Source organism: Jaculus jaculus, chromosome 10, assembly GCF_020740685.1.
Source record: "Jaculus jaculus isolate mJacJac1 chromosome 10, mJacJac1.mat.Y.cur, whole genome shotgun sequence".
NCBI classification, from domain to species: domain Eukaryota; kingdom Metazoa; phylum Chordata; class Mammalia; order Rodentia; family Dipodidae; genus Jaculus; species Jaculus jaculus.
Window position 1 is genome coordinate 22,113,413 of NC_059111.1, and position 60,948 is coordinate 22,174,360.

General features: G+C 46.6%; 1 protein-coding gene across 1 annotated transcript; it reads left to right on the forward strand.

The window, feature by feature from the left end:
• Positions 1-29,840: 29,840 nt before the first annotated feature.
• Scamp5 (secretory carrier membrane protein 5) lies at positions 29,841-59,925 on the forward strand. Its single transcript, XM_045160191.1, has 7 exons — positions 29,841-29,891; positions 46,124-46,178; positions 46,957-47,085; positions 53,925-54,081; positions 55,242-55,343; positions 55,743-55,860; positions 57,344-59,925. Exons 2-7 carry the CDS (start codon positions 46,172-46,174, stop codon positions 57,536-57,538), a joined length of 708 nt encoding a protein of 235 aa, XP_045016126.1. The 5' UTR covers positions 29,841-29,891; positions 46,124-46,171; the 3' UTR covers positions 57,539-59,925.
• Positions 59,926-60,948: the final 1,023 nt, after the last annotated feature.

Consider the following 60,948-nt stretch of genomic DNA (forward strand, 5'->3'; position numbering starts at 1 on the left):
AAGCCATTTTTATTTAAGTTTGTTTGTTACAAGCCTGACTAGGCTAAATCCAGATCTGGTACACTAAGGACCAGCTGTGCCTGCTGCCTGTGGTAGCCAGCTTTTCAAATCCGCCTGCAGGGAGTGTAATTAACTAACTGAAATTCATCCCTGCCTTTTGTGCCAAGGCCAAGTTTCCTGTGGACTGCTCCAGCTAATAACTGACTGGGATGGGATAATGGGCAGGCAGGCCCGTTCCTGGGAGGTGGATTACAGGTGAGTAATTAGTAGCTGACACCCAGTGGTCTTGCAGACTTTCCTTACCCAGTCTTGGAGGCTTCCCCCAGCTTTCTCCTTCTAGTCTTCTTCAGGGTGGGACTTGCCCCAGGTTCTGAGGTATCCCCCAGTCTCTCCCTGCTCCTCCCCATTACTCCTGGAGATGATTTTCCTACTAAACATTTTGTGTGTTTAATCTGATCTTGGAGTCCTACCATCTCTCCTCAGTGAAACTAAGCATTTCCAAACTGTTGTTCTATTTGTTACTGTGATTATATGATTTAATTAACCATAGCTAAGTCATAGAAATGAGCGAAAAGGAAATTGGATTGTTATTTCCATGATAATCAAGTTTAGAAAACTCTCAAAAAGGGACTGAAGATATGGCTCAGTTGGTAGAGAGTTTGTTACATCTTCAGCACCCCAGAAACCAAGCATGGTGATACAAGCCTGTAATCCCAGCACTCTGGGGCGGGGGGGGGGGGTTGGGGGGATGGAAGCAGGAAGAGAAGGAGCTCAAGGTCACCCTCAGCACATTTGACAGCCTGGGTGACATGAGACCCTGTCTCTAAAATAACGGAGGGCTGGAGAGATGGCTTAGCAGTTAAGCACTACCCTACAGAGCCAAAGGACCCAGGTTCAATTTCCCTAGGACCCATTTAAGCCAGATGTACAAAGTGGCGCATGCATCTCGATTTTGTTTGTGGCAGCTGCAGGCCCATTCTCTAACTGCCCCCCCCTTAAATAAACAGATAAAAAAATAAAATAAAAAATAAAAATATGGGCTGGAGAGATGGCTTAGCAGTTAAGGCACTATGCTACAAAGCCTAAGGACTTAGGTTCAATTCCCCAGTACCCACATAAACCAGATGCACAAGGTGGTCCATGTGTCTGGAATTCGATTGCGGTGGCTGGAGGCCCTGGTGTGCCCTATCTCTCTCTCTCTCTCTCTCTCTTAAATCAACAAATAAAAAATATAATAAAGAGCCGGGCGTGGTGGCGCACGCCTTTAATCCCAGCACTTGGGAGGCAGAGGTAGGAGGATCGCCGTGATTTCAAGGCCATCCTGAGAATAGGGCATACTGAGCACTCCCTAGATCATTTTTATGGGTCTTGTTAAGCAAGAAAAAAAAAATATTCAATTCCAATTAGCCAACCTATGCTAAAAGAAAAAGCTAGCCAGGCGTTGTGGTGCACACCTTTGATCCCAGCACTCGGGAGGCAGCGGTAGGAGGATCACTGTGAGTTCGAGGCCACCCTGAGACTCCATAGTGAATTCCAGGTCAGCCTGTGCTAGAGTGAGACCCTACCTCGAAAACCCAAATAAATAAATAAATAAAATAAAAGCCAGGCGTGGTGGCATACATATGACATGGTTATTTACGTGTGTGTGTGCCTGTGTGGAGGCCAGAAGTTGACATCAGATGTTGTCATCACTCTCTAATATTTTTGCTGAACCAGGGCCTCTCACTTGAACCCAGATCTCACAGGTTTGGCGAGTCTAGATTGCCAGCTCACCCTGGGGTCCCCTGTCTGTACTGTCTGATGACAGAGGGGCTCCTGCTCTTGCCTGACATCCGTATGAGTGCTGGGAATCCAAACTCAGGTCTTTTAAAAATACTTTTTAGGGCTGGAGAGATGGCTTAGCAGTTAAGCGTTTGCCTGTGAAGCCTAAGGATCCCAGTTTGAGGCTCGATTCCCCAGGACCCACGTTAGCCAGATGCACAAGGGGGCGCACGTGTCTGGAGTTTATTTGCAGTGGCTGGAGGCCCTGGCGCTCCTATTCTCTCTCTCTCTCTCTCTCTCTCTCTCTCTCTCTCTCTCTCTGTCTCTTTGTCTCTCTGTCACTCTCAAATAAATAAATAAAAATAAACAAAAATTTAAAAAAAAATACTTCTTTATTTATTTATTTGACAGAGAAAGAGGGAGAGAGAGAGAGAAATGGGTGTGCCAGGGCCTCCAGCCTCTGCAGATAAACTCCAGACACGAGTGCCCCTTTCTGCATCTGGCTAACGTGGGTCCTGGGGAATCGAACCTGGGTCCCTTGACTTTGCAGGCAAACGCCTTAACCACTAAGCCATCCCTCCAGCCTCTCAGGTATTTTTTTTTTTTAATATTTTTGCCGGGTGTGGTGGCACATGCCTTTAATTCCAGCACTTGGGAGGTAGAGATAGGAGGGTCACTGTGAGTTCAAGGCCAGCCTTGGACTACAGTGTGAGTGACAGGTTAACCTGGGTTAGAGTAAGACCCTACCTTGAGAATACCTACATATATATGTATTAAATATGTAGATATATAAATATGTATATATTTGAGACAGAGAGGGAGAGAGAGAGAGAGTGCACACCAGGGCCTCCAGCTGCTACAAACGAACTCCAGATGCATGTGCCATCTTGTGCATCTGGTTAACATGGGTCCTGGGGAATTGGACCTAGGTCCTTTGGCTTTGCACACAAATGCTTCAGCTTCTAAGTCATCTCTCCAGCTCCAGCTTTTTTAGTTTTTATTTTTATTTTTATTTTTTTTGAGATAGGATCTCACTCTAACTCAGCTGACTTGGAATTCACTATGTAGTGTCAGGGTTGCCTCAAACTCACAGCAATCCTCCTACCTCTGCCTCCTAAGTGCCAGGATTAAAGGTGTGTGCCATCATGCCTGGCTAATTTTTAATTTTTTAAAAAATATATTTTAATTTATTTATTTGGGGGGGGAATGAGAATGGGCAGGCCTCTAGCCACTGCAAGTGATCTTCAGATGCATGTGCCCCCTTGTGCATCTGGCTTATGTGGATTCTGGAGAATTGAACCGGGATCCTTTGGCTTTGCAGGCAAACACCTTAACCACTAAGCCATCTCTCTAGCCCCTAATTTTTATTTTTTTATTTTATTTTTTGTTCATTTTTATTTGATAGTGACAGAGAGAGAGAGAGAGAGAAAGAGGCAAATAGAGAGAGAGAATGGGTGCGCCAGGGCCTCCAGCCACTGCAAACGAACTCCAGATGTGTGCTCCCCCTTGTGTATCTGGCTTACGTGGAACCTGGGGATTCGAGCCTCGAACCAGGGTCCTTAGGCTTCACAGGCAAGCCTTAACCACTAAGCCATCTCTCCAGCCCGATTTCTGTTTTTTTTTTTGAAATAGGGTTTCACTGTAGCCCAGGCTGACCTGGAATCCACCCTATAGCCTCATACCTGCCTGTAATTTACTGCTATCCTACCTTTGTCTCCCTAGTGCTGGGATTGAAGGCATGCACCACTACACCCAGCTATTTTGTTTTTACTTTTTTTTTTCAAGGTAAACTCTCATTCTAGCCCAGGCTGACCTGGAACTTATTCTGCAGTCCAGGCTGACCTCAAAATTACAGCTGTGTTCCTACCTAAAATCTTACAAGTGCTGAAATTAAAGGAGTGCTTTTTTAAAATTCTTTTTAAAGAGGTGTTATTCTTTTTTTTTTTTTCCTTAAATTTATTTATTTATTTGAGAGAGAGAAAAAGGCACAGACAGAGACAGAGAGAATGGGCCCACCAGGGCCTCCAGCCACTGCAAACGAACTCCAGACGCATGTGCCCCCTTGTGCATCTAGCTAACATGAGTCCTGGAGAATCGAACCAAGGTCCTTTGGCTTTGTAGGCAAGTGCCTTAACTGCTAAGCCATCTCTCCAGCCCAAGAGGAGCTTTTTTTTTTTTTTTTTTAATTTGTTTAACTGACAGTCTTTTACTCTCAAGTGCTTTGGGTAAGAAGGCTTCTACTGAAATAACAGTAGTAAATGTAAGTGGCTGTACTGTGTAGTTTTGTCTGTGGCAAAAGGCTAGCAGCAGGACAAGCTGGGAGGAAGGATATTCAAGGGCACAGGCGGGTGACAAATGGGCAAGTGAGGGCTCAGGGGGCTGGTGTTCTTGGTGGAAGGACACGTGGGGGTTTGGAAAGAGCTGGAAGAAGAAGAAGCTGTAGACCAAAGCGAGAGTAGGGAATTTGATTCTTGGATGAAACAGCTTCTGGGAATGACAGGACGTACTGAGAGGCCAGGCAAGCAGGTAGGTGGTTGACAAGAGAGACAAAGATAAAACCCAGATACTGTGTGGTCATCCAGTGACCCAAAAGTCTCTTGGGCTGGCAGTGCCATTGGGAAGAACCTGGGATGCAGATTGCAAAGCTGTGGTGTGTTAGCAGCAGCTCTTACTGGCTCATGAGGGCCATTTGTTAAATGTTCGATTTTATGAGCTCATTGTTAAACATAGCCATTATTAAATTTTTAATTAGATCAATGTGTAATTGCATAAAATATATTAAAACAAATATCCGAGCAAACTCATCTCTCTTTCTCTCTTTTTTTTTTTAGTTTTTCAAGGTAGAGTCTTGCTCTAGCCCAGGCTGACCTGGAATTCTCTGTGTAGGCTAAGGATGGCCTTGAACTCATGGCAATCCTCCTACCTTTGCCTCCAGAGTGCTGGGATTAAAGGCATGCGCCACTACTCCTGGCAGTTTTTCCTTAAAAAAAAATTATTTATTTGAGAGAGAGAGAAAGAGAATGGGCACACCAGGGCCTTCAGCCACTGCAAATGAACTCCAGACACATGTGCCACCTTGTTCATCTGTCAGCTTACATGGGTCCTGGGGTATCAAACCTGGGTTCCTTGGCTTCGCAGACAAATGCCTTAATAGTTAAACCATCTCTTCTACCCCCCCCCCTTTTCTTTTTGAGGTAGGGTCTCACTCTAGCCAAGGCTGACCTGGAATTCACTAAGGAGTCTCAGGGTGGCCTTGAACTCATGGCGATCCTCCTACCTCTGCCTCCTGAGTGCTGGGGTTAAAGACATGCACCACCATGCCCGGCCAACTTCTAACTCTCTTAAAAACATCCAATTTGGGCTGGAGAGTTGGCTTAGTTGTTAAGACACTTGCTAGCAAAAAAGGACCCATATTTGATGTCCCAGGACCCATGTAAATGCAGATGCACAAGGTGGCACATACGTCTCGAGTTCGTTTGCAGTGGCTAGAGGCTCTGGTGTTCCCATTCTCTCTCTCCCCGCCCCACCTCTTTTTCTCTCTCTCAAATATATATAAATATCTAGTTTTACGTAGTGCTGGGGATCAAACCCAAGACCTTGCACATGCTGCAGCTCAGCCCTAAACATCCTTTGTACCAGCCAGACTAACAATAAATATACGGACACATATTTATTTATTTATTTATTTATTTTTCAAGGTAGGATCTCGCTGTAGCTCAGGCTGACCTGGCATTCACTCTGTCGTCTCAGGGTGGCATCGAACTCACAGCGATCCTCTTACCTCCCGAGTCCTGGGATTAAAGGTGTGTGCCACCATGCCTGGCTTGGACACATATTTATATATAGTCAGCATTTTCCCCTGAAGAACCAACTGTTAGGTGTTTATCAGTGCCTCAAGGACAAGATCTCCTTTGCCTGGGACTGGCATTGGAGTGTTGATGAATGATACTGTGGGCTGGCCCTCACTCTTGTGTACACTCAGTGGAGTTCTAGGTGACGGTGCAGTAAAGCTAGGAGAGAAGGAGCTAGGGTTAAGCAGAGGCCTCTCACTAGGAAGGCACGCAGAAGCAGCAAGACTGAGCTGGACACAGAGGGTGAGTGCGAATGAGCCAGCCTGAGCAGTAACAGGAGCCTAGCAAATGCAAGGTCGCACTGCCCACTAGGTGAAGCAAGCTTCTGGAGTTCGGTTTCAGTAGCTGAGACCCTGGCGGGCCAATTCTCTTATTTCCCTCCTCTCTCTCTCTCTCTCTCTCATTAAAAAGAAAAAAGAAAAAAAGACGTAAGGGCTGGAGAGATGGCTTAGCGGTTGAGAGCTTGCCTGTGAAGCCTAAGGACCCCGTTTCGAGGCTCGATTCCCCAGGACCCACGTTAGCCAGATGCACAAGGGACCTCGCATGTGGGGTTCGTTTGCAGTGGCTGGAGGCCCTGATGCACCCATTCTCTCTCTCTCTCTGCCTCTTTCTGTCTGTCGCTCTCAAATAAAATAAACAAAAAAAAAAAATTTAAAAAAAAAAAAAGCAAAAGGAAACACAGGGGCATTTGGAGAGATAGCATTAGGAAGCTTGCTCAGAGAGGGTGTAGCTGGGGAGCGCAACTATCCATTTACCCTTGACCAGGACGGATCTGCTCCATTTTGGAAAAGTCGTCCTCTTTGAGCAAGTGTGCAGCTTCAGAAGGGACACATATGGAGTGGTGAAGGAGAAAAGGGTCATTGACCTAGCCAGCTAGATCAGCAGAATCAACCTTGGCAATCAATGGGGTGACAGATGTCGCAGCCAGATCGTACTCACTTCTGAGATAACCACCTGGTAAAGTGCTTGCCTTGCAAGCATGAAGACTTGAATTTGATCCCAAGAACTCAAGTAAAAATGCCAGGCAGGCTGGAGAGATGGCTCAGCAGTTAAGGTGCTTGCCTACAAAGCCTAACAGACTGAGTTAAATTCCCCAGTACCCAAGTAAAGCCAGATGCACAAAGTGGCACATGCATTTAGAGTTTGTTTGCAGCAGCAGGAGGTTCTGGTGTGTTCTCTCTGTCTGTCTGTCTGTCTGTCTGTCTGTCTCTCTCTCTCTCCCTGGCATGGTGGTGCACACCTTTAATCCCAGTACTTGGGAGGCCAAGATAGGAGGATCACTGTTAAATTTGAGGCCAGGCTGAGACTATATAGTGTATTCCAGGTTAGCCTGGGCTAGAGTGAGGCCCTACTTTGAAGACACAAACAACAAACAAAACAACAAAAACACCAGGCATAATAGTGCATGCTTGTAATCCCAGCTTTAGGGAGGCAGTGACATTGAGGATTCATGGGGCTCACTATCCAGCCAGGCTAGCCTAACTTGGCAAGTTCCAAATCAGTGAGAGATCCTGTCTCAAAAAAAAAGTAGGAGGAGGATGGAGAGATGGCTTAGCAGTTAAGGTGCTTGCCTGTGAAGCCTATGGACCCATGTTGGACTCGCCAGATCCCATATAAGCCAGATGCACAAAGGTGAGACAGGCGCAAGGTTGTATATGTCCACTAGGTGGCACTAGCATCTGGAGTTCTATTGCAGTGGCTAAGGCCCTGGAGTGCTTTCTCTCTCTCTCTCTCTTTCTCTCTCTCGTTCCCTTAGAGAAAAAAAATAAAATTAAAAAGGTGGAAGGCACTTCAGAATGACCCCCCAAGGCTGTCATCTGGCCTCCTTGCACACCCTCACACAGTGCACTAGGGGGCAGTAAGGAAACATCACCTGCTGGTAAGCATTTTCTGCACCCCAGTCCTAAGAAAAGTTAGACTTTCTGGGCAAAGGAGCAACATTGACAGTCTACTGAGGACTGGGAGGTGAGTTCCCAAGGGTGGCTGAGGCACTAGGAGGAGCAACATTACAGGGGGTGGCAGACTGATCAGGAGGGAGATAGTAGAGATAACAGCAAGGTCATGTGATGGAGACATGGCCTAGTGGTTAAGACACTTGCCTACAAAGCCAAAGGACTCAGGTTTGATTCCCCAGGACCCACATAAAGTCAGATGCACGAAGTGGTGCATGCGCCTGGAGTTCACTTGCAGTGGCTAGAGACCCTGGTGTGCCCATTTGTTCTCTCCTTCTCTCTGCCTCTCCCCCACCCCCGCCTCTCTCTCAAAAACAATTTTTAATTTTTTTTCTCAATATTTATTAACCTTTTCCATGATTATAAAAAATATTCCATGGTAATACCCCCCCCCCCGCTTTCCCCTTTGAAATTCCATTCTCCATCGTATCCCCTCCCCATCTCAATTATTCTAATTACATATATACAATACCGACCTATTAAGTACCCTCCTCCCTTCCTATCTCTTCCCCTTATATCTCCTTTTTAACTTACTGGCCTCTGCCACTGAGTTTTTCCTTCTCACGCAGAAACCCAATCATCTGTAGCTAGGATCCACATATGAGGGAGAACATGTGGCGCTTGGCTTTCTGGGCCTGGGTTACCTCACTTAGTATAATCCTTTCCAGATCCATCCATTTTCTGCAAATTTCATAACTTCATTTGTCTTTACCGCTGAGTAGAACTTCATTGTATAAATGTGCCACATCTTCATTATCCACTCATCAGTTGAGGGACATCTAGGCTGGTTCCATTTCCCAGCTATTATAAATTGAGCAGCAATAAACATGGTTGAGCATGTACTTCTAAGGAAATGAGATGAGTCCTTAGGATATATGCCTAGGAGTGCTATAGCTGGGTCATATGGTAGATCAATCTTTAGCTATTTTAGGAACCTCCACACTGATTTCCACAATGGCTGGACCAGATTGCATTCCCACCAGCAGTGCAGAAGGGTTCCTCTTTTTCCACATCCCTGCCAACATTTATGATCATTTGTTTTCATGATGGTAGCTAATCTGACAGGAGTGAGATGGAATCTCAATGTAGTTTTAATCTGCATTTCCCTGATGACTAGTGACATAGAACATTTTTTTAGATGCTTATATGCCATTCGTATTTCTTCCTTTGAGAACTCTCTATTTAGCTCCATAGCCCATTTTTTGATTGGTTTGTTTGATTTCTTATTAGTTAACTTTTTAAGTTCTTTGTATATCCTAGATATTAATCCTCTGTCAGATATATAGCTGGCTAAGATTTTTTCCCATTGTGTAGATTGCCTCTTTGCTTTATGCACAGTGTCCTTTGCAGTGCAAAATCTTTGTAATTTCATGAGGTCCCAGTGATTAATCTGTGGTTTTATTGCCCGAGCAATTGAGGTTGTATTCAGAAAGTCTTTGCCAAGACCAATATATTGAAGGGTTTCCCCTACTTTTTCCTCTAGCAGTTTTAGAGTTTCCGGTTTGATGTTAAGGTCTTTAATCCATTTGGACTTAATTCTTGTGCATGGAGAGATAGAAGGATCTATTTTCATCCTACCACAGATACATATCCAGTTTTCCCAGCACCATTTGCTGAAGAGGCTGTCTTTTCTCCAATAAGTATTTTTTGGCATTTTTATTGGATATCAGGTGGCTATAGCTACCTGGACTAACATCTGGGTCCTCTATTCTGTTCCATTGATCTACATGTCTGTTTTTGTGCCAGTACCACACTGTTTTTGTTACTATGGCTCTGTAGTATAGGTTATAATCAGGTATGGTGATACCACCAGCTTTATTTTTGTTGATCAGTATTATTTTAGATATTTGAGGTTTTTTGTGATTCCAAATGAATTTTTGGATTGTTTTTTTTTTTTATTTCCATGAAGAATGCCTTTGGAACTTTGATGGGGATTGCATTAAATGTGTAGATTGCTTTTGGTAAGATTGCCATTTTCACAATATTGATTCTTCCAATCCAGGAACAAAGGATGCTTTTCCACTTCCTAGTGTCTTCTGCAATTTCTCGCTTGAGTGTTTTAAAGTTCTCATTGTAGAGATTCTTTATTTCCTTGGTTAGGTTTATTCCAAGGTACTTTATTTATTTTTTTTTCTTGATGCAATTGTGAATGGGAGTGATTCTCTGATTTCATCCTCTGTGTGTTTGTTGTTAGCATATATGAAGGCTACTGATTTCTGTGTATTTATTTTGTATCCTGCTATGTGTCTGTATGTTTTTATCAGCTCTAACAGTTTGCTAGTAAGTCTTTAGGGTCCTTTATGTATAGAATCATGTAATCTGCAAATAATGATAACTTGATCTCTTCCTTTCCAATTTGTATCCCTTTTATGTGTGTCTCTTGCCTTATTGCTATGGCTAAGACTTCCAAAACTATATTACATAAAAGTGGGGACAGTGGACACCCTTGTCTTGTTCCTGATTTTAGTTGAAAAGCTTCCAGTTGTTCCCCATTTAGTAATACGTTGGCTGTAGGCTTGTCATAAATAGCCTTTATTATATTGAAATATGTTCCTTCTATTCCCAGTCTCTGTAGGACTTTTATCATGAAGGGATGTTGGATTTTGTCAAATGCTTTCTCTGCGTCTAATGAGATGATCATGTGATTTTTGTCCTTCAACCCATTTATATGATGTATTACATTTATAGATTTGTGTATATTGAACCATCCCTGCATCTCTGGGACAAAGCCTACTTGGTCAGGGTGAATGATCTCTCTGATATATTCTTGTATTCTGTTTGCCAATATTTTGTTGAGAATTTTTGCATCTATGTTCATGAGGGAGAATAGTCTGTAATTTTCTTTTTCTGTGCTATCTTTGTCTGGTTTTGGTATCAGGGTGATGCTGGCTTCATAGAAGGAGTTTGGTAGAATTCCTTCTTTTTCTAGTTCATGGAAAAGCTTAAGAAGCAATGGTGTTAGCTCTTCCTTGAAGGTCTGGTAAAATTCAGCAATTAATCCATCTGGGCCTGGGCTTTTTTTAGTTGGGAGATTTTTGATAACTGTTTGGATCTCCATGCTTGTTATAGGTCCAGTTAAGTGATTAATCTCTTCTTGATTTAATTTAGGTAGATCATATAAAGCAAGGAACTCATCCATTTCTTTCAGATTTTCATACTTTGTGGAGTATATGCTTTTATAGTATGTCCCTATGATTTTTTTAATTTCTCTGGCATCTGTTGTGATGTTACCCTTTTCATCTCTAATTTTATTAATTCGTGTCTCTTCTCTCTTTTTTAAATTTTTTTTTGTTATTTTTGTTTATTTATTTGAGAGAGACAGAGAGGGACAGAAAGAGGCAGATAGAGAGAGGGAGAGAAAATGGGCATGCCAGCGCCTCCAGCCACTGTAAATGAACTTCAGACATGTGCGCCCCCTTGTGCATCTGGGTAACGTGGGTCCTGGGGAGTCGAGCCTTGAACCAGGGTCCTTAGGCTTCACAGGCAAGCGCTTAACCACTAAGCCATCTCTCCAGCCCTCTTCTCTCTTTCTTTTGGTCAGATTTGCTAAAGGTTTATCAATCTTATTTATCCTTTCAAATAACCAACTCTTTGTTTCATTACTTCTTTGGATTTTTTTTTTTGTTTCTCTTTCATTAATTTCTGCCCTAATCTTTATTATTTCTTCCCGTTTACTGATTTTTGGTTTGCCTTGTTCTTCTTTTTCCAAGGCTTTAAGGTGAAGCGTTAGGTTGTTTACTTGTGACCTTTCTAATTTCTTAATATAGGCACTTAAAGCTATAAATTTACCTCTTAGAACTGCCTTCATTGTGTCCCAGAGATTTTGGCATGTTGTGTTCTCATTATCGTTTGACTCTATAAATTTTTTGATTTCCTCCTTGATTTCCTCATTGACCCATTCATCATTTAATAGTGTATTATTTTGTTTCCATGATTTTGTGTATGCTCTATAGCCTTTCTTGCTATTGATGTGTAGTTTGATTCCATTGTGAGCAGATAGAATGCAAGGAATTATTTCAATTTTCCTATATTTGTCAGGATTTGCTTTATGTCCTAATATATGGTCTATTTTAGAGAATGTTCCATGTGCTGCTGAAAAGAATGTATATTTTGCAGCCTTTGGATGAAATGTCTTGCATATATCTGTTAGGTCCATTCCTTCTATGACCTCATTTAGTCCAGATGCCTCTCTGTTTATTTTTTCCCGGGATGACCTGCCAATTGATGAGAGTGGAGTGTTGAAGTCACCTACTACCAGTGTGTTTGGTGTTATCTGTGACCTTTGTTCTAATAGTGTTTGTTTGATAAATTTGGGTGCCCCCATGTTAGGCGCATATAAGTTTAGGATTGTAATGTCCTCCTGTTGGAGTGTGCCCTTAATCAATATAAAGTGACCTTCCTTATCTTTCTTGACTAACATTGGACTGAAGGCAACCTTGTCAGATATTAGGATAGCAACCCCCAGTCTCTCTTTTATTTTGATGTCATGATGATGGTCTTGTGTAGGTAGTGTCAGGCACTGTGAGGTCATGGATATCCAGGCCATTTTGTGTCTGGAGGGAGCACCTTGTAAGGAGTCCTACCCTTCCTTTGGCTCTTAGATTCTTTCCGCCACCTCTTCTGCATTAGACCCTGAGCCTTGGAAGGTGTGATCGAGATGTTACTCAGTACTCCAGTCACTTCTTTCCAGCACTGTGATACCTTCTGAGTCATCCCAAAGTCACTGCATCTGAAAAGAGAAGATTCTCTACCCAAAGTGAAAGTAGCATTAATATAAGGGTATAAATATTAAGAGAAGTGATTACTGGGCAATTTGATAAGCATAGTATATACATTTTTCCAGACATCATCAGATGTTACACTCCTAGGGCTCATGATCTAAGTTTTAGGTATCAGGGGTGTATTCCTTCCCATGCCTGCAGTGTCCACTGTTGAGTATCTTCACTGGTGGTACCTCTTTCTCCCATTGAACTACATGTAGAATGGCTTCTTCCAGCTTTCTGTCAGCTCATATACATTTTTATAATATATATTTTTTAAATTTATTTATTTATTTATTTATTTGAGAGCGACAGACACAGAGAGAAAGACAGATAGAGGGAGAGAGAGAGAATGGGCGTGCCAGGGCTTCCAGCCTCTGCAAACGAACTCCAGATGCGTGTGCCCCCTTGTGCATCTGGCCAACGTGGGACCTGGGGAGCCGAGCTTCGAACTGGGGTCCTTAGGCTTCACAGGCAAGCGCTTAACCGCTAAGCCATCTCTCCAGCCCTCATATACATTTTTAAAAAGCAAGGACAGAGCCTGGCATGGTGATACATGTCTTTAATCCCAGCATTTGGGGGTCAGAGGTAGGAAGATCACTGAATTTGAGGCCAGCTTGAGACCACAGAGTGAATTCCAGGTCAGACCGGGCTAGAGTGAGGCCCTACCTGGAAAAATAAAAAGAAAACAGCAAGACGAGCTTTGCAATGGGTGTACTGCGTTAGGGGGGGAAAAAACAACAGGAAATTAAAGGGAAGACAGCTCAACAGCGGATACAGGCTTTATTTAGGAAAGCCTGAGAGAGGTTCTAACCAGGCAGGTCAGAAGCTACTTATAGGGCAGTGGGATGGGGTATGGGGGTCATTGGAATTCTTTGGTAGCTGGGCAGGGCACAAGGTGGCATGTATGTCTGGAGTTTGTTTGCAGTGGCCAGGCCAGCCTGGAACTAAAGAGTTAGTTCCGGATCAGCCTAGGCTACAGCAAGACCCTACCGTAGGAAAAGGCAAATAAATAAATAAATAAATAAACAAGCCGTGATGGGCCTTTAATCCCAGCACTCGGGAGGCAGAGGTAGGAGGATCTCCGTGATTTGAGGCCACCCTGAGACCACATAGTGAATTCCAGGTCAGCCTGGGCTACAGTGAGACCCTACCTCGAAAAACCAAAAATATAAAAATAAAAATAAATGCGTGCTTCGGGGCTGGAGAGATGGCTTAGCGGTTAAGGTGCTTGCATGCAAAGCTTCAGAACTGTTCGAATCTTCCAGACCCCACGTATAGCCTGGCAAGAGTGAGGCAAGTGTGCAATGCCACGCATGCCCACAAAGAGGCGCACGCGTCTGGACTTGGGTCACGGCGGCTGAAAGCTCCCTCCCTCTGCGTCTTTCCGTCTTTCTGTCTCTGTCTCTCGCTTTCAAAAAAAAAAAAAAAAAGCTTGTTTCTCTAAAATGCTAGTATGTTTTATTGGGAAAGAATTCTAAAGAACTGTAAAATATTATTAAAAAAAAAAAATGTTGAGCAGCCTCGCTGGTGGAGGGTTGGTGATGCAAGTGTTGGTAACTGCAGACAAGCGTGCCCCCAAGTGGTCGGTCGTAGGCATTGCTAGTAGAGCGAAGCCTTGAGGGGCAGCCCTTCAAGTTAGAGGTGGAGGTGGAGGTTGTGGACTGGGATTGGTCTTGCCCCTAGATTCATGCCACCCCGATACCTCGTAACAGTGCTGTACCGAAGTTTAGTTTTCAGTTATAAGGCTGACCTTGAATTACCTATGTAGTCTCAGGGTGGCCTCGAACTCACAATCATCCTCCTACCTCTGCCTCCCTAGTGCTGGGACTAAAGGCGTGCGGCTAAAATGTACACGTTTTTGAGATAGGGTTTTACTTATGCAACTCAGGTTAGCCTCAAATTTGTTCAGCCTCAGCCTCCAAAGTGCTGGGATTACAGGTGCACCACCACACCAGGTTGAAATGAACACATCTTAGGTTTCCAGTCTGATGCTTTTTGGGGGGAGACAAGGTACAATGCAGCCCAGGCTTCCCTTAAACTGCCTCCAGCTCCCCAGCATGTTTAAACTTTTTCTTGTATTTTTTTCCTTAAAAAATTTTTTAGCTGATTATTTTCTATTTATTTATTTATGAAAGCGAGAGAGAAAGAGGCAGAAAGAAATTGAGTGAGAGAATAGGTGAGCCAGGGCCTCTCGCCACTGCAAATGACCGCCAGATATATGCATCACCCCATGCATCTGGCTTACCTATGTCTTGGGGAATTGAATAGAGGTCCTTTGGCTTTGCAGGCAAATGCTTCAATTGCTAAGCCATCTATCCAACCCGTTTCTTGTATTTATGTTTCATGAGAGAGAAAGAGAGAGAGAATTGGCGTACCAGGTCCTCCAGCCACTGCAGTTGAACTATAGACACGTGCATCATCTTGTGCAAATGTGCCTCATTTTGAGTGTCTGGCTTATGTGAGATCTGGAGAGTCAAACATGGGCCCTTAGGCTTCTCAGGCAAGCACCTTATCCACTAAGCCATCTCTCCAGTCCATTTCTAAATTTTCTAAGGAATCGGGTATGGTAGCTCAGCATATACTTAGCTTGCACCAGGCCCTAGGTTAGATTCCTTAGCATTGTAATCAATCAGTCAGTCAGTCAAATAAATAAAATTTGAGGAACAGTAAAACCATTTCCCTAGCTGGAGAGACAACTAAGCAGTTACAGCGCCTGTCTGCAAAATCTAACGGGATAGGTTTGATTCCCCAGAACCCACATAAAGCCAGACAGACAAAGTAGTGCATGTGTCTGGAGTTAGTTTGCAGTGACTAGAGGACCTGGCACACCCCTTCTGTGCGTGTGTGTGCGTGTGTGTGTCTATTTCTCTTCTCTCTGCTTGCAAATTAAATTAGATTAAAAGAAAAGAAATTGGGCTGGAGAGATGGCTTAGCGGTTAAGCGCTTGCCTGTGAAGCCTAAGGACCCCGGTTCGAGGCTCGGTTCCCCAGGTCCCACGTTAGCCAGATGCACAAGGGGGCGCACGCATCTGGAGTTCGTTTGCAGAGGCTGGAAGCCCTGGCGCGTCCATTCTCTCTCCCTCTATCTGTCTTTCTGTGTCTGTCGCTCTCAAATAAATAAATAAATAAATAAAATTTAAAAAAAAAAAATTAAGGGCTGGAGAGATGGCTTAGGGGTTAAAGCGTTTGCCTGCAAAGCCAAATGATCCTGGTTCGATTCCCCAGGACCCACATAAGCCAGATGTACAAGGGGGAGCATGTGTCTGGAGATCATTTACAGTGGCTGGAGGGCCTGGTGCGCCCATTCTCTCTCTCTCTCTCTGCCTCTTTCTCTCTCAAATAAATAAATAAAATATATTAAAAAAAAAAAAAGAAATTGCCAGGCATGGTGGCGCATGCCTTTAATCCCAGCACTCGGGAGGCAGAGGTAGGAGGATTGCCGTGAGTTCGAGGCCACCCTGAGACTCCATAGTGAATTCCAGGTCAGCCTGGGCTAGAGTGAGACCCTACCTCAAAAAAATAAAATATTTTTTTTAAAAAAACTTCTGGGTTGGAGAGATGGCTAAGCAATTAAGGGACTTGCCAGCAAAGCCAAAGGACCCAGGTTTGATACCCCAGTGCCCACATAATGCCAGATGTACAAGGTGGTACATGTGTCTGGAGTTTGTTGGCTAGAGGCCCTGGCCTGCCAATTCTTTCTCTCTCTCTCCCCTCACCTCCTTTTCTCTTAAATAAATAAACAAAACAGTTTTAAAAAAACATTACCCACCGTGGCAGGCTCATTTTACATGGCCACCAGCAGTCTGTGAGCTCTGATTGCTCCACTTCCCCACGGATACCTTATCTGTCTTGTAATTAGAGCCTCAGAGTGATGTGAAGTGGTTTACATTGTGGTTTGATTTACATTTCCCTGGTGACTAATCATGTTGAGCAACTATGCATGTGCTCATTGGCTATTTGTATTTTTAGCTGAAGATAATTTTGAATGGTTGATCCTCATACCTCCACCTCCTAAGTGCTGGGATTACAAGTGTGTGCTACCATATCACAGTGATTGTCCTATCACACCTGCTTTTTTTTTTTTTTTCCCCAAGGTAGGGTAATTCTAGCCCAGGATGACCTGGAATTCACTATGGAGTCTCAGGGTGGCCTCGAACTCAGAAATCTTCCTACCTCTGCCTCCCAAGTGCTGGGATTAAAGGTGTACGCCACCACACCTGGTTTTTATATACTGGTGGGGATTGTGCTCAGGGTTTTGTGTATGGTAGCCAAGTGTTTATCTTATTATTATTATTAAAATATTTTATTTATTTATTTATTTGAGAGAGAGAGAGAGAGAGACAGGTAGAGAGAGAAAGAATATGGGGAATTGTACCTGGGTCCTTAGGTTTCTCAGGCAAGTGCTTTAACCACTAAGCCTTCTCTCCAGCCCAGTATTTTTATTTTTATTTATTTATTTAATGCCCAGCTTTAACTACTTATCTTCTTTGGAAACTTTCTTTTTCTTTTTTTTTTTTTTTTTGAGGTAGAGTTTTACTGTAGCCCAGGCTGACCTAGAAGTCACTCTGTAGTCTCAGGCTGGCCTTGAACTCACCATCCACGTGCTGGGATGAAAGGCAGGTACTATCGTGCCCAGCTGCCAAAAATTTTTTTCTAAAATGTTTTAAAGTAAAAAGAGAGGGAGGCCGAGGTAGGAAGACTGCTCTGAATTCGAGGTCACCCTGAGACTACAGAGTGAATTCCAGGTCAGCCTGGGCAGAAAAAAGAAAAAGAAAAAGAAAAAAAGAAAGAGAAGAAGAAGTAGTAGAGAGAGAAGAAGAAAGGAGAGAGGAGAGGAGAGAGAGAGGAGAGGATGAGAACTCATACTTCCACAGGACTAACAGCATGGGTCATAACTTGTTTGGGAGCCAGCCAGTGTTAGGTGCTCATTGTTGTAGATGCTGCTACATAGTGGCCACCCCAAATGCTTAGCCATTCTCTGTGGCTTTTACTATGGTCTCCTGATACTTTCTGCCCGAGGGCATGTCTTGCTCAGAAGTGCCAGGAGCAGGCAGACCCTCCTACCATGGGTTGCCTGCATTGTCTTCTGCACTACCCCACAAGTCCCCAGTGGGCTCAAGCTCCAGGTGCCCACACTGGTGACATGTTTGTTATTGCAATCTACATGGGATCCCATCATTTCCTTGTTTCATTACTGTTTTCTGAGACCTTTTCTCAAATAGACAACTTGTATTTGCCCAGGCCAAAGAGGATGACTCTTAGCTAAGCATAGTAATTCATGCCTTTAATTCCAGCACTCAGGCGGCTGAGGTAGGATGGCCATGAGTTTGAGGCCTGCCTGGGCTATAGAGTAAGTTCCAGGTCAGCCTGGGCCAGAGTGAGGCTTTGCATCAAACAAGGAGATCAACAAAAAGACTCTAAGGTTTGGCTAAAAGGATATTTTCTGCCCACCAAATTACCCTCCAAATAGATATTTATGTTTATGCCAATATGTTGGTGCTGCTATTGCTTTTTTTTTTTTTTTTCAAGGTAGGGTCTCATTCTAGCTCAGGCTGACCTGGAATTCATTATGTAGTCTCAGGGTGGCCTTGAACTCACAGAAATCCTCCTACATCTGCCTCCTGAGTACTGGGATTAAAGGCGTGCGCCACCACGCCCGGCTTTGCCTTTACTTTTGGTTAGAGAAGCTTCTCTTTTCAGATGGTGAGATTCAAAACTCATCAGTGTGCTGAGACGTGACGGTTGAGTGGCCAGCAATGTTACAGTTACCTTCTTCTTGTTGGGACAAACAGCCGGCCAGAAGCAGTTTATGGGAGGGAAGGGTTTATTTCAGGCTTACGGAAGGAATCCAGGGGAAGCTTCGTTGTGGTGGAGGAAGTGGCTCACTTCATCCTACATCCAGAGCAGAGAGACAACAGCCAGGGCCAGCAAGCACAAGCTGACTCTGAACACGCACAGTAGGCTAAACTCAACCCCAAGGTCCAACCCTGGTGACACACTTCCTCCAGCAGAGCTCTACCTGCCACAGACTTCCACTGCGCAGAAAGTTCAATCACAAACACCTGAGGCTCTGGGGATATTTCATTCAAGCCACCACAAGCAGTAAATGAGACATCTCTGTCACACCCTCCAAAAGGTCATAGAAAGAACGTAAAAGGTGGGGCATGGCGGCACACACCTTTAATCCCAGCACTCGGGAGGCAGAGGTAAGAGGATTGCCATGGGTTCAAGGCCACCCTGAGACTTCATAGTGAATTCCAGGTCAGCCTGGACTAGAGTGAGACCTACCTTGAAAAAAAAATGTAGAAGCCAGGGCTGGAGAGATTGTTCAGTGGTTACAGAACTTGCCTGCAAAGCCTAAAGACCAGGGTTTGATTCCTCAGTACTCATATAAAGTCATATAAAGGTGATGGATGTATCTGGAGTTTGCTTGTGTGGCTAGAGGCCTTGGTGAATCCATTGTCTCTCTCTCTTTACCTGCCTCCCTCTCTTTCTGTCTCATAAATAAATAAACTATTATATATATACTGTATATATATATATACGACTGTGAGTTTGAGGCCACCCTGAGACTACATAATGAATTCCAGGTCAGCCTAGACTAGAGTCAAACCCTACCTTGAAAAACAAAACAAACAAACAAACAAAAAGAATGTAGCAGAGCCAGGTGGCACACACCTTTAATCCCAGCACTTGGGAGGCAGAGGCAGGAGGATAACAATTAGTTTGAGGCCATCCTGAGACTACATGGTGAGTTCCAGGTCAGTCTGGGTTAGAGTACAACCCTACCTCGAAAAACAAAAACCAAACCAAACCAAACCAAAACAAAACAAAACAAAAAAACAGGGGCTGGAGAGATGGCTTAGTGATTAAGGCACTTGCCTACAAAGCCTAAGGACCCATGTTGGACTCTCCAGACGTCACCAAAAGCCGGATGCACAAAGGTGAGGCAAGCCCACTAGGTGGCGCAAGCATGTGGAGTTTGAATACAGTGGCTGAAGCCCTGGCATGCCAATTCTTTCTCTAAAATAAAATATTTAAAAAAAAAAAGAATGTAAAATCTAAAGGATGGGGCGGAGTGCTTTAGAATGCCATCTTCCAGATACAGAGGCCAGTGCACGCAGGTCCTCACTGCAGCTGTCTCATCTACATAATATTAGACCCATCAGTATGTTATCATGGATGATGGAAGAGGGCAAAAAAGGATGACATCCAGATTGGCCACCATCATGAAAACAAATGATCATAAATGTTGGCGGGGATGTGGAAAAAGAGGCTCCCTTCCGCACTGCCGGTGGGAATGCAATCTGGTCCAGCCACTGTGGAAATCAGTGTGGAGGTTCCTAAAACAGCTAAAGATTGATCTACCATATGACCCAGCTATAGCACTCCTAGGCATATATCCAAAGGACTCATCTCATTCCCTTAGAAGTACGTGCTCAACCATGTTTATTGCTGCTCAATTTATAATAGCTGGGAAATGGAACCAGCCTAGATGTCCCTCAACTGATGAGTGGATAATGAAGATGTGGCACATTTATACAATGGAGTTCTACTCAGCAGTAAAGAAAAATGAAGTTATGAAATTTTCAGAAAAATGGATGGACCTGGAAAGGATTATACTAAGTGAGGTAACCCAGGCCCAGAAAGCCAAGCGCCACATGTTCTCTCTCATATGTGGATACTAGCTACAGATGATTGGGCTTCTGCATGAGAATGAAAATACTTAGTAGCAGAGGCCAATAAGTTAAAAAGGAGACATAAAGGGAAGAGAAAGGAAGGGATGAGGATACTTAATAGGTTGATATTGTATATATGTAAGTACAATGATTGTGATGGGGAGGTAATATGATGGAGAATGGAATTTCAAAGGAGAAAGTGAGGGGGAGGGAATTAACATGGGATTTTTTAATAATCATGGAAAATGCTAATAAAAAATTTTTAAAAAAAGGATGACATCAAGATAAAAGAGAGAACCAGGCATGGTGGCACACACCTTTAAACCCAACACTCTGGAAGCAGAGGTAGAAGGATCACTGTGAGTTTGAGGCCAGCCTGAGACTAAAGAAGAAGTGAATTCCAGGATTAGAGAAATGGCTTAGCTGTTAAGGCATTTGCCTGCGAAGCCAAAGGACCCAGGTTCGATTCCCTAGGACCCATGTAAGTCAGATGCACGAGGGGCACATGCATCTGGAGTTCGTTTGCAGTGGCTAGAGGCTCTGGCATGCCCATGCTCTCTCTCTGTCTCACTCTGTCTGTCTCTCTCACTCTGTCTCTCTCTCTCTCTCTCTGGTTGCAAATAATAATAATAATAAAAAGAGTGAATTCCAGGTCAGCCTGTGCTGGAGTGAGACCTTACCTTGAAAAACAGAGAGAGGGAGGGACTAGTTAGAAAGAAAAAGGGGATTCAGTGGAAGGGGATAGGGAGGAGGGGAAAAAAAAAGGTGACGGGAAGGGATTAGGATCCTGGTATATTTTGTGAATGCGTGGTAGATGTCAGTAACTTTATTTACAGAATGAGAGCTTGATCTGTTCCATTTCCTTGGCAGGTCCCTTTACCTCTGATGCTCGCTTGCCCTGTCTATAGAGATGACATGAAGTGGTTTCTTCCTAACATTAACGAGCTTGGCAGCTCCTCGGATTTATCAAAGGTTCAGTCAATGCTGCTCCTCCTGGTTGTCTACCAGCTAAAACACAGGTGTTCTCCTGGAGACCCTTGGGTGGACACAACTCATCCATCCATGTGTGGACAGAGAAAGACACACAGCCTGAAGCTGGCCCTGTGGATGGCTGACTGAATTTCTGCTCCTAGTTACTAGCCTCTGTCTGTCTGTAATGAGATTGAACATCCTTGCCATTCGTTATGTCACTTTTTCTTGCATCTTTGAGGGCAGTGCCTGCATTTCCCTTGGTGATTCTAACAGCTGTGTGTTTTCTTTCTTTTTCCTGGAGAACCTTTCCTTGGTGCTTTTATTTTTACTTGCTTGTTTATTTATTTATTTATTTATTTATTTATTTATTTTTGTTGTTTATTTGAGGTGGGAGAGAGAGAATGGGTACATCAGGGCCTTTAGCCACTGCAAACAAACTCCAGACACAATGTGCCCCATTGTAATCCCGCTTTGCATGGGTACTGAGGAATTGAACTTGGGTCCTTTGGCTTCTCTGGCAAGCGCCTTTAACCACTGAGCAATCTCTCCAGCCCTTATTTATTTGAGAAACAGAGAGAGGGAGGGAGAACAGGCACAGCAGGGATTCCTGCCACTGCAATGAACTCCAGATGCATGCACCACCTTGTACATGTGGCTATATATGGGTATTGGGGAATTGAATCCAGGCCGTCAGGCATTGCAAGAAAATGCCTTTAACCACTAAACCATCTCTCCAACCCTCCTTGTACTATTTTTTTTTTTTTTTTTTTTTTGAGGTAGGGTCTCACTCTAACCCAGGCTGACCTGGAATTCACTATGTTGTCTCAGAATGGTCGTGAACTCACGGCAATCCTCCTACCTTTCTTTGCCTCCCCAGGGCTGGGATTAAAGATGTGAGCCACCATGTCCGGCTTCCTTGTAAATTTAAAAATATTTTATTTATTTCTTTGAAAGAGGCAGATAGAGAGAGAGCAAATGGGCACACCAGGGACTCTAGCCACTGCAAATGAACTCCAGATGCGTGCGCCATGTTCTGCATCTGCATATGTGGGTACTGGGGAATCAGACCTCAAACCTGCATCCTTTGGTTTTGCTGGCAAGTGTCTTAACCACAAAGCAATCTCTTCAGTCTCCAGTCCCTGTCTTGTACTTTTTCTTTTCTTTTCTTTTTTTTTTTTTTTTGAGATAGAGTCTTATTCTGGCCCAGGCTGACCTGGAATTCACTATGTAGTCTCAGGGTGGCCTCGAACTCATGGTGATCCTCTGCTTCCCAAGTGCTGGTATTAAAGGCGTGTGCCACCGTGCCCAGCTTGTTATATACTTTTTTTAAAGTTTTTTTTTAAAATTTTTGTTTATTTATTTGAGAGCAACAGACACAGAGAGAAAGGCAGATAGATATATAGAGAGAATCGGCATGCCAGGGCCTCTTGCAAATGTACTCCAGACACATGCACCCCCTTGTGCATCTGGCTAACGTGGGACCTGGGGAACCGAGCCTCGAACCGGGGTCCTTAGGCTTCACAGGCAAGCGCTTAACGGCTAAGCCATCTCTCCAGCCCCTTGTCTTATACTTTTAGTAAAGTCTCCAACTTCTCCAAATGACTCTCCCTAGAATTGAGTGCCAAGAACCCTGAGGTTTTTCCTGGCTGGAGGTCTCTAAAAAGTGAACTTCTCAGGCTGCTGAGAGACTGGGAGTTCACAGACGGGGACCCCAACATGGCCCACAGGTTACCTCTTGTAATTCCATTTGGATTCCAGACATATCTCTTCTGTAGGGGCTGTGCTTTATAATCTCAGAAAGTCTCCTATTATCTCATTGGTTCTCCCCATAGCCTTTTAAAGCAGCTTAGACTTGTATTATTTCAGGGGCAGACAGCAGTGGCCAGATGGGTGAACTAGGGACGGAGAACCGGCTGTCTTATTATTTATTTGTCTTGTCCCAGGACTTGTCCTGGTTAGCCTGGTGGCCTGTGTGGTTTCCTGCTCAGATCCTCTCAGCCCTTCTTTCTGCCTCACTGGTTCTTGTCTGCTTTTCTTCACTCCCTCCCCTTTCCATCCCAGCTGTGGGAGTGAGGCCCCAGTCCTGGCAGGCTGAAGACAGACAATGTTCCCTTATTCTGGGCAAAGAATCCCAGCAGTGTCTCCCACCCACTGAGGCCCCTTTCCAGGCCCAGCCTGATGTGAGTGGGGGTGGGAAGTGGCAGGGCATTGTGAGGGGCAGGAGCAAATTCATGGCCTGGGCTATGGAGATCCCCTAGGAGGATTACCATGGAAACACCACCACAATAAAAGCCTCTCTTCCTACTGCCGTGTCCCCATGTGATCTCTCTCAAGCCCCTCAAGTTCTGAGCTTCCTTTTTGTTTTGTCGAGGCAGGGTCTCTCTCTAGCTCAGACTGACCTGGAATTCGCTATGGAGTCTCAGGGTGTCCTTGAACTCACGGTGATCCTCCTACCTCTGCCTCCCCAGTGCTGGGATTAAAGGTATGTGCCACCACGCCCGGCTTCTATCTTATTTTCTAAATTTATTAATTTATTTGAGACAGAGAGAGAGAAGGAGGGAGGGAGAGGATGGGTGCACCAGGGCCTCTAGCCACTGCAAACAAACTCCAGACTCATGCACCAACTTGTGCAGCTGGCTCATGTGGGTACTAGAGAATTGAACTTGGGTCCTTAGGTTTCGCAGGCAAGCACCTTAACCGCTAAGCCATCTCTCCAGCCCACATGTCTTATTTTCTAAGTCTCTAGCTCTTTTCCTATTCCTATTTATTTATGTATATGCATGTATCCCTAGCCAGCTTGGAACTTGCAGCAATCCTTCTGTCTATGCATGCATTGTGCTGGGATGAAAGGTGTGAACCCTCAGTTCACTTTCTTTCTATTCCTCTGTGTAACTTTCTATCTCTAGCTTTTTTTTTTTTTAATTGTTTTGGTTCATTTTTTATTTATTTATTTGAGAGTGACAGACATAGAGAGAAAGACACATAGAGGGAAAGAGAGAATGGGTGCGCCAGGGCTTCCAGCCACTGCAAACGTGCGCCCCCTTGTGCATCTGGCTAACGTGGGACCTGGGGAACCGAGCCTCGAACCGGGGTCCTTAGGCTTCACAGGCAAGCGCTTAACCACTAAGCCATCTCTCCAGCCCTACCTCTAGCTTTTTATCATTTCATCATACTTTTTCCCCCCCGCCCCCCCCCTCCCCCACAGGGTCACCATGCAGCCCAGGCTGGCCTCGAATGTTCGAGTTTCCTATTTCAGCCTTCCAAATTCTGTGATTGCAGACCCGTGCCACCACATCCATCTCCTTCCAAGTCCTAGTGACTCCATGCCCCAGTCTCTGTTTCTCCATGTTTCCACGCCTATGTGCATGGCTCTGGTCTCTTGTCAAGCTATTTCTTCTGATGGGATGGTCTGTGTGTCTGTGTCTATGTCTCATCTGTCCTCCCGTCCCCCTGAACCTTTGAAACTGAGAATTTTTCTTCATCACTACATTCTCCTCCTGTCAAAGCTGTTTCTTACTCCTTCCTGCTACTTTCCAGGGCCCCTTGGATCACCATAGGAGGCCATTCTCCCCAGCATACAAATCAAACTCTTTTAAAAATTGATTTATTTGGATGGCTTAGCTGTTAAGGCACTTGCTTGCAAGCCAAAGGACCCAGGTTCGATTCTCCAGGATCCATGTAAAGCCAGATGCACAAAGTGGCGCCTGTTTCTGGAGTTTGTTTTCAGTAGCTATAGACCCTGGTGTGACTGTTCACACACTCTCTCTCTCTGCCTCTTTCTCAAATAAATAAATAAATAAATAAATAAATAAATAAATAAATAAATAAATAAATAAATATAGGCCAGGTGGTGGCGCACACCTTTAATCCCAGCATTTGGGAGACAGAGGTAGGAGGATTACCTTGAGTTTGGGGCCAACTCAAGACTACATAGTCAATTCCAGGTTAGCTTGACTTAGAGTGAGACCCTACCTCGAAAAAAAAAAAAAAAAAGCTAACTGGGGACTGACTTTCTTCCAGATTCCAGCCAGGTCTCTCCATGTTTCATACCAATAGCATATGGTGTCTTCAGCATTAGGGTCTTACCATTAGCCTTTGGTGGGTAATCAAGTGCTCTGACAGAAGTCCGTATTCTTATGGGAAACTCTGTAGGTTTCTCTGATCAACAGCTCATTGTGGATGTTAACCGCATGCTGGTACTGGGAGTTACAGGGCAACGCCAAGGGAAAAGAAGGAAGAAAAAGGTAATATAAAACAGAAAGAGAAAAAAGAGAGATTGAGAAGTAGGAGAAGATTAAAGTTAGTCTTCATCATACCCTCTCCAGGGCCCTTTGATTCAGGTGTTCCCTTTAAGCACCTGATGAAGGTTCAACTCTTTAGTGTATCTTTCAGGATATAGGATTTTATGGTACCAGTACCATTTGGGTCCAGTTTTGTGATACCCTACCCTTCCCTCCTGCCCCACCCTCCCTATTGTCCGGTCATTGAGATGTTTATTAGGTAAGTCAGCATCTTGGGCAGATCCAGGTTAGGAGCCACAGATGAGTGAGACCATGCGATGATTGTCTTTCTGTGATTGGGTGAGTTCACTGAGAATGATCTGATCGGAACATGGAGAGACCTGGCTGGAATATGGAAGAGAATCAGTCCCCAGACAGTTAGCTTGTCTAGTGCCAGAAGGTGCTACATGAGCTACTGGGAGAAAATGACCAACATCTATCCAAGCAACTCGTGCTCTAAACTACTCAGCAGCAAACAACTGGACATGACGCTTACCCAAGTGCAATAGTGGCACATGGCCATGGTGGGTAACCAACTGCTCTTGAATTGCTAACAGATCCGCTCAGTGGAACAGAACCCATAGCTGGAACTGGGAAACAAGTCAGAATCATATCCAAAAAATAAGTTATCTCTTCAATATCAAGCTCCCATCAATATTGGGCTACAAGAGGGCCTACAGCTATTAAAGTCTCTCTAAACTAATAATGGTTATCCCATTTATCTGGAGCTGACTTCACTCTTCATTGGAGATTTTGCTTCTCTTTTATAGATGGATGCAGAACCTGAGGAGAGAATCAGCCCATGGCACCTCACCAGGACCCCAGCTGAAACCATAGAGGAATTGGGGAAATGAGCAAGAGTGCTGCTTTCATGGTGAACCTGGTATCAGCAAAGGGTGGAGGAGACACACATTGAGGACATTCAACTCCTGCCAAACCAGAGATCCAGAGACACAGAGGCTACCAAGACCTTATAACTGAAGTTGACCTAAACCAAACCCAACATGGCTCAGGGAAATTTGCAGAAGAGGGAGTGGAAAGATTGTTAGAGCCACAAGTTAGGACTACCCACAGAGACATTGCCTCTTCCCATAACTGATGGCTACCCCCACAATGCAAGACCCACAATCCTCAATGAGGAGGGTCCTTTGGAGTGGGGGGGAGACAGGAAGAGGCTAAGGATGGTACCAACATATACTGTTCACACACTGAGTATATACATAGCTAATAAAGAAAAAAGACAAAGAAAAGAACAACCAGGGCTGGAGAGATGGCTTATTGGTTAAGGTGTTTGCCTGCAAAGCCAAAGGATCCCAGTTCGACTCCCCAGGCCCTACATAAGCCAGATGCACAAGGTGGCCCACGCATCTGGACTTTGTTTGCAGTGGCTGGAGGCCCTGGTGTGCCCATTCTCTCTCTCTCTCAAGTAAATAAATATATTTTAAAAAATATTTTTTAAAAACATGTTAAAAATTATTCATATTTTAAACTTTTTTTTCTTTTCACAATTTTTATTAACATTTTCCATGATTATAAAAAATATCCCATGGTAATACCCTTCCTCACCCCCGTGCACTTTCAACCTTTGAAATTTCATTCTCCATCATATTACCTCCTCATCTCAATCATTGTAGTTACATATATACAATACCAACCTATTATGTACCCTCCTCCCTTACTTTCTCTTCCCTTTATATCTCCTTTTTAATGTACTGGCCTCTGCTACTAAGTATTTTCCTTCTCACACAGAAGCCCAGTCATCTGTAGCTAGGAGGGAGAACATGTGGTGCTTGATTTTTGGGCCTGGGTTACCTCACTTAGTATAATCCTGTCCAGGTCCATCCATTTATCTGAAAATTTCATAACTTCATTTTCCTTTACCGCTGAGTAGAACTCCATTGTATAAATGTGCCACATCTTCATTATCCACTCATCAGTTGAGGGACATCTAGGCTGGTTCCATTTCCCAGCTGTTTTAAATTGAGCAGTAATAAACATGGTTGAGCACGTACTTCTAAGGAAATGGGATGAGTCCTTAAGATATATATATGCCTAGGAGTGCTATAGCTGGGTCATATGGTAGATCAATCTTTAGCTGTTTTAGGAGCCTCCACACTGATTTCCACAATGGCTGGACCAGATTGCATTCCCACCAGCAGTGTGGAAGGGTTCCTGTTTTTCCACATCCCCGCCAACATTTATGATCATTTGTTTTCATGATGGTGGCCAATCTGACAGGAGTGAGATGGAATCTCAATGTAGTTTTAATCTGCATTTCCCTGATGACTAGTGACGTAGAACATTTTTTTAGATGCTTATATACCATTTGTATTTCTTCCTTTGAGAATGCTCTATTTAACTCCATAGCCCATTTTCTTGATTGGGTTGTTTGATTCCTTATTATTTAACTTTTTGAGTTCTTTGTATATCCTAGATATTAATCATCTGTCAGATATATAGCTGGCGAAGATTTTTTCCCCATTCTGTAGGTTGCCTCTTTGCTTTATGCACAGTGTCCTTTGCAGTGCAAAATCTTTGTAATTTCATGAGGTCCCAGTGATTAATCTGTGGTTTTATTGCCTGAGCAATTGGGGTTGTATTCAGAAAGTCTTTGCCAAGACCAATATGTTGAAGGGTTTCCCCTACTTTTTCCTCTAGCAGTTTCAGAGATTCAGGTCTAATGTTAAGGTCTTTAATCCATTTGGACTTAATTCTTGTGCATGGAGAGAGAGAAGAATCTATTTTCATCCTTCTACAGGTATATATCCAGTTTTCCCAACACCATTTGCTGAAGAGGCTGTCTTTTCTCCAATGAGCATTTTTGGCATTTTTATCAAATATCAGGTGGCTATAGCTACTTGGGCTTACATCTGGGTCCTCTATTCTGTTCCACTGATCTACATGTCTGTTTTTGTGCCAGTACCATGCTGTTTTTGTTACTATGGCTCTGTAGTATAGGTTAAAATCAGGTATGGTGATACCACCAGCCTTATTTTTGGTGCTCAGAATTATTTTAGATATTGGAGGTTTTTTGTGATTCCAAATGAATTTTTGGGTTGTTTTTTCCATTTCCATGAAGAATGCCTTAGGAATTTTGATGGGGATTGCATTAAATGTCTAGATTGCTTTTGGTAAGATTGCCATTTTCACAATACTGATTCTTCCAATCCAGGAACAAGGGATGTTTCTCCATTTTCTAGTGTCTTCTGCAATTTCTCATTTCAGTGTTTTAAAGTTCTCATTGTAGAGATTCTTTACTTCCTTGGTTAGGTTTATTCCAAGGTACTTTATTTATTTATTTTTTTTTGATGCAATTGTGAATGGGAGTGATTCTCTGATTTCATCTTGTGTGTTTGTTGTTAGCATATATGAAGGCTACTGATTTCTGTGTATTTATTTTGTATCCTGCTATGTGTCTGTATGTTTTTATCAGCTCTAACAGTTTGCTAGTAGAGTCTTTAGGGTCCTTTATGTATAGAATCATGTCATCTGCAAATAATGATAACTTGATCTCTTCCTTTCCAATTTGTATCCCTTTTATGTGTGTCTCTTACCTTATTGCTATGGCTAAGACTTCCAAAACTATATTAAATAGAAGTGGGGACAGTGGACACCCTTGTCTTGTTCCTGATTTTAGTGGAAAAGCTTCCAGTTTTTCCCCATTTAGTAATATGTTGGCTGTAGGCTTGTCATAAGTAGCCTTTATTATATTGAGATATGTTCCTTCTATTCCCAGTCTCTGTAGGACTTTTATCATGAAGGGATGTTGGATTTTGTCAAACGCTTTTAAAAACATGCTGAAAAGTATTCATATTTTAAACTTAAAATTTTTTTTGTTGTTTATTTATTTATTTGCGAGTGACAGACACAGAGAGAGACAGATAGAGGGAGAGAGAGAGAATGGGCGCGCCAGGGCTTCCAGCCTCTGCAAACGAACTCCAGACGCCTGCGCCCCCTTGTGCATCTGGCTAATGTGGGTCCTGGGGAACCGAGCCTCTAACCGGGGTCCTTAGGCTTCACAGGCAAGCGCTTAACCGCTATGCCATCTCTCCAGCCCAATATTTTAAACTTTTAAAAAATATATTTTATTTGAGAGAGAGAATGAGCACGCCAAGGCCTCCAGCCAGTGCAAAGGAACTCCAGATGTGCGCGCCCCCTCGTGCATCTGGCTTAAGTGGGGCCTGGAGAGTCGAACCGGGATCTTTTGGCTTTGCAGGCAAACGCCTTAACCTGTCTCCAGCCCCTAAACTTTTTTTTTTTTTTTTTTTAATGTATTCTCCAGGTTCCTGTCTCCTAGGTGTCCACTTAGCACCCAGGCAGGACCGGGCGAGCTAGCACTTCGAACAGCTCCCGCAAGGTGCGTGGGCGACCGCGCCCTCAGTCTCGCGAGCTCAGGTGGAGCGGCCCTAGCGAGGGGCGGGAAGTCTCGCGAGAGCGGCTGCAGCAGGCGGCGACGGCGCGGGCGCGCGCGCTCCTCCTCCCCCCACCCCCCGCCCCCAGCCCCGGAGCGGCTCGCCGCGGGCTCCGCGCCGCATCGCCTCGCCGGGGAGCAGCGCAGCGCAGCGCAGCGCGGCGGGCGGGCGGGCGGGCGCGGCGGCCTTTCCGGAGCTGAGCTGAGCTGAGCGGCCGGGTGGGTGAGTCTCGGGTCTGAATGCTGGGAGGAAGGGCTTTGCAGCGAACCGGGGGCCGGGAGGGGCGGGGGTTCGCGTTCAGCTTCACTTTGGCATCCTGGGAGCAGGCCGATCGTCTTGGAGAGGTGGGGAGTCGGGGTGACCTTCCCAATTTGGGGCAGGGAGAAGAGCGATCTGGGCACCACCATCCCTCCAGCTCCCCTTCCCCAGCTCCCTGCAGAGGGGACCCGGGACTTGGGTGACGTCAGACCCTTGGATTCTGGAGCCTGAGCCTGGGGCCCCTCCGTCCCCAGGTCCACCTTGCATTCCCTGGACACCGGCCTCTTCCTGGGGATGGCGCTTGCGGTCCGGGCATAGGGGGGCCCTTTATCACAAAAGGCGTCTGCATGCAGGTGGACCCAAGTTGCGCTCACTTTAACCTTCCTCGGGCCTCCGACCTGTGCACTGCAGGTCTGAGCCGCCCGAGATTTCGGAGAAGGGGGATGGGTCCACCGGCTTGAATCCCGACATCATCTGGGTTTTGGGTAGTGGGTTGAGAGCGCTGGATGTAGCCATTCCACCATTGGCACTAGCCGGTCACGAGGAAAGAAGAGTATTGTTGGGAACCAATCCTTGTCCTTGCTTTGGGGGAACCTTCTGATCTGGGGGTTTGGGGAATCATGTAGAGATTAGGAACTGGCCATGTCCCACGTTCCCTATGGGGAGGTCAGCACAGGCCTGGCCAGCGGTCCCAGGAGCCTGAGAGGCAAGTGCCATGGGCGGAAAAGCTTTCTTCTGGAGGTGAGATTAGGATGTAGAGGCAAGAGAGGGCATCCCGGGGGTTGGCATGGGCAAGGTACAGAAGTGGCAACGAAGCACACAGCTTCCCCCATCTCCAGCCCAGCCATGTGACTGTGCTCATGGGGTGGGGGAGTCTAGAGAATTTTGCAACCTCGACTCATGTCTACCCCGTCAGGGCTGTGAAAGAGAGAGAGGGTTCTGAAGGCAGAGGCATGATCGACAGAGATTTTTTTTTTGCCCGTGGCTTCTAGTTAGATTCCATGGAGACCTGAGGAGGCAAAGGCACAGGTCTCCATGGTTGAAACACTATCGTCTCTTAGAAGGATACAGCAAGGGGGTGGACTTAGGTCTGGCAAACCCCATGAGAGCCTGGAAGGGGAACTCTGGGTAGGAGCTTTGGATTCTGTGACTTGTTTCTTTGGCCCCTTCTCTGGCTGGACACCGTTGAACAGGTTGAATCCCATCTCTGGGCATCTTTTTTTTTTTTTTTTTTTTTTTGCACCAGCATCTTTCTCTAGAGACAAAATAATTGGACTAAGTAGTGACCTCCCTGGAGGAGACAGCTTATGTGTAGATCTGCGGGTTCTTCTTCCTTCTCTGTCTTCCTCTCTTCCTCACCAGATCTCCTCTGCGTGCTCCACTTCCTGCTCGGCTCGCCAGCCTGGAGTCAGAGGTTTCCTGAGGAAGTGTGCTGCTGCGGGGTTGACGAAAGTGGTAGCTAGCCTTTGGGCTGGAGAGATGGCTTAGAGATGGTGCTTGCCTGGGAAGCCTAAGGACTCAGGTTCAATTCCCCAGTAGTCACATAAGCCAGATGCACTAGGTAGTACAAGCGTCTGGAGTTCGTTTGTAGTGGCTGGGGGCCCTAGTGTGCCCATTCATTCTCTCTATCTGATTCTTCCTCTTTCTCTCTCTCAAATAAATGAACTATTTTTAAAAAATGGGGGGAAAGAAGCTGGGCTCATATGAGGGCTCACACCTTTAATCCCAGCACTTGGGAGGCAGAGGTAGGAGGATTGTTGTGAGTTCAAGGCTACCCTGTGATTCCAGGTCAGCCTGGGCTAGAGTGAGACCCTACCTTGAAACCCCCCCCCCAAAAAAAAGTGTTGGCCTTAGTCTGGGGGCGTCCATTATCTTCCCACTCCCACTTTGTGGTAATTTGAATGTTAAATGGCTCCCATAGCCTCATGTGTTTGTGATTAGGCCCCAGACTCAATCTGCTCCTGGTGGCAGTTAGGGAGGTGGAGCCTTGCTGGAGGAGGTGTGTCACTTGGCGTACCATATCCCAAGTCCCTCTTTAGACAGCTCATGCTTGCCACTGCTTTCCAAGTGCTGTGGTGAGACGTGATGCCCTGGCTTGGCTCTGCTGTGCATTCCCCTGCTGTGATGCCGTTTCCCCTGGAAACCATAAGCTGGAAATAAACCCTTTCCTTCATCAACTGCCTATCCCAGCAATGAGAAGGTAACTCCAGTGCCTCCCTTGTCCACGTCTTAAGTACTGAACATGGGTGTATTGGGCTTTATGTAGGTCCCTCTTGCCTGATCTGAAACCAGATCCAACTCCCTTCTGTCTACTATGTGGACCTTATTATTTATTATCTAAGTATTTTATTTTTATTTATTTATTTGAGAAAGAGGGGGAGAGAGAGAGAATATGGGCACACCAGGACCTCCAACCACTGCAAACAAATTCCAGATGCATGCATCACCTTGTGCATCTGGCTTACATGGGTCCTGAGGAATAGAACCTGGGTCCTTTGGCTTTGCAGGCAAGCACCTTAACTGCTAAGCCATGTCTCAGCCCTGGACTTTATTTTTCCTACTGTAGGACCTACCCACTCCCCAACTTCATACTAAGTAACAATAAATTATAGTTTAGGTTGATATATATATATGTATATATATATATATTTAAGTTTTTTATTGGTTTTTTGAAGTAGGGTCTGACTCTAGCCTAGGGATTAAAGGCTTGCACCACCACACATGACACAATCTAGTTCCCCCCCCCCCCCCAGGTAGGGTCTTGCTCTAGCCCAGGGATTAAAGACATGCATCACCACCCATGGCACAATCTAGTTTTTTTGTTTTGTTTTGTTTCCGAGGTAGGGTCTTACTTTAGCCCAAGCTGACCTGGAATTCACTATGTGGTCTCAGGGGTGGTCTTGAACTCATGGTGATCCTCCTACCTCTGCCTCCCGAGTGCTGGGATTAAAGGTGTGTGCCACCATGCCCGGCATAGTCTAGGTTTTTTGAATAAATGTCAGGTTATATTGAACCTGATGTGATGGCCCATGCCTGTAATTCCAACAACTTGTGAGGTAGAGGCAGGAGGATTGCTACGAGTTCATGGCCAGCCAAGGCTACATAGCAAGATTTGGGTTGAAACAAAAGTCCCATCTGTGGGCTGGAGAGAGGCTTAGTGGTTAAAAGGCACTTGCTTGCAAAGTCTAATGACCCCCAGTTTGATTCCACAGTGTCCACATAAAGGCCAGATGTACAAGGTGGCTTATGCATCTGGAGTTTGTTTGCAGTGGCTGGAGGGCCTGGCATGCCCATTCTGTCTGTTGCTTTTCTCTCTTTATCTGTTTCTGCTTGGGGGAAAAAAAGATCCAAAAATGTGTGTGTGTGTATGTGTGTGTGTGTGTGTGTGTGTGTGTGTGTGTACCTTTTTTTTAACCTCCATCTGTGAGGGATGGAGGAGAGACTGAATGAGAAGGAGTGAGTGCTTAGTAACCCAGCCCCTAGTGATTGGTTCAGAACTTGTGCAGTGGGATACAGAACTGGTATGTCCAGAGAGGCTTTGCAGAAGAGGGTTTGTGAACAATGCAGCTTAAAGGAGGTGATAGGGCTGCTGGTTTAGGGGCTTTGGTGTGGCTACATGTGATTCCTGCAGAAAGTTGGGTGTGTGGAAGCAGGTCAGAGAAGCAGAGGTTTGTAGGGAGGGAGGTTTGTAGCCAATGGGCTGAAAGCCTTGAATGCCAAGCATAGGATCTGTAGGCGTCAACTGAAGTCGCCTGCAGCGTGTGATAGTAAGGTTAGGAGAGATCTCTTTTTTTATTTTTAATATTTTTTGTTCATTTTTTATTTATTTATTTGAGAGCAACAGACACAGAGAGAAAGACAGATAGAGGGAGAGAGAGAGAGAATGGGCGCGCCAGGGCTTCCAGTCTCTGCAAACAAACTCCAGACGCGTGCGCCCCCTTGTGCATCTGGCTAACGTGGGACCTGGGGAACTGAGCCTCGAACTGGGGTCGTTAGGCTTCATAGGCAAGCGCTTAACCACTAAGCCATCTCTCCAGCCCAGGAGAGATCTCTTTTCTGAGGATGATTCACAGTTCTGGGGTTGCTGGGCTAGAGATGGGACTGGAAGAAGGAGAAGGGGACCAGAGGTAGAGCAGGAAGTGGAAACTTGTGTCCTCAAAAATAGCAGAGGACCTGTCCCTCCAGCTTCACACCAAGGAATGGAATTAATTACAGTCCAGGTTTCTTGTACAGCCTTCAGGTTATAGTGTGATGATGGATGTCTGTAATCCCAGCACCTGGGAGGCCAAGGTAGGAGGATTTGGGGGAGCTTAAGGCCAGCCTGGGCTATATAGTGCGTTCCAGATCAGCCTGAGCTACAGTGAGACCTTACCTTAAAAAAAGAAAAAGAAAAAAATAAGGTCCATGGGCTGGAGGGATGGCTTAGTATTTAAGGCATTTGCCGGCAAAGGTAAAGGACCCAGGTTTGATTCCCCAGGACCCACGTTAGCCAGATGCACAAGGGGCCGCAAGCATCTGGAGTTCGTTTGCAGTGGCTGGAGGCCCTGGCACGCCCATTCTCTCTCTCTCTCTCTCTCTCACCCTCTTTCTCTGTCAAATAAATAAATAAAAATAAAAAGTATTTTTAAATATTTTTGTTTATTTATTTGAGAGCAACAGAAAGAGAGAGAGAGAGAGAGAGAGAGAGAGAGAAAATTGGCATGCCAGGGCCTCCAGCCACTGTAAACGAACTCCAGATGCATGAGCCCCCTTGTGCATCTGGCTAACGTGGGTCTAAGCCACAAACCAGGATCCTTAGGCTTCACAGGCAAGCGCTTAACCACTAAGCCATCTCTCCAGCCCTAAAAAAAAATTTTTTTTTTTAAAAAGGCCTAAAGACCTTTTTTAGATTATATCTGCTGTCTTACTGATAATTAAGGCAATGTTTCATTAAGCGTTTAGGGCGAAATGCAGCATACCCTCCAAGTATGAGGTTCTCAGTTGAGGAACAGATTGCTGCTTCTGTTTTGCGTCTAAGGACGTCGGTTTCAGAAGCAGAGGTTGCTCTCATTCTCTGTTCTGCACCGCACCCCAGGACAAAGGCCAGCGCTACAGTAAGGGCCAAGAACCTGTCACTCCAGTGCCGTACAGCTCTCCCAAGCCTTATATTCCCTAAATTCCCGCTGTCCTAACTTTTCTTCTTGAAACAGGATCTCATGTATCCAGAACTAGCCTTGATGACCTTGAACTTTTTATTTATTTATGTGTTTATTTACACTTGTGTGTGTCGTATTGTGTATGGACCTGCCAGGGTCTCCTGCTGCTATAACTGAGTGGCCGTCTGGCTTTATGTGGTTGGCAGACTTGGCACACAGACACTTTAAACCACTGAACTGGGGCAGGGAGAGATGGCTTAGTGGTAAAAGGCGCTTGTTGCAAAGCCAGAGGGCCCAGGTTCAAATCTCCAGGATCCACATAAGCCAGATGCACAAGGTGACGTATGCATCTGAAGTTTGTTCACGGTGGCAAAAATAAAAAGTATCTAAACTACTGACCCATTTCCTAAACTTTAGATCTTCCTTTCTCCACCTTTCCAGTGCTAGGATTACAGGTATGTACCATCATACCATGTTTATGGGGTGTTAGGGGTTGAACCCAGGACATTGGGTATGCTGGGTAAGAACTCTACCAACTGAACTACACCCAGCTCCTGCCCTAACCTTCACATACAAACCAGCCTTCTTGTGGTTTGGGTCTGGCTCCCATTTTGTCTTTTTTTTTTTTTTAATTTTATTTATTTATTTGAGAGCGACAGACACAGAGAGAAAGACAGGTAGAGGGAAAGAGAGAGAATGGGCACGCCAGGGCTTCCAGCCTCTGCAAACGAACTCCAGACGCGTGTGCCCCCTTGTGCATCTGGCTAACGTGGGACCTGGGGAACCGAGCCTCGAACCGGGGTCCATAGGCTTCACAGGCAAGCGCTTAACCGCTACGCCATCTCTCCAGCCCCCATTTTGTCTTGGAGGAGGCCATTCTTTCTTCCAGCCACAACTGAACCTAGTCATTGCTGGGAGGTGGTCACATTTGTAGTCATAAATTCTAACATCAGGCTGGAGAGACAGCTCAGCAGTTAAGGCACTTGCCTGTGAAGCCTAAGGACCCAGGTTCAATTCCCAGTACCCACGCAAGCCAGACACACGAGGTGGCACATGTGCCTGGAGTTCATTGGCAGTGGCTAGAAGCTCTGCCTTACCCATCCTCTCTATTTGCCTTTCTCTCTCTCAAATAAATATTTAAAAATAACTAACTAAATAAATAAATAAATTCTAGCATCATCCCCTGATCATAGCCCAACTTGTGACTTGTCTGCTTTGTGACCTCAAGGAGACTTGCAGTTCTCTGAAAAATCCATTTTCCCTACCCCATGAGCATCCTCCCTTTTTTTTTTTTTTCTGTTACCTTATTTATTTGAGAGAGAAACTATGGGTGTGCCAGGACCTCCTGCCTTTGCAGATGAACTCCAGGTGCATGTGCCACTTCAAGGTAGGGTCTCGCTGTAGCTCAGGCTGACCTGGAATTCACTTTGTAGTTTCAGGGTGGCCTCAAACTCACAGCGATTCTCCTACCTCTACCTCCTGAGTGCTGTGATTAAAGGTGTGCACCACCACGACCGGCTGAATGTGTCACTTTGTGTACATAATTTAAGTGGGTACTGGGGAATTGACCCTGGCCACTGCCAGACCTTGAGAACAAGTACCTTTAATTACAAAGCCATCTCTCCCGCCTAGCCATCCATTCTTTTTTTTTTTTTTTTTTTTAATATTTATTTAATAGAGAGAGAAAGAGGCAGATAGAGAATGGACGTGCCAGAACCTCTAGCCACCACAAACGAACTCCAGATGCATGTGCCACCTTATGCATCTTGCTTTATGTGGGTACTAGTGAATTGAACCTGGGTCCTTTGGCTTTGTCAGCAAGTGCCTTAACCTCTAAGCCATCTCTCCAATTCCCTCTTTTTTTTTTTAATTTTATTTATTTATTTATTTGAGAGCAACAGACACAGAGAGAAAGACAGATAGAGGGAGAGAGAGAGAATGGGCGCACCAGGGCTTCCAGCCTCTGCAAACGAACTCCAGACGTGTGCGCCCCCTTGTGCATCTGGCAAACATGGGACCTGGGGAACCGAGCCTCGAACAGGGGTCCTTAGGCTTCACAGGCAAGTGCTTAACCGCTAAGCCATCTCTCCAGCCCCAATTCCCTCTTTTAAAAATACATTTTTAGTGATTTTTTTTTCGAAACCATGCCCGGTTTTCTCCCTCTCTGTCCTCTTGATCTCTCTCTTTCTCTCTGCTTGCAAATAAATTAATTAATTTTAAAAAATCATTAAAGCCAGGCATGGTGGCACACACCTTTAATCCCAGCACTTGGGAGGCAAAGGTAGGAGGATCGCTGAGAGTTCGAGGCCACCCTGAGACTACATAGTGAATTCCAGATCAGCCTGAGCTAGAGTGATACCCTAGCTTGAAAAAAAAAGAAGAAGAAGAAAGAAAAGAAATATTTTGCTATCAAGAAACAACTGACGGGGCTGGGAGGTAGCTCGGTGGGTAAAGTGCTTGTTGGACAAGCATGAGGACCTGAGATCAGATCCCCAGAACCCGTGTAAGATGCTGGGCTTGGTGACATTCCTGCTTCTGCAAACCCATCACTGGAGAGGTAGAGACAGAATCCCTGGGACTCTCTGGCTAGCTTGTCTAGCAAAGAATAAAGTGAAGAGAGCTGAGGAAGACCCTCCTGGTGTCTCCCTCTGGCTTATCCACACACACATGCATTTGCACACATGTGCACACGCACACATAGAAACACACCTAGGCATTGTCTCTAAGAAAAAAAAAAAATCTAAGCCAGGTGTGGTGACACCCACCTTTAATCCCAGCACTTGGGAGGCAGAGGTAGGAGGATCACCATGAGGTTGAGACCACCCTGAGACTACACAGTGAATTCCAGGTCAGCCTGGACTAGAGCGAGACCCTACCTCAAAAAACAAAAACAAAACAAAACAATCAACAAAGCATTCTGCCAAACTCTTTGCAAGTTGAGGGGATGTGTCTCTTCTCCCTCATATTTTCCTTATTTCTTGGCAGCCCAGCTTCTACTCCACCACACCCCTGAAGCTGTGACCTTCTTTCTAATTGCTCAGTCAGTCTGAGTCACACCTGACTGCTTCATAACTGGACATTGTTGACCCAGTTGACTGGTCATTGAAAAGATTGAGATAGATCTATATTTATTAACATGAAAATTTTCCTTCTCTCCCCTCCCCCCAGGCTTACCTGGAACTCTGTACTCTCAGGCTGGCCTCAAACTCATAGTGATCCTCCCACCTCTTGAGTGCTGGGACTAAAGGAGTGCACCATCATGCTCAGCTTCCTTCCTTTTTGGGGTTTGGGGTATCCCTATCTATCTATCTATCTATCTATCTATCTATCTATCTATCTATCTCCCTCTTCAGGCTGGCTTTGAACTCACTGTATGGGGAAGATGACCTTGAACTTGTGAATTTTCTTTTTTTTTTTTTTTAAACAAGTTTTTTTTTTTTTTTAAATTGTTATTTATTTATTTGAGAGTGACAGACACAGAGAGAAGGACAGATAGAGGGAGAGAGAGAGAATGGGCGCGCCAGGGCTTCCAGCCTCTGCAAATGAACTCCAGACGCGTGCACCCCCTTGTGTATCTGGCTAACGTGGGACCTGGGGAACCGAGCCTCGAACCGGGTTCCTTAGGCTTCGCAGGCAAGCATTTAACCGCTAAGCCATCTCTCCAGCCCAACTTGTGAATTTTCGACCTCTACCACCTGAGTGCTGGGTATATCAGCACGTGCTTGGTGTATTGTGATACGCAGGTACAACTCCAGGGCTTCCATATGCTAGACAAATACTTCACCAGTGGAGTTACATCCCCAGCCCTATTTTTATTTTATTTTATCTTGAGGTAGGGTCTTGCTGTAGCCCCAGGCTGATCTAGAATTTACTGTGTAATCTCAGGGTGGCCTCTAACTCACAGGGATCCTCCTACCTTAGCCTCCCAAATGCTTGCATTAAAAGCATGCACCACCATGCCTGGCCCTATTCTGATTTTTAACCTTTTTAAAAAATTTTATTGCCGGGCGTGGTGGCGCATGCCTTTAATCCCAGCACTCGGGAGGCAGAGGTAGGAGGATTGCCATGAGTTCAAGGCCACCCTGGGATGACAGAGTTAATTCCAGGTCAGCCTGGACCAGAGTGAGACTCTACCTCGAAAAAAGAAAAAAAAAATTTTTTTTATTGATTTACATGAGAGAAAAAGGGGGAGGGCGCACCAGGGCCTCCAGCCTCTGCAAACAAACTCCAGATGCATGTGACCCCTTGTGCATCTGGCTTACATGGGTCCTGGGGAATCGAACTGGGGTCTTTTGGCTTTGTAGGCAAATGCCTTAACCGTTAAGCCATCTCTCCAGCCCTATTTTTAACTTTTATTTGCATTTGTTTGATGTTGAATTTATTACTGTGCTATACATTTTTTTGTTTCTTCAGTTTCCTATAGGGTATCTTTTTCTTCTGTGCAAGCAAGGACCTCTTCCAGTTTAGGAGCAACGTGTTCCTTTTTAGTGAGGCTCATTGCTGTGTTAGGAGAGCTTGTGTGGGTTAGGCCGGCTGTATGGTTGCCGGTGCATCCTGGGTGCTTTGTTTACCTGGGTATGTTCAGTGATACAAGAACTTGTGTCTAAGAATTTGGCCTCGAAATCCAAGACCTTGCAGTGCCTAGCAATACCTGCACAGGACCCCCATAATAGGAGAAAAAGATGATGACATCAAATTAAAAGAGAGACTAATGGACAGAGGGAGGGGATGTGATGTGAGTCAAGCTGTGAAGGAGAAAGTTGGGGAGGCAAATACCATGGTTTGTTGTCTGTAAGTATAGAAGTTGTCAATAAAAATATGCATATATAAAATTAAAAAATTGTGTCTAATTAAATTCATTATTAACGCTGCATTTTTAGTTTTTGATTTCTTTTTATTTATTTATGTGGTTATTTGTTTGCCTACTTCTTTCCTTATTTTGAGGCAGTGTCTTGCTTTGTAGACTGGCTGGCATGGTACTTTGTAGCCCAGACTGGCCTTGAGCTGGTCACAATCCACCATACGCAGCATTATGTGCATTTTTCTTTTCTTTTTTTTTTTTTTTTGAGGTGCTGTAGCCAGGTTTACATTGCTGGTAGAAATCACCCAACCAAGAGCAGCTTATGGGAAAAAGAGGCTTATTTTGGCTTAGAGGCTTGAGGGGAAGCTCCATGACGACAGGGAAAACGATGGCATGAGCAGAGGGTGGACATCACCCCCTGGCCAACATAAGGTGGACAACAGGAACAGGAGAGTGTCCCAAACACTGGCAAGGGGAAACTGGCTATAACACCCATAAGCCCGCCCCCAACAATACACTGCCTCCAGGAGGCATTAATTCCCAAATCTCCATCATCTGGGAACCTAGCATTCAGAACACCTACGTTTATGGGGGACACCTGCATCAAATCAACCACAGGAGGAAATCCCATTTTTTAAAAAAATTTTATTTTATTTTATTTTTATTTATTTATTTATTTATTTGAGAGCGACAGACACAGAGAGAAAGGCAGATAGAGGGAGAGAGAGAGAATGGGCGCGCCAGGGCTTCCAGCCTCTGCAAACGAACTCCAGACGCGTGCGCCCCCTTGTGCATCTGGCTAACGTGGGACCTGGGGAACCGAGCCTCGAACTGGGGTCCTTAGGCTTCACAGGCAAGCGCTTAACCGCTAAGCCATCTCTCCAGCCCCCATTTTTTTTTTTAATGTGAGAGAGTGAGAGAGTTAGAAAGAAAGTGAATTGGCGCTCCAGGGCCTCCTGCCACTGCGCTTGAAATACGGGTGTGAGCACCCCCTCGTGCATTTGTGCGACCTTGCATGCCTGTCCCTTTCTGCATCTGGCTTATGTGAGACCAGGAGAGTCGAACATGAGTTCTTAGGATTCACAGGCAAGCGCCTTACCTGCTGAGCCATCTCTCCAGCCCCACTCTGCATTTTTAAACATGTACATCAGAAATTCAGCTTGTTTTTGTTACTTTAAAAAATTATTTATTTGAGAGGAAGAGAGAGAGAATGGGCGTACCAGGGCACATGTGCACGTGCCACCTTATGTGCTTGCATCCCTTTGTGCAGCTGGTGTGAATGGGTTCCGGGGAATCGAACTGGGGTCCTTTGGTTTTATAGGCAAGTGCCTTAACTGCTAAGCCATCTTTCCAGCCCCCCCCCCCCTTTTCTTGTTATTTTGAAGCCAGGTCTTTCTGAGTGTCCCTGGTTGGCTTGATAAGCACTGTGTAGTCCACACTGGCCTTGAATTTGCAGCCCTCCTCCTGCCTTAGCCTACTAAAGCTGGGATTGGAGCTGTGAGCCACTATTTCTGGCTTCTCTTTCTTTCTCTTCTCCTTTCCTTCCCCTTCCCTCCCTTTCCCTCTCCCCCTCTTTTGCTCTCTTTTTAAAGAATATTTTTTATTTGCAAGGAGACACAGAGAGAGAAAGAAAGAATGGACACACCAGGGCCTCAGCTGCTGCAAACGAATTCCAGATGCATGTGTCACCTTGTATATGTGGCTTCATATGGGCACTGGGGAACTGAACCTGGGCCACTAGGCTTTGCAGGCAAATGCCTTAACCACTGGAGCCATCTCTCTCCAGCCCAGAAATATTACTTAAAAAAATATTTTTCAATTCCAATACTTGGGAGGCAGAGGTAGGAGGATCACCATGAATTCAAGTCCATCTGGAGACCTTGTGTGTGTTTGTGTGTGGGGTGTGTGTGTGTGTGTGTGTGTGTAATTTTAGTTTGATCTCTTGAGGTATCGAGGTAAATTTTCACTCTAGCCCAGGCTGACCTGTAATTCACTATATAGTGTCAGAGTGGCCTTGAACTCGTGGCAATCCTACCTCTGCCTCCCAAGTGCTGGGATTAAAGGCGTGCACCACCACACCCAGCTCTATTTTGAGAGAGGGAGAAGAAGGCAGAGAGCCTATGCCACCTTGTGTATCTAGCTTACATTGGTCCTGGGGAATCAAACCTGGGTCCTTTGGCTTTGCAGGCAAGCACTTTAACCACTAAGCCACCTCTCTAGCCCATATATATATCCTTTTTTTCCACAATATTTTATTTATTTGCATGTAGAGAGAGACAGAAAATGGGCACACTAGGCTTCCAGCTACTGCAAATGAACAGTAGATGCATGCGCCACTGTGTACATCTGGCTTTATGTGGGTACTGGAGAATCAAACCCAGGTTGTTAGGCTTTGCAGGCAAGTGCTTTAACCACTAAGCCATCTTTCCAGCTCATACTTTTTCATGCTTCTGACCTGGAATTCACTGTAGTCTCAAGCCGGCCTCGAACTCAGAGCAAACCTGCCTCTGCCTCCTGAGTGCTGGGATTAAAGATGTACACTACCATGCCATGCCAGAAATACTGCTTTTTTTTTTTTTTTTTTTTGAGGTAGGGTGTCACTCTAGTCCAGGCTGAGCTGAAATTCACTATGTAGTCTCAGGGTGGCCTTGAACTAACAGCAATCCTCCTACCTCTGCCTCGCAGGTGCTGGTATTAAAGGCATGTGCCACCACGCCCAGCTTTCTTTTTCTCTTTGCCTTTTTTTCCCCTTTTTGGTGAGGTAGGGTCTCACTAGCCCAGGTTGACCTGGAACTCACTTCATAGTCTCAGGCTGGCCTAGACGCATGGCAATCCTCCTACTTCAGCCTCCCAAATGCTGGGATTAAAGACATGCACCACCATGCCTGGCTCAACTGTTTTCTTTTTCTCTTCTTCCCTCCCTTCCCTTCACGCTCTCTCTCCATGATTCCTCTAATGTTCCTTGCATATACCATGTTGCTCTTTTCTCCTTCATGCCTATTTCCCTCACTCTTGCCCTGGCCAGTTCCTGGCCGTCCTTGAGGATTCAGATCTGATATTGTTTCCCGTGCGAAGCTGTCCCTGGCTCCTCCCAGAGGTACAGGATGTGGTGTTCTGTTTCCCCACTTCTGCCATGTTTATTTGCCCTGTGTTGCATTTGCCCATTGGCTTAGCTGGGCCATTGCCTTTAGCTCCTCTCCCCCTCCAGCTTGTCTCCTGCACAGTCCCACAGAGAATGCGAGGCAGGCACCCACCACTCCCGCTGGGTTCCAAGGCCTCACGCTTGCCTGTATCTACTTGTGTCTTTTCCACCTCTTAAGATCAGGACTCAGGAGTCTTTGAGTCTCTCCTTTTTAGAGGCTTTTTCTGCCAGCTAATTTACTTTTTTCTTTTGTTGTTGTTTTGTTTTGTTTTTCAAGGTAGTGTCTCACCTAGCCCAGGCTGACCTGGAATTCGCTGTGTACTCTCAGGCTGTCCTCGAACTCACGACGATCCACCTATCTCTGCTTCCCAAGTGCTGGGATTAAAGGCATGTGCCACCACACTCAGCTAAAATATATATTATTTTTTGAGAGAGAAAGAGGTAAATATAGAGAATGGGCACACCAGGGTTTCAAGCTCTGCACACTAACTCCAGATGAATATGCTACCTTGTGCATCTGGCTTATGTGGGTCCTGGAGAATCGAACCTTGGTCCTCTGGCTTTGGCTTTGCAGGCAAGTGCCTTAACTGTTAAGCCATCTCTCTAGCCCTCTTTTTTTTTTTTTTTGGTGTTCCGAAGTAGGGTTTCACTCTAGCTCAGGCTGACCTGGAATTCACTATGGAGTCTCAGGGTGGTCTGGAACTCATGATGATCCTCCTACCTTTGCCTCCCAGGTGCTGGGATTAAAGGCATGCACCACCACACCCGGTTTTTTGTTACTTTTTAAGGCAGCATCTTAATCTAGTCTAGGTTGACCTGGACTCACTATAACCTCAGGCTAGCCTTGAACTCACTCTATAGCCCCAAGTTGCTCTCAAACTCACAGTGATCTTTCTGCCTCAGCCTCCAAGTACTGATTATATATATGTGAGCCACCATGTGTGACTTTTGCCCAGTATTTTTACTGGTATTGAATTTTAGGTCCTCATGCATTTGAGGCAAACACTTTACCACCTGAGCTATCAACCCTCTATCAGTTAATTTTTTTTTTTTCAAAGTAGGGCTTTGTACTAGCATAGACCAACCTGGAACTCACTATGTACTCTCAGGGTGGCCTTGACCTCCAGGCAATCCTCTAACTCTGTTTCCCAAATGCTGGGATTAGAGGTGTGCACCACTATGCCTGGCTCAGTTAAATTTTTTTGTTTTGTTATAATTTGTTTTTTTGAGGTAGGGTTTCCACTCTAGTCCAGGCTGACCTGGAATTAACTCTGTCATCTCAGGGTGGCCTCAAACTCGTGGTGATCCTCCTACCTCTGCCTCCCGAGTGCTGGGATTAAAGTGTGCACCACCACACCCAGCTTAATTTTTTTTTTTCTTTTTCTTTTTAGAGGTTGGGTCTCTCTGTAGTCCAGGTTGACCTGGAGTTCACAGTGTGGTCTCAGGCTGGCCTTGTACTCATGGTGATCCTCCTACCTCTGCCTCCTGAGTGCTGGTATTAAAGGCGTGCGCCACCACGCCTGGCCAGATGAATGCTTTTCTGACCTCTGTCTTTCATGCTAGGATTCTTAGTGCCACCTGTCACATTGTCACTCTCCTCTTTTCTTCGGAGATGCCACATTCCTAGGTTTCCTCCTGTCATTCTCTGCCGGGATATCCTGTCCTTGGCCCTTGTTTTCCATTATTCTTCTGGCAGGTGATAAATATATTTATATTTACATTTATATTTATATATGTATTTGAGAGAGAGAGAGAGAGAGAAAGAGGGAGAGAGAGCATGGGCACTCCAAGGCCTTTAGCTGCTACAAGCGAACTCTAGATGTGTACACCTCCTTGTGTGCTTATGCAACATTGTGCCATTTGCGTTACTGTGCGTCTGGCTTACGTAGGACCTGGAGATTTGAACATGAGTTCTTAGGCTTCACAGGCAAGCACCTGAACTGCTAAGCCATCATCTCTCCAGGCCTAGATTTCCATTTTATTTATTTATTATTATATTTTTGGGGGGTAGGGTCTCACTCTAGCCCAGGCTGACCTGGAATTCACTATGGAGTCTCAGGGTGGCCTAGAACCCACGGTGAGCCTCCTATCTCTGCATCCCAAGTGCTGGGATTAAAGGTGTGTGCCACCATACCCGGCTTTTTATTTTATTTTTAATTTTCTTTTTTTTCGCTTGTGTGTGGGTGGGTGCACATGCATATGTAATGTGTATGTAGCATGTGTGTGCTTTTGTAGCACCCTGCATGCTCACCTGCATTGGAGGTCGCTTGTCTGCAGTGGCAGGAGTTAAACGTCGGATGTTCCTTTCCATCACTTTTGCCTGCTCTTGTTTTGAGCTGACGTCTCTCCTTTTTACTGACCCTGGAGCTTGCAGGGCTCAGAAGACCCTCGAGTCTCTGCTTCCCTGCCTGACGGGGGTTACAGGCATGGGGTTACACACCCATCTGCTTTTTTAAAGACTTAATTAGGGCTGGAGAGATGGCTTAGCAGTTAAGTGCTTGCCTATGAAGCTTAAGGACCCCAGTTCGAGGCTTGTATTCCCCAGGATCCACGTAAGCCAGATGCACAAGGTGGCGCACGCATCTGTAGTTCATTTGGAAGTGGTTGGAGACCCTGGCGTGCCCATTCTTTCTCTACCTGGCTCTTTCTCTGTCGCTCTCAAATAAATAAAATATTTTAAAAAATATTTTTAAAAACTTAATTATTTACTGGTGGGGGGATAAGGTGTGTCAGGGCCTCTACCCACTGCAAACAAACTTGAGAGGCATGCGCTACCTTGTGCATCTGACTTTACGTGGGTACTGGGGCATCGAACATGGGTTATTTGGCTTTGCAGGCAAGCGCCTTAACTGCTGAGCCATCTCTGCAGCCCTGCAAGGGGTTTTTTGAGGGTAGACTTATGTCGTGTAACAGAAGGTAAGCCTAGCTGGAAGGATGTGGCCACGGTGGAGGTGGCCTCAGGAGGGGCGCGCTGCTCTCTCGGGCTCCTCTCGTCTTGGTGTGGGAGTGTGAGCAGCTCCTCCCTCGGGGAGCTTGAAGCCCAGCTGGGGGCTTAGAAAGGGGCTGGATTGCATGGTACTTTGATTCTCATTCTTGTCTGAATTTTCCTTCCTTCTAGTTGAGGACAAGGAGGCGTGGTCAGGCTGCTGGGCCAGCTGATGCCATCATGGCAGGTAAGAAGATGGGTGGGCGACGTGGGTGTGGGCATGAAAGTTGAGTATAAGGTGGAGTGACCCTTGCCCTAGTCTCCAGAAGTCACAGCTTCTCTGTTCATTCGTATCCAGGTATTTCCCTTCCCACACTACTCTGAGAACCACAGCGCTATCTAGCCTGCTGATTTTGCTCCTGAAGTCCAAGATTGAGGGTTTTCTTTTTTCTTTTTTTCTTTTTTTTTTTTGAGGTAGGGTCTTGCTGTAGCCCAGGCTGACCTGGAATTCAGTCTGTACTCTCAGGGTGGCCTCAAACTCACAGCGATCCTCCTACCTCTGCCTCCCGAGTGCTGGGATTAAAGGTGTGCGCCACCACGCCCAGCTTCCTGTTATTTTTTAAATTATTTATTTATTTGACAAAGAGGCAGGGGAGGGGGAAGAGACAGAGTGGGCGCACCAGGGCAACTAGCCATTGCGAACAAACTCCTGACGCATGTGCCACTTTGTGCATCAGGCTTACGTGGGTCCTGAGGAATCAAATCTGGGTCCTTTGGCTTTGTAGGCAAGCGCCTTGACTGCTAAGCCATCTCTCTAGCCCCGTGTTCTTTTCTCAGGACATGTGGCTCCTTTGGGATCCTGTTGGCAGATCTGGGGAGTAGGGATGGCTGGGTGAGGATTACAAGGCAGTCGGAGTATGGGGCTAAAGGGGCAGCCCGGCCAGGACAATAGGGGCATATCTGACTGCGCGGGGACACGGCGGGTAACACTCAGGGCGATGCCTTATGGTGTATTTCACCTACAGAGAAAGTGAACAACTTCCCACCATTGCCCAAGTTCATCCCTCTGAAGCCATGTTTCTACCAAGACTTTGAGGCCGACATCCCCCCCCAGCACCTCAGCATGACCAAGCGCCTCTACTACCTCTGGATATGTGAGTGCCATGGGCATGGGGTCAGGGAGAGAGGAAGGCGGGTGCTGGGTGGTGGGGGAGGTACTCACACGCCACGCCCAGCTGTCCTCCCGCAGCACCTGCGTGGACTGAGACTCCTCACTCCCAGAAGACTCCTTTCATGGGCCAGATCCTCAGCTGGGCTTCAGTCCCCCTTCCTCCCCTCCCAGGCCTCTCCTTCCTTCCCTCCATGCTTCATCTCACAGAGCCTCTAGGTGGGGTGGTGTTTGTAGCGAAATTCCTCTTTTTGCTTTCCTTCCCCTTCCCAGTGGAGTAGTTTCTCAGGAAACCTGTGAAAGCCACCAGGAGGACCCTAGGATTCTTGGTTTGAAGGAGACTCCTTTTCCCAAAGCCTCATGCTTCTTATTTCTTTAAAGAGAACATTCAGCTGGGAGTTGGGAGACTTGGGATCCAAGGTGGTCTGGTTACTCTGTTCCCCACACAGCAGATCCCTCACTGTAGAAAGAGTACTGGCTCCCTAATGGCTGGATTCTAGGTTGCTGTGTCAGTACTTTTGAGTACTTCTAGGGTTCTTATACTGTGAAGATTTGAGGTTGGAGGTATAAAGGCCCCCATGTTTTTCTTCTTTTCTGTCTTTTTTTTTTTTTTTTTTTTTGAGGTTGGGTCTCGCTCTAGCCCAGGCTGACCTGGAATTCACTATGTAGTCTCAGGCTGGCCTTGATCTCATGGCGATCCTCCTACCTCTGCCTCCCCTGTGCTGGGATTAAAGGTGTGCACCACAACACCCATTCTCTCCTTTATTTTATTTTATTTTTTATTTTAGAGAGAGAGACAGAGGGAGAATTGGCCTCAGCCACTGCAATCGAACTCCAGACACTTCGCCACTCAGTTGGCATGTGTGACCTTGTGCTTGCTTCACCTTTGTGCCTGGCTAAAATAGAGTCTGGGGAGTTGAATGTGGGTCCTTAGGCTTCGCAGGCATGCGCCTTAACCACTAAGCCATCTCTCCAGCTCCAAGGGCCCCATTTTTTATGGTCTGTGGTGGGTTGGTAGGGTCTTGTCATCATGAAGTGAATGGGATTTTGTCTAAGCAGTTGAGAAGTTACTGCTCAGATTTGTGAGGGAAGGGGAGGACAGCTGTCCTGTGCTGGTGTCAATCCCAGGGAGTGCCACTCACCTGCAGTGTGACTGCAGTTGTGACCCATGAGACAGTGCCTAGAGTCAGGCCTGCATTGTGTTGTCCAGCTGGGCAGGTGGTTGTATGAGGAAGGCAGTAAAGAGTGCTGTCTTTAAGCCAGGTGTGGTGGCACACACCTTTAATCCCAGCACTTGGGAGGCAGAGCTAGGAGGAGCATCATGAGAGTTTGGGGCCACCCTGAGACTACATAGAGAATTCCAGGTCAGCCTGGCTAGAGCCAGACAGACCCTGACCTCGAAAAACCAAAAAAAAAAAAAAAAAAAAAAAAAGAAGAAGAAGAAGGAAAGAAAAGAAAAAGGAATAAAGGCACCATACCTGGCTTATTTTTTTTTAATTAAAAAATATTTATTTATTAGAGAGAGAGAGGACAGGAGCGCCAGGGCTTCTAGCCACTGCAAATAAACTCCACATGCATATGCCAACTAGTGCATCTAGGTTATGGTGGGTACTGGGGACTCGAACCTGGATACTTAAGCTTTGCAGGCAAGCACCTTAACTGCTAAGCCATCTCTTCAGCCCAGGCTGACCTGGAATTCACTATGGAGTCTCGGGCTGGTCTTGAAGTCACAGAATCCTCCTACTTCCACTTCCTGAGTGCTGGGGTTAAAAGTGTGCCCCACCACACCCTGTGAATGCTGTCTTTATAGAAGGCCCTGCAAGTGGTGGAGTAGAGGGTCAGCTCACAGATGGTTTCAGGTCAGAGCAGGTCTCATGCCACATAACATGACACCAAGCGGGGAGAGAGCAGCTGTAGGTAGGTCTGTAGATGAACGGCGGAAAATGAGGTTCCCTTTGCTTTATTTTTACCATTTGTATTTGATGCACAGGAAGCTGGGAGGATATCTTGGTGGGTAAAAGCGCTTGCCTCAAAGCATAGGGACCAGAACTCATAAAAATGTTGGGTGTGGCCAGGCATGGTGGCACACGTCTTCAATCCCAGCACTCGGGAGGCAGAGGTAGGAGGACCACCATGAGTTCAAGGCCACCCTGAGACTACATAGTGAATTCCAGGTCAGCCTGAGCTATAGAGTAAGACCCTACCTCGCAAACAAACAAAAAATGCTGGGTGTGGTGGCATGTCCTTGTAATTTCATTACTGGAGAGATGGAAATGGAGATCTCTGGAGCAGAGAGTGGTGGCGCACGCCTTTAATTCTAGCACACAGGAGGCAAAGGTGAGAGAATCACTGTGAGTTCGAGACTAGCCTGAGACTACATAGTGAACTTTAGGTCAGCCTGGGCTAGAGCGAGACCTTACCTTGGAAGGGAAAAAAAGAAAAGATCCCTGTTGCCCAGTGGCCAACGAGTCTGATTGGTGAGCTCCAGGCCAACGAGAGACCTTGTCTCAACAGTAACAAACATTGTCCTTTGGCCTCCACATGTGTGTGTACACACATGCACACACACGCACACACACACGCACACACACACACACACACACACACACACAGGTCCTTTGGGGAGACTGGGTGCCAGATGAGAGCGTGTTTAGGAGAATATGAGGACACTGTACAAAGAAACTGGGCTTCTGTGATTGCGGGGGTCCACGCACAGGTTCTATTTGAGATTGTCTGCCATGAATTTATAGTCTTGTGGGGCGTCCCAATCGCAGTTGTTTTCTCTTGGGGACATTGAGCTCAGGTCCAGATGGGTGTTTTATTCATTCTGGTTGATGTAACTAGGGGGGGGGGGCAAATAAGAAAAGGAGTTTAAGAGCTGGGCGTAGTGGCACAGGCCTTTAATCCCAGCACTCGGAGGCAGAGGTAGGAGGATCGCCCTGAGTTCGAGGCCACCCTGAGACTACAGAATGAATTCCAGGTCAGCCTGGGCTAAAGTGAGACCCTACCTTGAATAAAAAAAGGGAGTATAAAAACTGGCTATGAGCTGGGCGTGGTGGCACGCGCCTTTGATCCCAGCACTCAGGAGGCAGGGGTAGGAGGATCACTGTGAAACTGTGAGTTTGAGGCCACCCTGAGACCACATAGTAAATTCCAGGTCAGCCTGGGCTATAGCGAGACCCTACCTTGAAAAATCAAGAGGGGGGGGGGAACAACTGGCTGTGTGTCAGGCTTGGTGGTGCACAGCTTTAATCCCAGCACCGTGGAAGCAGAGGTAGGATTGCTGTGAGTTCGAGGCCACCCAGAGACTACATAGTGAATTTCAGGTCGGCCTGAGCTACAGTAAAACCCTACCTCAAAGCAAAACAAAAAAAAAACTAGATGAGAGATGGCTCAGTTGTTAAGTGTGCTTCTTGTGCAAACACAAGGCCGCAAGTTTGAATGGCCAGGACTCATGTAAAAACAGCTGGCCATGGCTCCCCTCGCTCCTGTGGGGTGTGGAGGCTGGAGATCGCTGGGGCTTGCGAACAGCAGACTCAAGAATCTGTAAGGCTCAGTTGCAGAGGAAAACGGGAAGGTGAGGGATGGAAGGGGATACTTGACGTTCTCCCCGGGCTGCTGCAGGCCAGTACACCAGGCGCTAAATCTGTGCACGCACACCACGTACACAACGCGTGCGTGATACGTGCCGGCAGTCAATATCAAAAACACTGGGCATAGCGGTGCACGCCAGTAATCTTAGCCCTTGTGAAGAGGAGGCAGGTGGATTAGAGGCTACATTGTGAGTTCGAGGTCAGCCTGGGATACAAGAGACTCTGTTTCCAAACACACACACCACAAAAAAAAAAAAAAAACCATAAGAACATGAGTATAATAAATAATTGTGGTTGCTAAGCTTGTACAAGGAAAAAAGTGAAAACTGAGAAAAGCTAACGGCTGGAGGAAACAGTAGCTAAGTCAGTAGATGCCCATTCCACAGGCGTGTAGAGTAAGGTTCTTGGAGGGAGGTGGGTCTGGGAAGAGCAATGTTAGTTGTCAGTGTTAAGAGCAAATAAAAGCCGGGTGTGGTGGCGCACGCCTTTAATCCCAGCACTCGGGAGGCAGAGGTAGGAGGATCACCATGAGTTCGAGGCCACCCTGAGACTGCATAGTGAATTCCAGGTCAGCCTGGGCCAGAGTGAGACTCTACCTTGAAAAACAAACAAAAAATAAATAAATAAAAATAAAAGAGCAAATAAAGTCAGTGAGGACACGATGACTCCAGGAAACTTGAAGTAGTGAACAGGGACGGGCTAAGTATCATCCACACTTGGGCTCGCGAGATGGCTTAGCAGTTTAGGCACGTGCCTGCAAAGCCACAAGACCCAGGTTTGATTTGCCCAGGACCCACGTAAGCCAGATGCACAAGGGGATGGATGGATGCGTGCGTCTGGAGTTTGTTTGTAGCTGCTAGAGGCCCTGGCATGCCCTCTATCTTTCTCTTAAAATAAAGAAACATTCTTTTAAAAAATATGTTCACACTTGTCATGGGGCCTCGGAGGCGGGTGTACCTGCCCAGGTAGGTGACAGAGCTGTCAGGCTAGGTCAGACTTGGGAAATACTCCACCCACAGAAGATTTCATCCTGAAGCTGGATTTAAGGGATATAAATATCTCCTTAAGTCTTCACTAGGCACCTGCTGTTTGCTTTGGTATGGAAGAAATATATCTAAGCCTTGAGAGTCTGAAGCTAGGATCCTGAATCCCTGGTTGTTTGAGGCTGATATTGGGCCCACTTTCCTTTGTTAACCCCATACATAGGTCTTTGTGGACTGGCCCAATGTTCAAGGAAGGGAGCACCCTGATGTTAGAAGACCTTGGGGTGTCTTAGTGCCAGCATGTTTTTTTAATCTAATTTTTCAGTGTTTTATTAAGTAGAAACTTTGTATAGACACAGCGTGTGTTGGTACCATCATTTCCCTCTCCCCTGCCCCCATTCAAGTGAGGGCCCTCCTCAGTGGGGTTGCTGGTGTTCCCCATGGGGTTGTGGGTCATGAGTTGAGAGAGCAGCAGTCAGTCGTTGTGGGGAGGCAGTGCCTCTAGATATTCCCTCTCACCCTGTGGCTCTTAAAATCTTCCTGGACCCTCTTAGCATTTGTTCTTTTTATCTGTAAAGTTAGGAATCTCTGCTGGCTGTGACTCAATGATGCCTAGGCTCAGCTAGGTATGGGTGAAACCGAGGAAGGGAGTCTGCATTTCATTATCAAGGAGCTTCTAGTCTGGTTGATGGATCAGAATTGGCTTCGGGTAACTTTGGAAGCAGCCTGGGTCTGTAGGAGGCCAGAAGGATGGGAGATAGGGAAGGAAGGAGGAATGATTGTCATCTAAGAAATGGATTAAATAGTGCCAGGTGGGCTGGAGAGATAGCTTAGCGGTTAAGCGCTTGCCTGTGAAGCCTAAGGACCCCAGTTCGAGGCTCGGTTCCCTAGGTCCCACATTAGCCAGATGCACAAGGGGGCGCACGTGTCTGGAGTTCATTTGCAGTGGCTGGAAGCCCTGGTGCGCCCATTCTCTCTCTCCCCCTCTATCTGTCTTTCTCTCTGTGTCTGTCGCTCTCAAATAAATAAATAAAAATGAACAAAAAATATTTAAAATAAAAAAAAAATAGTGCCGGGCGTGGTGGTGCACCCCTTTAATCCCAACACTTGGGAGGCAGAGGTAGGAGGATCACCATGAGTTCAAAGCCACCTTGACATTACATAGTGAATTCTAGGTCAGCCTGGAATAGTGCGAGACCCTACCTCAAAAAACCAAATAAAAGGAGGAGGGGGAGAAGAAGAAAGAAATAAGGACTGAGCTCCAGCATGCGTCCCATTGAAGCGTCAGGCAGATGGCCCAGTGGCTTGAAGAGATGTTTCCACAGAGCCTTTTACTGTTCACTTCTTATAAGAGAAGGTAGAAGATGGGTTTCCTATCTTGGTGACTGCTACGGGTGTGGAAGGGCTGGGGGCTGTGTTGTCATGCTGAGGATGAAATATTGGGCCCAGTTTGTGCTAAATACATGAAGCCACACCCTCAATTATTACAGGAGATAAAAGGTAGATAGAGCGCACCCCTTTAATCCCAGCACTCGGGAGGCAGAGGTAGGAGGATCGCCATGAGTTTGAGGCCACCCTGAAACTCCATAGTGAATTCTAGGTCAGCCTGGGCTAGAGTGAGACCCTACCTCTAAAACCCCCAAAAAAGGTAGGTAGATAGGGAGAATGGGTGCATCAGGGCCTCCATCCACTGTACATAAAACTCCAGATGCATGCACCACCTTGTGCATCTGGCTTACAAGGGTACTGGGGAATTGAACCTGGGTCCTTAGACTTCACAGGCAAGCACCTTAACTGCTCAGCCATCTCTCCAGCCCCAAGAAGGCTTTCCTACAACAGCACCCTGAAGCTTTGAGGCCCTTCTAAGGGGATTGTTGGGCAGAAGCTCTGGAGACTCTTGGCTCTCGGGTTTTCTCAGATCTGTAGGAGTGGGTATGGGAAGGGGGTTGACCTGAGCTCCCAGCTTTCTTCCTTACAATATATACTCCCTCTGTGTGTCTTGTGTGTCTGTGTGTCTATTCATCGGTGTGGGTGTGGATCTATAAACGTGGTTTTCCTCTGTCTGTGTGTCTCCACCTCACTGCTTGTCTGTGTTGTGGGTATGTGTTTGGTTGCGGGTCTGTATTGCGTGCTGGGCGGGGCGTGTGTATCTGCGTCTGGGTGCTCATGCATCTCTCCGCATGGGCTCCGGTGTCTGTGCACACGTCTGGCGTCTGTCTCTGTGTGTGCACGTGCTCCTGGGTCTGCAGTGAACAGCGTCACGCTGGCCGTGAACCTGGTGGGCTGTCTCGCGTGGCTGATCGGAGGCGGGGGAGCCACCAACTTTGGCCTCGCCTTTCTCTGGCTCATCCTCTTCACACCTTGCTCCTACGTCTGCTGGTTTCGGCCCATTTACAAGGCCTTCAAGTAAGTGGTTGGCGCTCACCCCAGTTCCTAGCCCCCCTCTCTGTTTGCTTCCCCCACCCCTCCACCGACTCACCTTTCCTTGTTTACTTTTGGCTAGGATGGTGCAGTGGAGCCTTCCTGGGAGGTCCCAGGAAGGGCTGAAATGGGTCCCTCCCTCACTTTTCCTTACCCCCTCAGTCTAGCCCAGGATTATCTGGAACTCACTCTGTATCCCTAGGCTGGCTTTAAACTCTTTATTTATTTATTTATGTTTATTTTTATTTATTTTTATTTTTTTGAGGTAGGGTTTCACTCTAGTCCAGGCTGGCCTGGAATTCACTCTGTGGTCTCAGGGTGATTCTTCTACCTGTGCCTCCCAAGTGCTGGGATCGAAGGTGTGCGCCGCCATGCCCAGCGGCCTTGAATTCTTGATGAGTTCCTACCAGGCACACCTGGCTTCCAGGCCTGTTTTGATCTTCTGCTATCACCTTCCCTGGGAGGCTGCTTATGAAGTTTGGCCTAGGGGACTACCTGTCGTGGTGGAACTGCCCACCTTTGTACCATTGGGGCTGGATGATTTGGTGCTCAAAAGACCCTTTCTTTTCATGGGTCAGTGAGACTAGGCATCCAAGAACCACTGATACTGTTCATGGGTTAGTGATGTCACTCAACTCTGTGCCAAAGGGAATACCCCCACTAGTGGGGGTCTGAGTGCCAAATATGCTTTTTAATCTTTGTCTCATTGGGACCATATATACCAGCTAGGATGTCGTGATACCAGGAGAGTATACATCTCGATGCTAATGGGGTCTGAAATCTCTTCGCCAGTAGGATCATCTATTTATGTGCCAATTAACTACTATCGTAGTGCCAGAAGGCTTTTCTATTTCCGAGACTATAGGACCATCTTTCCATGTTCCAGTGGAGCTAGCTGCCCTGGTGGATGGGGGTGGGGGGTGGGGTGGTGAGGAAGGATCATCTATCCCTTGGAGTTGGGTTCATTAGTGTCTGCCACATTACAGTAAAGGTTGGGAGATCCCTCACTTGTACACAGGTCCTAACCCATGCAAACCTCCAAAGATCTGTGGGTGACGGCTATCCCATTATCTTTGTTGGCTGGGCTTTGGGGTCCTGAGCCTGGCACCTCTGCCCAGGTGACCGGGCCGTCTTCTCTGCTGCAGGACGGACAGCTCCTTCAGCTTCATGGCCTTCTTCTTCACCTTCATGGCCCAGCTGGTCATCAGCATCATCCAGGCTGTGGGAATTCCAGGCTGGGGCGTATGGTAAGGGATGGAGGACAGTCCAGGAGCTTTGAGCGTTGTGCCTTGGCCGCATCCTTTCATAACCTCTGTGTACTAAAGTGCCTTGTCTGTAAGGACAGTATGGGTGACTGGTCATGGGGAGAGTGAGAAGACTTGGGATACTACAGTGGCATCAGCGGGCAAGGAGAATGGGACAGTAGTGTCTGGGTGGCCAAGGAGTGTCAAGCACTGTCAGAGAGCCGGGAGGTGGGCTGGGAAGCTCTCCTGAGCCTTGGGGGCACAGTCCACGGGCTTTCAGTTAGAGGGACCCTCTGCAGCTAGTGGTATGGCTCCTCCCTGTGATAAAAGAGCTGGTCCCTTGCTCCAGTGGGGTGGCTTCCGGGCACCCTTCTCCCACCCACAGTTGGCTTCCTCCCATAGCGGCTGGATCGCCACCATCTCCTTCTTCGGGAGCAACATTGGCGCAGCGGTGGTGATGCTCATACCCACCATCATGTTCACCGTCGTGGCTGTCTTCTCCTTCATCGCCCTCAGCATGGTACGTGGCCATCTTGAGATCTGGGAGGGACTAGGATCTCAAACCAGCCTTTCTCCACGTTACCAGAAGATCCAGAGGTCCTCCTCCATGTCACTTACTCTCGAGTTGCCCAGTGGATTTTCCAGCTCATGCACAGTGCAAGGGTGGAGAGGAGAGGTTGGTTTTTCACAGGAGGATCCTGGCTGTTTCCCGGATAGGCTGACTGTCTCATGCTTTATTTTTAACTTTTTTACAGCAATAAAAATTAAAAATATATTATTACTTTAAATATTCACTCATTTCCACATGCATATTTATGCTTTTCACTAATTTTTGTTCTTTTCGGTGATTCTGTACATCATTTGCCTTCTGTATTTTTCATTTTTTTTCCCTTGAGACTGTCTCTCATGTAGCCACAAATCGGCCTCCAACTTGGGATGTAGCTGAGGATGGCCTCAAGCTCCTGATTCTGGATCTAGGAAGATAGCTTACTGGGTAAAGTGCTTGCCTTGCAAGCATGAGGACCTGAATTCAATCCCCATAATCTGCGTCAAAAAGGAGTGGGGTTGCATGATTGGAGTAATAGCACTGGAGGGGAGCTGGAGAGATGGCCCAGTGGTTGTAAAGCCTAAAGATCCAGGTTCGATTCCCCTGTGCCCATGTAAAGCCAGATGTACAAAGTGGTGCATGCATTTGGAGTCGTTTCCAGCAGCTAGAGGCCCTGGTGTGCCCATTCTCTCTCTCTCTCTCTCTCTGTCTCTCTTTGTCTCTCTCTGCTTGCAAATAAATAAAATTAAAAACAAAAAAACAAACAAAAAATACTAGCACTAGAGAGGCAGAGCTAGGCAGATCTCCATGGCTTGCCGATCAGCAAGTCTAGCCTACGTGTAGCTCCAGATCAATGAGAGACCCTGTCTCAGAAAAGGTGGACAGTGTTGCTGTCTGAACTTCACACACATGTGCGCGCACACACACACACGTGCATTCTGATGTCATTGGAGAACCTTAAATGAACCTTTAATATTAAAATTCATTAGAATATTCAAAAAATAAATAAATAAAATAAAATCTTCATCCTTCTATCTCAAGGGCTTGGGTTACAAGTATGCATTACGGTGCTCAACGCCCGGTCTATTTACACTTTCACTGTGTGGTTTCAGGGTGGCCTGCTCTTAGCCCAGGCTGACCTGGAATTCACTAGTCTTAGGGTGGCCTTGAATTTATGGCAATCCTTCTACCTCTCTACCTCGAGTGCTGAGATTAAAGGCATGCACCACCATGCACGGCTACAGAGAGAATGGGCATGCCGGGGCCTCCAGCTGCTGCAAACAGACTCCAGACGCATGCGCCACTTCGTGCTTCTGGCTTTACATGGCTACTAGAGAACCAGATTTGGGTTGTTAGGCTTTGCAGGTAAGCGCCTTAACTGCTGAGCCATCTCTCCAGCTGCTTACATATCTATTTTTTCTTTGACCAATTCTCTCATGCGCTTTTCTTCCAACAGGTTCATAAATTCTATCGGGGCAGTGGGGGGAGTTTCAGCAAAGCCCAGGAGGAGTGGACCACGGGAGCGTGGAAGAACCCTCACGTACAACAGGCGGCGCAGAACGCAGCCATGGGAGCCGCGCAGGGTGCCATGAACCAACCGCAGACTCAGTATTCTGCCACCCCCAACTACACATACTCCAATGAGATGTGAGCCAGTCAAGCCCACCAGGAGGCAGGGCTGGGGGCCAGTGGGACAGGGGGCTCAAGCCACATCATCTCTTGTGGTAACCAAGCAGGGTTCCCCCCTTCCCCTTTCTCCTTACCCCCCTCCCACTTTGTACAAAGAATCAGAGTTATATATATATATATATGCATACACACATGTCCTGTCCCCTGCTCCTCCCTTTTGGGCTCTGCCCTTGGCACTCCAAGAGCTATGGACTGCACGTGGAGCCGGCCCGTGCATTGGTAGCTTTGTTCATGTCCCTTTGTGAAATAGTACGCCGTGGAGGTCTCTTGTCGTGGTGCTAGATGTATGTTTAGAACTACACCTCCCCTCCACCAGGCTGCCCCCTCCGACCCTGGCCCAGGGACTCCTCATGGGGAAGGGGGAGGCACAGCCGAGAACCCGGTGCCCTGTGCTGCAGGGTGGCGAGCAGAAGCTGTTTCCACCTCTGGTCCCACTGGAAACAACAGTATTTAGATCTTGGGGAGGGTGGGAAAACATGGGGGATGGTCCCTTGGTCCTTGCAACCCACCTGGGACCCCTCCCTTCAGCCCCCTCCTCCCCGTGTTTCCTCGCTGCTGTCAGATTTCTTGTGCTCTTGCCCTTCACCCGGGGTCTCTCTCACCTCCCGTGTGGCTTTTCTTAAGGCTAAGTGTCCCACTTGTATCTGCTTCAAGACCGAGCCCAGATCCCCATGTCTGATCAGCTTTCTAGTTTAAGGGGAGCTGAGGCAGCCCTGATAGAGGACAGGCACCCACTGAAGAGGGAGGCAGAGCCCCTTCGGTACGTGACTCTCCTAGGGAGCGGAAGTCCAGGGTTGGTTGGTCTCCTTGGTTCTGACAGCTTGGCCTGACAGCAGAGCAGGCTTTTCTTTCCCCTCCCCAAATACCCCCTCCTCTTCTCCTAGATCCACCTTGAGCCACTCAGCCTTTCTTGAAGAACTGGTTGTACTAGGCAGTTGTCAGGTGTAAAGGCCCCATTGGAGCACAGGCCATGGAAATCATTCTAGGTCCCTGGAGGAGGTCTGGCTGGCCCTACCCTACTGGGGTGTCTGGTTATCTCTGAGTGACCACTGGGTTCTTGGGTGGAGCTTCTGTTCTGTTTGGGTATAGCAGAAAGGTCAGGGTTAGGCCTGGAAGGAGATGAGAGGGGACCTCACCTCTCCAGCTCCACTTGTCCTTGGCTATAAGACACTTTCAGGGGAGCCATGCCCAAGCCCAGTCTGAGCTACAAGCACAATGGCCTGAGGAGAATTTATGGTTAGGCGGGAAAGGAGCAGGGGAGGACTCTGGCTTGAGTTTTTAGTTTAGTGTTTTTGTCCCCAGTTCAGAACTACGGGGCTTGGTTCTTGGCCTTTCCTCATTGTCAGAACCCTCTTCCTCTTCAAGGCAGTGGTCTTGGTCCTTGGGACTGTTCTTTTCCAAGCAGTGGGTTAGACAGCTCTGTGTGAAGCCCGGGGGTTGGTTCTCATCCAAGGACCAGCTGCCTATATCTTACCCTCCCTTCCTCCACAGAATCCCACCTGAGCCAGGTGGGCTGAAAAAAACAGACCCTACTTGGGTACTCCAGGCTGACTTTATCTTGGAACCTAACACCTTGGGTTTTCAGATCACTTTGACCTTTGACTCCATCCGCTTCTTCCCTGTAAGAGAAGCGAAGAGCTTCTGGAAAGTTCCTTTTCTAATGCTCTCTTAGGCCCAGGCCACAAAGTGAATTGGTTCTCTGCCATGTTCTCTCTGAAGAGCAGCTGCCATAGCCCTGGGTACCCTAAGAGACCCTAAGACTAGGCCCTTCCTCCTCTTCCCTCCTTCTGTCCCCAGATCTCCAACTCCCTTTCTCTTCATCCCTCTGGGAAGTTCCAGGAGGGCTGGGATCCAGACGCCAGCCTAGTAGCCAATGCCTGTTCAGCATTACCTCCCATTGGTTTCCCACCCTACCTGCCTTTCCTCTTTCCTGGCTCAGACCTATTGGCCATCCCTGTTGCTGCCCTTGGGGAAAGCCTGCTATCAGTGTCTGGCCCAGCAGTTTCGGCCCTGGAATGCTGCATCTCCAGGCAACTATGCACTTTCCTAGGGAGGGGACCAGGATGAGAAACAGAACTGGGAGCAGATTCATCTCTGCTGGATGGTTGACTTGCGGGGGGTGGGGGTGGGGCTGGAGGAATGCCTAGTCAGTTCTGGGGACCTCCTGGTCTGCAGCCAACCAGTGACTTTTTGTTTTGTCTTATTTTTTGCATTCTCCTGGTATCCACTGCCCCTCCTTGCTTCTGGGAGATACAACCATTCCTTACCTGGCAGTTGACCTGCCTGAGCCAGTGTGTCTGTCTGTGATAACTGGATGAACCATAGAATAAAAGGGAACATTTGACCCTGGCCTGCTGAGTCACCTGTTTTCATGTGGGCCCACATGAGCCACCCTTTGGGGTGGGGGGCAGCAGGGGGCGGGGGCTAGGGGTTGGTTAGGTGGATCTTTGACCTGTTACTTTGTGGTGCCACGTCTCTGGCATCCTTGAGAGTAGGCCATGAAGTTGCCACAGGGGCCTCCTGCCACTCAGGTGGGAGGAAGTAGGAGAGTGGGCGGGGCCAGGTGGTGAAAGAGGCTTGTTCCTGATGGTTAAGGTAAACAATGACCAGTGTAGAGGCCCTCGCTCAGCTCCCATGGTGGGCTACCTGCAGCTGGTTGAGCAACCAGAAAGTTGACAGAAAGTTCTGGGAGCCTGTAAGTGCTGTAGAGTTGCCCTGCTTCAAGTGTTGGGGGAGGGGCACAGCCCTGAATTTAGAGAAGAATAAACTCTGGAACTTTCCTGTCTGGAAGTGGGCAGACTGCCTCTAGGTGCAGTGTCGGAGATGAGAGTGCTGCCTCCTGATACCCGCACCCCAGGAGTGGGCTAGCTGCCTCTAGCAGTAGCAGCCAGAGGGGGAAAAAAAGAAACCGAAGTTTAGTTTAAACCACTTGAGTCAACCTGCTGCGTCTGCTGTCACCAGTGCTGTGACGTCACTGTGGCTGTGGCTCCCTCCAGCACACGGGCACATACTGAAGAGGGAAAAACCAAGCTGGTCATGGTGGCGCACGCCTTTAATCCCAGCAGCACTCGGGAGGCAGAGGTAGGAGGATCACTGGGAGTTTGAGGCCACCCTGAGACTACACAGTGAATTCTAAGGTCAGCCTGAGCTGGAGTGACACCCTACCTTGAAAATCAATTAAAAAAAGGGCGGGGGGGGGGAACCAGTAGTGAATGAACAAGTAGTACATTGTATGAACAAAGGTTAAGGAACTCTCGACTTTAGATAATCCTTAAACAGTTGTTAAGGGATCTAGAGGTATGATCTGCTGGGCTCTGCGGATCCAGAGCACACATCCACTCCGATCACAAGAGCAATCACATTAAGCCCACC

Excerpts from the sequence above, each read along its gene's own strand:
- Scamp5 (XM_045160191.1), top strand. Across the intron at positions 47,086-53,924 it reads CCTCTACTACCTCTGGATAT|TGAACAGCGTCACGCTGGCC; the intron begins GTGAGTGCCATG and ends CTGGGTCTGCAG. Across the intron at positions 55,861-57,343 it reads CCTTCATCGCCCTCAGCATG|GTTCATAAATTCTATCGGGG; the intron begins GTACGTGGCCAT and ends TTCTTCCAACAG.